The sequence below is a fragment of the Equus quagga genome, chromosome 19, assembly GCF_021613505.1.
Source record: "Equus quagga isolate Etosha38 chromosome 19, UCLA_HA_Equagga_1.0, whole genome shotgun sequence".
Classification (NCBI taxonomy): domain Eukaryota; kingdom Metazoa; phylum Chordata; class Mammalia; order Perissodactyla; family Equidae; genus Equus; species Equus quagga.
In genome coordinates this window covers 4,359,544-4,428,603 of record NC_060285.1, presented here as the reverse complement: position 1 = coordinate 4,428,603, position 69,060 = coordinate 4,359,544, and the positions used below count along the sequence as shown (strand labels likewise).

General features: G+C 62.1%; 1 protein-coding gene across 2 annotated transcripts; it reads right to left on the bottom strand.

The window, feature by feature from the left end:
- Positions 1-15,572: 15,572 nt before the first annotated feature.
- Positions 15,573-66,399, bottom strand: WNT7B (Wnt family member 7B). 2 transcript variants are annotated; one of them, XM_046646485.1, is made up of 4 exons: positions 65,758-66,399; positions 41,536-41,758; positions 24,419-24,690; positions 15,573-18,279 (listed from the first exon to the last, which is right to left on the bottom strand). In XM_046646485.1, exons 1-4 carry the CDS (start codon positions 65,851-65,853, stop codon positions 17,800-17,802), a joined length of 1,071 nt encoding a protein of 356 aa, XP_046502441.1. In that variant the 5' UTR covers positions 65,854-66,399; the 3' UTR covers positions 15,573-17,799. The 2 variants fall into 2 exon arrangements, with proteins under 2 accessions (XP_046502441.1, XP_046502442.1); XM_046646486.1 differs by having other exon boundaries at positions 41,532-41,758; positions 65,758-66,398.
- Between the last annotated feature and the right edge of the window lie 2,661 nt (positions 66,400-69,060).

Here is a 69,060-nt window from a genome sequence, read left to right as displayed (position 1 = left end):
CCGGTCACGCGCAGGCTTTGGTTTGTGAGAATTTGTCGAGCTGTACACTTCTGTGTCCACTTTCCTGTGGGTTATACTTCATTAAAAAGTTCCAGAAAAAATAGTGTTGCGGCAGAAAACTGGAAATCCCAGAAAAGGAGAAGAGAGAGGTCTCCTCTGGTCCATATGCTCCCTTGGGGGGGGTCCTCTCAGTAATGGGGCGTCTGGGCTGCAGATGACACCCCCACACCCGGCCCCTCGGGCACTGGGCCAGGCAGGGGTCTCCATCCTCACTGGGGGCCGGCCAGGAGGAGGGTCAGTGGTCCTCAGCAGGGCCTCCCAGCACGTGTGAATCACAGCGTCTTAGAAGGATGTTCTCTTGGTTCGGGAAGCACCCCCCACCCCCCATGCCACCACAGCCAGGCCCAGGAGCCAGAAGACTTGGTCCCCACCTCTGAGGGGCTCCCCAGGTCAGTGGCTCCAGCAGTCGGGATCCAGGTGTTGAGGCCAGGGATGCACGTGGCGCTCTGGGGTGGGCACCTGAGTCCTCCCTGGGTGCCCCATCGTGGCGGCTCTGAGCAGACCTCAGGGAGCCCCTTGTCCTCGAGAGATGGTGGCAGCCCCGGGGCCTGGGCCAGGGCTGGGGCTGGGCCGATGACATCATGAATTGAGCTTTGCCAGTTCCTTCCCGACCTCGGAAACCCCAACATCCCGCTCCAGGAACTGGTCTGTGCAATTGGCTTTGGCCGGCGGCCCCGGAGTGCGGAGGGGAGGCCCCGGACCCCCCCGCCCCCCCCCCCCCACAAGCAGCCTGCCCCAGAGGCCCCCCTTCCCCTCCTGCGCCAGTGTGAGAACCAGCAGGGTCAGCTCCCTCCGTCCCGCTCCCCCCGTCCCGCTCCCCCCCAACCCCCTTAACTGCAAGAAAAATAAACAGCTGTCCTCTGGCTACGACTGGAAACAGCACCGCAGCCCCTGGCCTCAGACCGAGCTGTGGGCTGACTCACCGTCCGCCGGGTGGGGGGCAGAAAGAGGGGGCCCAGGGCTGCCCCGAGGAGCCCTGTGGTGACCTCAGGCGGCCCCCTCCCCCGACCTGGGCCCCCGACTCTTCACTTGGCCAGCAGGACAGGGCGCTGGCCCATCCTCCTGCTCCCTTGCTCTCCCGCAGCTCAGCGTGTGGCCGCAGCCCAACCTCTCTTGGCCTCAGCGGCCTCATCGCCCAAACCAGGTGCAGGCCCGGCACCTCTGGCTCTGTCCACGCTTGTGGACAGTGATGATGGTGGCTGCGGCTCAGGCGTCCACCCGGGGGCCACAGCCGGTGAAAGGCTACACATAGCAGGGCAGGAAAATGGATGTTCCAGAATGGTTTATCACAACGGTGGAAATGAAACTGATCCTCCCTGTGAGCCTTGCCCAGTGGGGGTCCGACAGTCCTGAAGGCACCAAAGTCTGGTCATTCAGCTCCAATGTCCTCCTCCCTCCCTCCCACCTTCCTCCTCCCATCTTCCGCCTTTCCTCTCTCTTCCATCTTTCCCTCCCTCCCTCCCTCCTTCTATCTTTTCCGTCAACAACCTCCCAGTTTCTCCACACCAGCTCCCTCCTATGGACGGGACAGCCTTTCTCCCTGGTCCCATGGTTGGGCTGATGAGTGACTCTCGCCATTTCCACTCCTTAGTTACAACCTGCTTTAAAGCTTTGCAGGGGGCCTGGCAGGCCCTGGGTGCCTTCTATATGCTGGGCCTGCACTGGGCCCTGAGTCCTTGGAGACGATTCCAGCTCTGTCTGGGGACAGATAAGGACAGAGATGAGTTGGAGAGATGGTATGTGTAGCCAGCACAGCGGCCTGCTGTGAGAGTCCTGTGGGTGGGCACTGAGCAGGAGAGGCTGGCCCAGGAGAGGCTTGGCCGGTCCTGCCCCTGGAAGATGAGTTCTCCTGGGTCAGGGGTGTGGCAGGGAGGAGGGCACACCAGGCAGAAGGGTCCCCTTAGGCAAAGGTTCAGAGGGGTGCTGTGGCTGGAACGTGGCCACAGGAGAGCATGCCTCTGGGGCGGTCCTCGGATGCTTGCCCAGGGCCACAGGAGCTCCCCGGAGATGAGCCAGAGCTGCCCCTGGCTCGGGGTGGGGGTGGGGGGATGCTGAGTGAGGGCCTGGCGGGGCAGGGGCGGATCAGAGGGCAACTGGAGCCCCTGCTGGGTTCCCACGCCGGCCAGCGGGGCAGGTGTGGCCTCGGGGTCAGCAAGCGGCGGGAAGCTGGGGAAAGCTGGGGTGTCTGGCCCGGGCGGGCGGCTGGAGCATCAGCCAATTAACCTGCCATCGCCCAGGGAGCTGCTAAGAGGATTTGCCTTTTGTCCAGCTAATTATTCCGCATCTACACTTTTCCTTTCCTGGGGAGCTCAGGCCCTTTGCAAAGCTTTAATTAAAAGGAAGCCGCGTTCTCAATTACCCCAAGGGCGGAGCAACTAGTGAAAACCCCATGGGTCGCCCTCCCAAACCCCAGCAGAGGGGCCAGGTCTTCTTCCCAGGGCCTGGCTCCCAGCTCCCGCTCCACAGTGCAGGTGGGATTATCAGCTGCAGACAAGGAAGCCAGGGCTCCTGAGGGGAGCTTCTGTCCCGAGGTCAGAGCTGGCCCTCCCAGCCTAGCTGAGTGCTGTCTGCCCAGCCCCTCGGAGCTCTGAGGGCTCCGCAGTAAAGGGCAGGAGGCCCTGACAGCTCGCAGGAGGGGTGCTGCAGTCGTCAGGGCCATAAGGCTCCCAGAGAGGACGCAGGCAGTCACCCAGGCCCATGACAACAGGGCCACTTGCTGGACCCACCAGACCCAGGGGGCATGGGGCAGGAGTCAGGTCCAGCCTGTGAGCCCATACCTGCCCTGTCCCCAGCCCTACTGGGCTCTCGGAAGGGTCAGAGAATGTTGGCTGCTTTGAGGGGAACGACATGAGGCCATAGAGATCAAATTGCTTCCTGTAACACCAACACCTGACAGCAGCCAACAGCGTGGCGCACTTAGGACCTCGTGCGACCTCACGTCACCCTGCAGGGTAGGTACAAACCCCATCTATAGATGAAGAAACAGGGCCCCATGGGGGCGAAGGACCGCCCTGGGTCAAGCCTGTTGCTCTGTGCCCTGGGGCTTCCCCTTGGGCGCGCACGGATGCCAGGCTGACGGGACCCTGCCCCCAAGGGGCTCAGGCTCGGCGGACGAGGCCAGGCTGCCGTGCTGGGGGCTGTGGGGTCCGGCGCAGGGAGGAGGAAGATTCCTCCGATGGGGCAGACCCTGGGGCAGCCTCAAGTCCCAAAGAGGCGCATACACATCCTTGGGTTCATGTGCCTTTGGGGTTTCACTGTCTGCTCCCAGCTGCCCTTCTTGAACAGCAAACACTGGGCCAACCGCTTCCTTCGCATCTGGTGCTGTGCCCGGCGCGCTTCTTCACAGGCCCTTTGATCCTCACGGACTGTGAGGTGCAATAATCCCCACTTCACAGAAGAGGAAACTGAGGCTCGGTGAGGTTAGGCCGTCCAGCCCCAGGCCCAGGCAGTAAGCAGGGAGCCGGGCTCCGGCACAGAGGCCACGCTCCCACCACGCCAGGCCCTTCTCCCTGGTCTGCCCCACAGTGCATTGTGTGCAGGAGTCTCTCTCCCACCAGACACTGGTTGGGGCTGGTGCTGACAGGACAATGGCACAGCTCCTCGAAGCCCCTGGAATGAGTGGGCGGTGGCTCTGCCCCTGGAGTCCCTGTTCCTGCCCTCGTATGCACAGTAGTGGGGACATCCTGGAGGAGGTGACTTGTGAATGGGCCTTGAAGGATGTGCAGTTTACCTAGCAGAGAGGACTGGAAGGTCACCTCAGGCAAGGAACAGGGAGCCAGAGGGCCCAGGGGACGCAGTGGTGCCCAGGGAGGAAGGGGCCTGAGATCCTGTGGGTTTGAGTGTGGGACACTCTGCCCACGTTTGCAGGGCCTGCAGGACCCCAGGGAAGCTGCTGGTGTGTTCATGGACTCAGCGGCCCCCAAGGCCCTGGTGATGGGGCCCGGGCTGACCCCTGTCTTTCTCCCAGCATGGTCCTGCATGGCATGGCGTGGGGCTTGCCCTTCTGCCCCGCTCAGGTGGTCTGCTGTACGAGGAACGCTTCTGCTCACTTGTTCATTCATTCCCAAATCATTCATTCCTCCTCTCATTGATTCATTCGCTCTCTCCTTCATTCGTTCGCTCACTCATCCTTTCGTTTGTCCGCTTAAGAGTCCGTTCTTCCTCTCGTCGTCACCTTTGGGAGGCCAGGGAGCCGGTGCTGGGTGCGGGGCCCACAGAGGTGAGATCCTCCTGACAAAGCTGACTAGCAGCAGTGGCAGACGCCGCTGAGAGCCCAGGGTGGGAAGCCTGAGAGCACCCATGGGATTTGACCCCCCAGAAGTCACCAGGCTGTGGCCATGGCCAGGTGGTTTCCGTGGTTCTTGGGGCAGAAGCAGAGTGAGTGGTCCAGGATTGGCATTCAAGGCCCTGCACACTCCCGCCCCTCCCCCCTGCTGGCCTAGGGGCCCTAGGGCCTGCCGAGCTCTCCTGGCTCCCTTGGGCACCTGGGACACTCCTCTCCAGCCCTTGAGCTTCCTGGCCTTTCCTGCCCTCAGCCTTGGTTCTGGAAGTCCCTCCTGCATCCCTGCTGGTTGATCATGAAGGTTGAATTCTGCCTTAGAAAGCTGGGGGTGGTCCCACAGCCCTCCCTCCCGCAGGCGCGTCTCTCCGGCCCTGGGTCCTGGTCTGGTCTCCTTGTTGGGCAGCTCCTTCTGACAGGGCCAAGCCTTTCTCGCTTCACAGGGTCCAGCCAGGAGGCCAGGTGGTGTTGGGCGTTGAGCTGCACTGTCGCCTCATAAGATCCGTCATCCTTGAACCCCCTGCCCACCTGGAGGCACGACAGGCCTTGCTCTATCCAGACTCCCCTCAACACGGGGCAACACCCTGCAGCGGGCAGCAGCAGCCAGGCCTCCAGGAAAACGGCAAGTGGGTCATCCATCATAACCCCAGGGAAGCCGACCTGCACCCGGTAACAAGGCTGCCTTGTCCCACCTGTCCTGACCCATGACCTCAGGACTAATTAGCATGCCTAAGAGCTCTCAAAGCATTTCTGGAACTTGCCTTTCATGTGGCAGTTTCACTTACAAACACTGGAGCGCATACTCTCTTGGCTTGCGCTTTCCACGGGGACTCTCCTTCAGGGTCTCCAGCTGACAGCAGGGTGACAGGACCAGCACAGGGCTGCTCGGGCCCAGGCCCCCCGTGTGGGTTTGCCGGAGCTGAGAGCCCGGCTTCAGGAAGCCATCGTTTGGGATGCAGCCCCTAGGTACGGGCAGATGCTGACCAAGGCACCAGCGCTCCCTTTGTGGCCCGGGCAGACTGGGTTCCTCTCTGAGCCTCGTGCACCTTCCCGGAAAGGCTGGACGCCCTTCGTGGTTTTCAAACATTTTTAGTAGCAGAGCCCCATTTGTCAAAGTAACCCTCTGTGGAACCCCACCTTGTAAAACCAGTCACAGAAGAACCGCTCTGCGGAGGTGGGTCTGAGGCCAGAAGCCCTTCCCTCGTGAGCAGCCCCTGGACACCCATCCTGGGCCCAGGGCTCCCAGGAGACAGCGTGAGAAGAGCCACAAGGGACACACCCCAATATGCACCCCACCCTGAGCCCATCCAGACGTGATGTCTGAGCCGGAAAAGAGCTGCTGGTCCAGTGGCGGCCCACACCAGTGCTCCAGACCCCAAACCCCTCTCCCTCCAAACACACTCGCTGTGAGGTGGAAGGTTTGGGATTTGAACCACCAAGAACGCTCCTTGGAGCTCTGCGGGGCTGCGTGCGTGCGGATGGCGGGACCTCCTGTCTCCATCGTTCTGTTTGATTTCGTTCGAAAGTGTTCACCAAGCCCCATGATGCACCTGGCGCCGGAACACCTCGACGGAAAGAGGTCCAGCCTCCCTTTCTTTGAAATGACCTATCGGACCCTGAGGATGCACTTAGGGCCTCGTCCGGGTCCCCAGCCCAGGGGTGTCCTTGGACCCAGCACTTAGTATACTGCTCACAGGCCAGTCCTGGCATCCAGTGGTGCTCACTAAACGCATGCCCTGGACGAAGCTTCATCTGAGCTCCTAACCTTGTAGTAACCTGAACCCAGCCAGGGCCTGAGGCCCAGGCCCCCACGGCAGCCAGGGTGGGGGGGCATGCCCTTGTCCTCGGCCTTGCTTGAGCAGTCAGGTGGCTCCTGCATTCACCCCACTCGCTGTTTTGGTTTTGTCCTTAGGTAACGCTGTTTTCTGGTATTCACGGCATTTATCATCATTGAACCAATGTCTGGAAAATATCCATCCACCGGGTCTACAAAATATTGCTGTGTTCCTGCTCTGCCCCAGGCCCTGTCACTGCAGTGACAAGACAGCAGTCCCTTCCTTAGGGTGGACATGCCAGCGGAACCATCTGGAAGCCTGGGGGAGAAGCTCAGGGAGAGCCACTTCTGGGGAGAGGATGGCCAGTGACCATGTGGCTTCTTAAGTTTGGAGCCCAGGAGGGTCTCTCTGAGTTGGTGGCTGTCAAGCTGAGACCTGAGGAGCAGGAGGACGGCCACGCGGAGGTCTGTGAAGAGCACGTCCCAGGTAGAAGGCACCTCACATGCCCCACAGGCAAATCCAGGGGACAGGAGGGACTCTAGCAGTCCTGGGCAGACCCCGACCAAGTTGGAGGTGAAGCAGACAGTCCTGGGCAGGAGGGGCTGGGCAGGGCCAGAGCAGAGCCCTGAGAATGTGGAGAACCACCGTTTGCGGGACACTCACTCCTCACCAACACCTTTCTGCTGACGTTCCCAAGGGAGGGCTGTCGGAGGCATGGACCATGGGGACCCCAACCAGCCTCAGGCAAGTGTTTCTTAGCTGGTGAGTACTGCCCGTGAGTGTGAGCCGATGCCTCCCTCCGCCCGGGGGCGCCTCTTCCCCCTTTGCCCGCTTTTCAGAAGGAGCTGCCTCTGGGGGGCTTCACAGAGTCTATCAGCCCAGGCTGTCTGTAGCGGGCTGAGGAATGGCCTCAGAGATACCCAGGTCCTAATCCTGGAGCCTGTAAACGTTTCCTTATATGGTCCGGGTGATTAAGGTAAAGATCTTGAGATAGAGATTATCCTGGATTATCTGCGGGCCTTAAACACAACCACAGGTGTCCTTCTGGGAGGGCGCAGAGGGAGCTGTGACCACACAGAGGGTCTGGCCAAGTGAAGAGAGGAGCAGAGAGAGACTGGAAGACGCTGGCCTTGAAGGTTGGAGTGATGCGGCCACAGGCTAAGGATGCCACAGCCACCAGGAGGTGGAAGAGCCAAGGAAGGCTTGTCCCCTACGCCCCTAGAGGGAGGCGACCCTGCCGACACCTTGACTTGGCACTTCTGGCCTCAGAGCTGTGAGACAAGAAATCGTGGTTTACAGCTGCCCAGTTCAGGGTCATTCGCTAGAGCTGGGGCCCTGCCCCTGGCTGCCCAGGACCCAAGGAGGCACTCCTGGCGGCCTGACTGGCAGCTCAGACATTCCTGTGCCCCTCCCTGAGGCCGTGAGCACCTGGAGGACGCCTTCCTCTCATGCTTCCCCGAGACTCAGCTCAGGAGCTGACACGGAGCAATCAGAACGGCACACCCAAAGAGGGGACATCTGCCACCACATTGCTACTGGAGGGCCGGTCCGAGGGCGCCAGGGAGTCCTGAGCAGGAGGAGGAATTCTCAGGAGGCCAGAATTTCCACTGCTGCCCTTACAGAGAGGGGCATGGTGTCCGGGCAGGGGGACAGTGGCGAGCATAGCGGGAGGTGGAAGTTGCCTGGCTAGTTCCGGGAAGGACACGCTGGGGAGGCTCCCGGAGCAGCGGGAGGGGTCCCCGGGAGGGAGCACTGGGCCCGGGCGTGTGGGGACCAGTGAGGCCTCCTCTGAGCCAACGTGGCTCAACCAAGCGTGTGCTCAGGCCCCAAACCCGCCACCCAAACCCTTTTAAGAATAAAAACAAATATTTGTGTTGCATGTTGTGTGTGTTGGGGTTTAGTTTTCTTCTCGAGGCTAAAAATAGGCACATCTTGGCGTCCCCACGGGGATTCCTCCCCCCGCGCCCCGCCCGGCGTTGTGCAAGGCCTGGTCTGGCCTCCGGGTCTCGTGCCAAGTTTTGACTTAACTGCCGGTGACAGGAGTATGAAGGTATCAGAAAATGATTATGGGATTAAGGTGCCCATTACGGCTGCTCGGGAGGCAGGGCAGCGCCGGCCAGGCCACACCCAGGCTGTCAGGCCTCAGGGCCAGGAGCACCAGGAGGGGCTTTGACACCGTCCTGTTCCCCCCTTCATCTGATAGTAAGAATAAGACCCCCCATCTAAGGGTAAACAGATAATAATAACACAGCCCGATGTGGGTGTGCAGCCTGGGAGGGCGTCCTGGAAGAAGCGACAGCCCAGCTGAGGGGAGGGCCAGGAACGAGTGGGTGAGGGGGGAGTCTCAGCCAGAAGGAACAGGTGGGCAAGGACGAAGGGAGGGGCTGGAGACAGGGTGAGAGGAAGGCTCAGGCCTGCGCAGGTGGAGGGTGAAGCAGGAAAATGTGATCAGCCGGTTCAGGGGGCCAGGCAGGCTGGTCACACCGCAGGCCAGGTGCACAGGTGCACAGGACGGCATTCCAGGGGTGCAGCTGGGACATGAACCCTCAGGGAGGGGGTCTGCCAGGCTGCCAGGAGGAGTCCAGGGGTGGGCAAGTGGCCCCAAGGAGTCCCCAGACGGGGAGGAGCAGTCAGGGAGATGTGCTGGGTGCCACCCCAGGGAGCTGGGGGGCTGAGGAGGTCTTCTGGCTATACCAGCCAGGGCCACAGAGAGTCAGCATCACAGACAGCCTTGGTGGCCATGAGAGCCCCGTGAGGGGGACGGGGTTGAGGGGCTCCCGGGGGCCCCGAGGCCCAGGCTCAGTCAGGGCCAGCAAAGGGCAAGAGGCCCCCAGGAAGGAACTGGAGAGGGGAAGGGGCACCAGCTGAGGGCGTCCCCCTAGGACAAGAGAGAGACCAGGACCTGGGGCTTCTGGGCCCTGAGGCTGAGCCAGATAATGGTCATAGGGAAACGTGTAAACTGTAAAGTCCTGTGGGCACACAAGGGCATGGCTCTTGTTATGTTCTCAGAGCACCAGATTTCCCAGCAGCCCCGTGCCTGTGGTGCCTGCTCTGACCAGGGCTGGCCAGGGCGGCAAGGGGTCTGTCCGCAGGCAGAATTCCCCAGGGAGAAGGCCCTGCTTTCCTGAGTGGGGAAGACGGAGGGGCCTGTCCATGCGACAGCACCTCTCCACTGATGAGCCTGCCCGGCGAAGGAGGGACCGAGCAGGGCGGTGGTGGAGGGGCTTCCCAAGGTCATTACTTGGCTGCCAGTTCTGGGGACACCCTGCTCTCGGCTCCTTCTTGGCCTGGATGGTGGGGGGAGGGGGATGACTTCTGCTGGGTGCTCATCACGGGCTGTCTCTCTGGACCCTCCTCCTGGCCCCTAGACGGGCTCTCTCATCCTAGCTCACAGAGGGGAAACCGAGGCAGAGTGGGCCAAGGTCCCATGGGAAGGAAGTATTGGACCCAGAGTCCTTGCTCTCAGCCTGCTCTGGGCCCAGCCAGCACCCTCTTGATCCACAGGCCACATGGCAGAGAGGCAGGGGCTCCTTAACCTCAACTGGCATTCCCCCTGAGCAGGAGGTGGGCCCGCGTCCTGGTCCCCCACTCCCACCTGCCCTGTGCCCTGGGGCAAGTCCCTCCCCACTGCCCCTTTTGCTGCATCCCCAGCACCTGACACATGGGAGGTGCACAATAATGTCTGTGGGAGGAATGAATAAGGGTGAGGCAAAGAGCTTCTCCCCTCCAAAGGGAACACTGGTGTCAGACACAGGAGGAGAGGGCCTGGGCAGGGCGGCTTTCCCAGAACCATCCCCCAGAGCCTGGCCCAGAGCTGTGACCCCTTCCGACCGCTTCCAAGACTCTTGGAACCCTAGACATAAAAGCAGAGCCTCTCAGCGTCAGAGAATCACGGAATCAGAACACCGTGGGGCTGCTCACCTCCCTCGCCCTCATGTGGAGGTCAAACCGTGCTTGAATTCCTCTAGTGACAGGGAACTCCCTCCTTCCAGTAGCTCTGGCCATGAGAAAGTCCTAACGTGTGGGGAGGCCTGGCCCCGCTGGGCCTCCTGGGGCTGCCCCACAGTCTGCTGGATGAGAGGCGCTGGCAGACCCTTTCCCCTAGAGCGGGGCCCTTTGAGATAGGGCAGTGCCTCTCCCTGCAGCTCCCAGAGACAGTCCCGGTGACTCAGCTCTGTCTGTCACTGCTGGCTGCCCTCCCTCCTCCAGAGTGTTTGTCGTTGAGATTTAATCGATCCCTCTTCCCTGGGAACCCAGGAGGGGAAGCAGGCGTTAGTCACCCCGTCCGTGTCAGGACCCATCGACAGGGCCGTCCCTGCTCTCTCGGGAGGCAGGGTTGACAAGGAGAAGCTCAAAGGCCTGGCGTCAGCCTTGTTAGTTCAAAGGGGCAGCGTGAGGAGCCCCAGGCGACCTGCTCGGTGCCCACCCAGGCTGGGCCCTCCCTGGGTCTGACGAGGACCCTGGGAGCAGGCAGTCCAAGGAAGGCGACGGAGGCCCTCCTGAATGTTCCCTAGGGCTGGTGGGACCTCGTGAAACTGCCCAAGGCCTGCTGAAGCCTCAGGGAACCGCCAGGCCCAGCAGAGGGGTCGGGGTGGGCCAGGAGCAGCCTAGGGAGGGCCGGTGCCCAGCCCTTGCTCCCCACTCCCCTCACTGGCCAAGGACTCTCACTGGAGACACTTTTCTACCGGAAACTGGGGGCTCCAGACAGCAGCCTGGGCATCAGGGCAGCCAGCTAGCAGCCAGGCCCTTTGCCCAGAAGGAACAGGACTGTGCTGGCCACAGGCGGGGGTGGCACAGCAAGGGCTCCTGCCAAATGCTGGAAACCAGGAGGCTCAAGAGCAAGGTTCCCTTCTGTCCTTCCAGAACCTTCCAGAACCTTGTTGCCTATGGGACAGCTCTCCAAGCTCCACTCTCCCCACTGCCCAGGCCCCCAAACTCCATGCTCTGTTGTCCTTTGATTCCACCCCAGACCCTCACTCACTCGCATGCCTCCTGTGCCTGAGGTGTCTTTCTTCCTCCTCCCCCCTCTCAACTCCTCTCTGTCCTGTCCTTTTATTCTAGGTTCCAACCTGGAAGCCAGCTCCTCCAGGAAGCCTTCCCTGACTGCCCCACCGCCCCCAAGGCTGGGTTCCACGTCCCTCTGCACTCCCAGCCCTTCTTCCCTCCATCACGGCCTTAGGTAGGGAGGTTTGAGGGGCCTGTTTGCTCATCCCTCTGTCCTCAATTAAGGGAAGCGCTCATCTCAGACTCAGCTCTGGGACCCCGTGATGCCCAGCCAAGCTCCAGGCACTGAGGAGTCCAGCAAAGATGGAGGGCTGAACATAGGAATGTGTGAAAGGATGGAGGCCATCTCCCGTCCTGTTTGGGGGAAAAGCAGGGGCTCGGGAGCCAGAAGTGAGAGTTTGAGCCAGAAACCAGGGGAGGGACCTTGGGCAAAACCCCCTAGCCTCCTCCGGGGCAGCGAGGTGGGGTACATAGGCAGAGCCAGCAGAATGGCCCCAGCTGTGGCCCAGCAGGGGGCTTCCAGAGTACAGACACCTGGAGAGAGGCCTCCCCAGGGGCCCTGCCCAGCGTTGCCAGCCGAGACCCCCCACTGGGCTAGTCTTGAAGGACTGGAGTCCTGACGGCCACCCTCAGGCCTCAGGGTGGGTGGGCTGGCCACCCAGAGGGGACCAACAAGGCCCCAGCAAGGACACCTGGGTCTGGCACCTGGAGGGTGTCGCAGCCCTGCCCTGCCGGCCACTGGCCTCTGCCTGCAGGTGGAGTAAGAGCACTCCTGATCCTGGCCCGCATCGCCTGCATCTGGGCTGCTTCCTTGCAAGGCTGTGAGGGCCTTTCATCCTATGGCGTCCCAGGTGGCTGCAGGATTCCAGCTGTGCTCAGAGAGGCACGGAGCCCAGACCACAAGAGGATAGGCCAGCCAGGGGAGCTGGCCAGGCAGTTCTGGCCCAGGCACTGCTCACCTCTGGGAGTGGTGCCCGTGCAGGGCAGCTTGCTGGTGGGCTCTGGACCCTGGGTCCCCCTCACCAGTGCATTTGGCTGACCATCCCCAGACCTCTGCTGGGCACTGCTGTGGGTGCCAGGCCTGCAACTCCCTGGGCTCACCAAGATTCCCAAGTCCTGATTCCCAAGGGTCCTGGGACGCCCAGGCCGGGCAGCTCTGAGTTTCTGCATCCTGCAAGACCAATGACCTGGTGAGCAGGGATGTGACATCCCAGAGAAGAAATGTGGGCACACACTCAGACCCAGAGGAGGGAAACAGGCCAGGACGGCAGCAGGCGAGCTCCAGGCTGACATCCAGCTGAACTTCCTGGCTCCTGGCAGCCCTGCTCTGGCTCAGCGCCTCCCATGAGCAGCACCGGCTGCCTGCTCAGGGAGCGCACACTTTACCTGCCTGCCTGCCTGTGAGGAGTCCAGCCTCCACTCACCTCTCTTCCTCTCCCCGGCCCTCTGCCTCCCAGAGCACAGCCCTGCCCGCCCCTGGCCTCCCAAGCCCAGGTCACCCCTCTCTCCTCCCTTCACTCTGCCCACGCCCCCTGAGCCTCTCCCACCTCCCAGCTCCGGGAGTTAGGAAGTTCACCAGATGTCTGACCCGGATCCCGCCTGCTGTTTCCTGCTCTGTCCTTGGTGAAGATAAAAGTGTTGCTGTCCTCTCCCCTCTGAGACTTGCCTTAGCCATTCCCTTCCCACTCCTCTCTGCACAGCCTTGGACAAGGTTCCAGGGCCTCAGTTTCCCCTTGTCGGGGGGCATATGAGTTGGACAGAAGGAAGAACCCAGAGGACTTGAATTCAAACCCTGGTTCTGCCTCTCACCAGCTGTGTGACCTTGGACAGAACCCTTTATTCTCTGTACCTCGGTTTCCCCATCTATAAAAGGAGCTAGCGCTGACCTATTTGGGGAAGGGGCGTTGTGAAGGTTGTGGGTGCCTGCGGACCAGACCCAGTGACTGGCACAGGGGGTGTTCAGTATTCCATGGACCTGCTCACTTCCAAGGACCCTCTGCCTGCTCGAGGGGCATGGGCAGTCTCAACAATGAGACCCCTACCCATCGGGCTGAGAGCTGGGTTGGAGGGTGAGGGAAAGGGCAGGAGCCCTGGCAAGCATGCTGGGAAAGGTGGGCATTATGGGAAGAAGGGCTGTGGGCAAGGGATGCTAGGTGAAAGGGGATGCCAGGCTGGAGCAAAGGCTGGGCTGGTGGGCGGGGATTGGGGGCGGTGGGAAGCACAATGGGCAGCTCTGGGGAGGGTGGTTTGCTGGCTGGGTAGGGGGCTTTGCCTGGGGGCCGGGTAGAGCCGGGTTGTAGAAGATGAGGCAGAGGGTCAGGAAGGACTCCAAAGACCACCCAAGGAGCAAGCCTCTGCCCACCAGGGCCACAAGGCCCCTGTGAGCTCCGGCCACCAGTCAGCAGCTGCGTGGACAGCCCGGGCAGCCTGTGAGGGGACAGTGTGGGAGACCCAATGCTAATGGTCAGCCCATGAGCACAGGGTGGGCAGGGGCCTCCTCCAGACAGAGAAAGAGGGAGCCAGGCCCGGCCAGGCACACTTACTCCCCTACGCCCATTCCACAGAGAGGGGAACTGAGGCTCAGAGCCGTGGAGGAGTCAGTCCAAGCCCTTCCGGTCCCCGAGGCTGCCTCGGTCAGCACTTCCACCTCCAGAATGGGCTGCCACTCAGGGCAGGAGAGTGGAGTGAGGAGCCGGAGCCCCTGGAGGTCAGGGCCAGGCATGAGCCACCCTGTCCCCAGGGACCAGCCCAGGGCTTGGCCTCCCGCAGGGCTGAACAAGCCAATGAGTGGGTGAATGAAGGAAGGAGTGGGTGGCAGAGATGCACCCCCAGAACTCCAGGGGTCCCTGCTAGTGTCCCCAAGTCCTACAGAGCCCACAGGATTCATTATTGCATTGGAGGGTCTGTGTTCTCTTGAGCACAGCAGAAGGCGAGCCTGGAGAAGCAACATCCCCAGCAAATGCGGGGAGCCAGGAAGGCGCCCGGGATGCCCAGGGGCCAGCTGAGCACAGAGCGGACTAGAGCCAAGGGGGTGTGGGGGGCGGTCACTCTGGGAGTGAGAAGTCACCGTGGCAGGGCGGGCATGGGGCTGTCTGGAGAAATGCTCCCGAGATACCAGCCTTAGAGGCAGAGCCGGGGGCCGGGGGTCAGGTGGGCCCCCAAGCCAGCTGGGAGTGTGGGCTCGACGCCTCGAGCAGGGCCCCTGGGAGGATGTGCTGAGTGGCCCTGGGAGGCCAGGGCTGGGTTGAACCACAGCCAAGAAATAAGTACAGTCTGGGCACCAGGGCCGTGGCATTCTCCGAGCTCTTTCCTCATTCCTGGCCCTGTGGGAGTAGCCGGACCCCGGCGTTCCGAGGCAGCCACCACCACGGATTTGCTTACCATCTCGTGGGGAACCGGGGCCTCCTGCCAAACCGCCCAGCCCAGGCCCAGACCCCGCAGGTCCCGCTGACTGCCAAGTCCTGGCCACCTCCTGCTTTCAAATGGGGAAACTGAGGCCCTATACTGGGGAGAGCCACCCCACAGGATGCCCATGCCTGGGTGTCGGGAAGGTACAGGGCTTGGACTCCAAGTCTAGGGTTCTTTTGCATCTATCTCCCCCTTTCCACACCCTGGAGGGTCATGACCCCCTTGGAAAGCCCTCCTGGTGGCCCCTTCACTGGCACCTGGGTCTGGGGCCAGGCTCTGTGGGTGCCCAGGTGGGCACCCCGCAGACAGGGGCTGTTTGATCAGCGGTTCCACCCGATGCCAGGCTGCCGGGACAGCGGGCAGTGGCCAAACCGGCCCCGCCGCATGCCTTCCGGCCCTCAGCAGGAATGCCATTCATCCTCCTGTGCAGCAGGGCTACCGCGGGCAGGCGCAGAGGCCAGGTGGCGGGCCTCCCGGAGAAGCGGCAAGGTCTAGCGGGCTGCAGGGCTCCCACGGCCGTCGGGCAGCCTTCCCGCGCCTGGAGAGCCAGGAGTGTCCCAAGGGGGCACTTGAGCCAAAACCCTTGGTTAGACACAGCTGGACAGACCCGCAGGAAGCCTGAGGCCAGCTGGAGTCAGCAGGAGAAGGGGGACACAGCGGGAGACAGATGGGGCCAGGGCCTCCTGGCTGCGGGTCTCCCCACCCCAAGCTCCCCGTTCTCCTGAGAGCAGCCCCACCCAGCCCCATGAGTCAGCCCTGGCACCAGGCCCATGGCCCTCCTGTCCCTTCAGCCTGAGCCCAGGACGTCCAAGGGGCCTCAGGGTCTGTGTCCAGCCCCTACCAGTGGCCCTTGCTGGGTGGGGCGGGTCCGAAGGGGACATTGGTGCAGCTCCAGACCAGCCAGAGGGAAGGGTGAGGAAGTCTGAAGGCGGGGCATGTGAGGGCCGAGGGGGCTGGGGGCCCGTCCTCCGTGGATGGCACATGTGGCCCCACCCCCGGGACAAGAGCTGCAGGGGCATCGCGTGCGGTCCACACACACTCACTGGTCTGGTTCCAGCTTTATTGGAGCGGGGCACTCCCCTCCAGGGGAGGCCGGCACAGCCCGTCAGAAACCCACCGGCTCTCCTGAAGTGGGGACACTGCAGGGACACGCCGAGCCTCGGCCGCCACCGCCCCTGCCCAGATCACATGCACCCCCCGCCTCACCTGAGGGAAGGGCGGCTGCTGACAGACTCTTAGGAAGGGCGGCCGGGGGACAGTGCGCATGACTCAGTGGCGTCAGGGGCCCCAAGAGTCTGTTTCAAGCAGAAGGAGGAGCCTGGCTTGGGGGACACCATGCGGCCGTCCCCCTGCCTCCAGTACCCAGTGTAGGTCACAATAATTTAAAAGACACTATAGACATTTCGACGCTATATAACAATATAAGTTAACCAGGTTCCTTAGCAGAGGACGCCAGGCCTGTGGACTCAGGGGTGTCCTGGCACCTGGGGAGGAAGGGGGCCAGGACTGGGGGGGCCTGGAAGCTCCCAGGACAGCAGCTGATGGAGTGTCCTGGCATCATCAGGGGCATGTGGGGTGCACGCCAGGGCCCAGACAATGTCACTCACCCCAGGCTAACGTCCAGCCCACTTGGCTGGTCAGCTGCCTGAGGACACATTTCCACTGGTTTCTATAAGAAAATACCCTAAATTCGGGTGGGGACACGTGGGCAGTGGAGGGCGCCCCAGAAGCTGGTTGCTCATCATCCCCTTTCTGGTAAGTCACCTCCTCTGTGCCTCAGTCTCCCCGGGGAGCGATGGGAGCGTTCGCAGACATGTCCAGCCCGGAATCTTCGGTTTCTGATCTCTCTCCGCCCTGCACATGGTTTGGAACTGAACAGGACCCCTTCCCTTCCCATCTCCAAGATTTTGGGGCAAGTCAGACTTCAAGGGAGGGTCTGTGTGGTGTGCAGGCCCCAGGGGAGGTGTCTGGAGGGAAGGCTTCTGCTGGGACAGCAGACAAGCCCCTGGCAGCGTGACATCCTGGATTCGAGTTTTCTCAGCATCGGAGTCGGGGTGAAAGGACCAGGACTGGGCAAGGAGACCACCGGAGAAACCCTCAAAGGCGGCTCTCGGGGGTTTGGGGGTGATACAGACACCAGGGAGGCTGGCAGCGGGTCAGGGGCACAGCCAGACTCCTCAAGGCATGAGGTCCATCTCACGCCACCCTGGGCGTCCCCAGAGCACGTCCTCCAGGGTCAGGAGCCCTGGGCTGGGGGTCAGGATGCCCGAGCAAGGCCAGAGCCCCAACTCACAGCCTCAGGGTCTCTGGCCAGTGCTCAAGCCACTCTGGGTTCAGTGTTCCCATCCATCAAATGGGACAACAGCCCTGACCGGCCCCCCGTCTCAGCCCCAGCACAGCACTGTCCTGGGGGTCTGGCTGGCTTCAGAGTGGGAGGGGGCTCTGTAACCTGGGGGGTGCCAGGCTGGCTGGGGGCTGGGAGAGCAACAGCATGAGGGAGGGGATGTGGCACTCCTGGAATCTGACACTGGTGACATTTTGATTTGTTTATATGATTTTCTAAAAGAAGGGAAGAGGGGCCGGAGGTCCCTGTCTGTGGCCACCTCACCTGGGGATCACACACACACAGCCACCTCCCCTGGGGCAGCGCCAGGATGCACAGGGATGCTCCCTTGGGTCCCGAGGGGCCAGGAGAGGAAGCAGAGAGCAGCAAGGGGATGCGCGAACACAGGGTATAGAGTTAGGACCCGCTATGCCTTAGTGCTAAGAATCCTCTTCTGATACTAAGAAAACATAAATAATTTTTGTCAACATCTGCCCAGACCACCCCGGAGCCAGGCAGCCGATGCAGCCTGGGAAACTGTCTTACAGGAGGCTGGCGGCACGGCATTTCTGTGTCTGGGCCACCAGGCGGGGGAGGGGGACACTCGGAGTCTTGTGTCCCTTTGCTTTCCAGGATACGTGTATGTCCGTGAGGTTCACTTTCCCAGAGAGAAGAAAAGGAATTCAGTGGCCCCGTCAGGGACCCAGAGCCATTGGTCTGGCCCTCTCGGCTGCGTCGTGGGCACTGTTTTGCCCCAGGAAGTGACGGGGATGGCAGGAAGGAGCATCTGGGGGCAGGGAGAAGGTGCCAGCCCCAGGGGGAGCCCGCCCCTGCCCGCCTGGAGCTTCCACCTCCTCGGGGCCCGGCCGCCAGCGGAGCAGGGGGGACCAGGAGAGGATGTGCAAAACGCCGCCAGGTGGGGGCTGGTGCCTCGCGCCGCGGGGCCGCGCTCACTTGCAGGTGAAGACCTCGGTGCGCTCGCTGCACGTGTTGCACTTGACGAAGCAGCACCAGTGGAACTTGCAGTTGCACTGCCAGACCTTGGTGTACTGGTGGGTGTTGTAGCCGCGGCCGCAGCACATGGTGTCACAGCCGTCGGCGCCGGGCGAGGTGCGGTTGCACAGCCGGCCCTGGGTGCCCACGCTGCCCGTGGCCGCATCCTCCTCGCAGTAGTTGGGCGACTTCTCGATGTACACCAGGTCCGTCTCCATGGGCTTCTGGTAGCTGCGCAGCTGCTTGATGCGTAGGAAGGTGGGCTGCCGCAGGCGGCTGGCCCGCACCACCTCCACCTGCACAGCGGCGTTGTACTTCTCCTTGAGCAGGTGGCCCACCTCACGGAACTTGGGCAGCGTGGTCCAGCACGTCTTGGTGGTGCACGAGCCCGACACGCCGTGGCACTTGCACTCCAGCTTCATGCGCTCCTCCAGGACCTGTGGTGACAGAGCAGGGGCTCAGTGTGAGCTTGACCCGGGCCTGGGTGCCGTCCAGGTCCCCCCAACCTCCAGGTGACCTGGAGCCAACTCCCCCACCTCCCACTGTGTGACCACAAAAAAGTATCTCCCCTTCTCTAAGCCTCCGTCTCCTCATCTGTCAAATGGGGCTGCCGACACAGGTCCCTACTGCACAGGGCCTTGTGAGGGCCCCGTGAGAATATGCAGGACTTGGCAGAGCTCGGCATCCATCTGTCAAACATGCTTCACTAAATTCACACAAGAATCCTTCAGGAAGCTGCGGGTGGACACACTGATGAGGAAACTGAGGCTCGGGGCACCGTGGGACTTGTGCAGGTCAGAAGGCAGCAGGTGCCTGCACCCAGCCAGGCCGGCGGGAGGCGTCTCCCGCTGGTACCAGGCCCAGCAACAGTAAGTGCCTAATAAGTGCAGCTCCCCCACCCCATCTCTTCCAACACGCCCTCGTGCCTGGTGTAGGGCCTGGCATGTAGTCGGTGCTTAATAAATGGCTGTTCAATGAAAGCGTGGTATGGCGTGGAGCTCTGTACACATTTGATGGAGGACAGAGCGGGGGACAGGCGAGTGCATGGGTCAGCGGGGCCCAGCCATGCCTTCCTCTGGGAAGCTGACCCCCGACCGGCATTGTTCTTTCCCCCCAGCCCCTGGGGGCCCATGATGGGCGCAGCCGTGTGTTTTCCTGGGGCCTCCCTCCATGGCCCTGGAAGGCGGATTCCCAGCGCCAGCCCTGAACCCGGGTACTCATTTACCCGGATCGAAGGGCCCTGCCAGCCGCGCCTGATTAAAGACAGGGGATCGTTAGCTGCTGCCCTGCGGCTGCAGAAGGGCCATTTGTCAGCTGTCCGAGCTCCCACTGGCCTCACTTCCCGCACTTCGGGGGCCCCAGCCCTGAAGGAACTTGGCTGCGCTCTGCCCCCTGGGCCAGAACCCCAGCCTTGGCCCAGAAGAGGAGACCTTCAGCGAATGAATGAATGAATGAATGAATGAATGAGAAAGAGAGAGAGAGAAACAACCCACAGGGCCAGCTACAGCCCCAATCATTTTCCCCACCCTGGTGCATGGGGCCCTTGGCCTCAGCGAGGACGTCCAGGACCCACAGCCCACTGTGAGAAACAGCAGGAAACCGACACACAAGATGGCAACACGCAGGGACTGGGAGAGCCCGTGGGAGCCTGACCCTGCCCAGGGTGAGGTCGCCTGGGGCAGAGGCTTCCTGGAGGAAGCGGTGCCTGCGATGGGCATTGATGGAGAAGGAGGAGTCATTATGCAAGGAGGAGGGCTGTTCCAGGAGGGGCGCAGCAGGAGCAAGGGCTGGAGAGCTGTCCCCATCACCACGAGGAGAAGATTCAGCCCCAGTGAGTGGCCTGGCGCTGGGTGGGCCCTGAGACCAGTGACTGGCGCTCGGGGTGGGGTCCTCTGCTCCTGCGTGGATGACGTCCTGGGGCCAAGACTGGAGAGACTGGAAGGCCGAGGCTGATGCTCCATCAGGGGAGGGCCGGGCAAAGGGGAGGGCCCCGTGTCCAGAGGAGGGGAAGGGGGCCAGGTTTGGGAACATTCAGAACTGGAATTACAGGGCCTGGTGACTGGACAGTGGGGTGTCTGGGTCGAGGGCACAGGCCAGTAGGCTGGTCTGGGGGTCTGGGCGAAGGGGAGGACCACCCCCAGGGGAAAACTTATATCTGGGCCTCCTCTGCCTCCTGCCCCTCTCCCTGCTCCTGTCTACCCCAGTCAGACCTCTCCCTCCCCCGCCCTTACCCCAACCCCAAGTTCTCTTTGCTTGGACCCTGCCCTCCGCTTAAAGCTGCTCCCTCCACCAAGCTGCTCTTCAAGGCCCAAAAGCTTCCCATGTCCTGGCCACACTGCCTGCCACGTGCGCCCGTCAGGCCAGGAGCCAACCAGGAGGCGCCCTTCTCAGAGGCCCCAGCCAGGGGAGGGTTCACCCTTCCCCAGGTTGCTGACCCAGGGGACTGATTCCTCCTCGGGTGGACCGTGATGGCCAGAGACCCGGCAGGGGAGTCCAGGCTAGAGGTTGCACAGGCCAGGTGGCCCAGCCTCAATTGCCTGCTGGACGGCTGCCTCCACCTCGCTCTGTTGTCCGCCCTGAACCCCTCCCCTCCACCCCTTCCCTCTGTGCCCGTCTCCCTGGGCAAGCCAGTCTCCACCTGCTGGCCCAGGGATGTCCGGATCCTGAGCAGCCAGGCCCGTGATTGTCAGCAGATAAAGCTGACTGGGCAGCTGTTTGCAGAGCAAGGGGCTGCATCCTCGCTCGGCTGGGTCCCCTGGGCCTCAGCCTCTCCTGGGAGGTGACCACAGCATTGAAGAATGTGCCGTTTCCGTCTCCAGTGCCCTCACAATAAGAGCGACAGGGATGGTGGCACCAGCCTCTGTGGCCCCAGGAGACCACCTGGGAGGATGCAGAGAGACCCAGCCCTGCCCAGAGGAGCTGGAGCTGTGCAGGGCCCCACCCCCAGGCCTCAGTTTCCCCCTGACCCAGGTAGTGTGAGGGTGGGGTGGGGGCCTCCAGGAAAGGGACGTTTCTTTCTGAAACGAGGGTGTGGCCCACACTCTGGGAACAGAGCTCAGTCACGGCCAGGCTGGGTGGAGTCGTGGCATCCTGGTGCCAGCGGAAGACACCTCACACGCCACTCGGGCAGGCAGCTCCAAGCCTGGGGCCGCGGAGGGAGGTGCCCCACACTCTCTCCCACAGCGCATCTCACACCGCCTTTTGTTTCCTGACCCTCAGTGGGGGCCTAACTTCCCCGTGGGCATGCACGACCCTGGGGGATGCAGTCCACATCTGCTTTCCCCTCTGACCCTGGGCCCACAGTGTAAAATGGACGTGGTCATCAAGTTAAGCTATTACATTAGCGCCCCTGGCCGTGATGGCGAAAGTGGCCATGTAGCCCTGCCAGTGGTGGGCCCAGCCTGGCCAGCAGCTTCTCAGCATAAGTCATCCTTCCCTGGACTCCAGGCTTCCATTGCCCCCCGCCCAGGACCGGCTTGGACCCTAGATGAGGTCAGGCAAGGGCTGTTCCTGCCCCCCGGCTCCCGGTGCTGGGGGTACTGGTCAGCGATGGCTTTGGACCTCACGTCACCAAAAGTAGAGCCCAGAGCCATCCTGACAACAGCCCCCAGGGCTTCCCAGCTGGACAGGCTCCCGCCTTCACCAGGTCGGTGTGGAGGGGAGGACACTGCACTTCTGCTACTCGGGTGTCCCCTCCGTCTGCCCGGCTGTTCCCACACCGCAAAGCCGGGGCCGCACAGCAGGGGCAGAGCACCCAGCAGACACCGGCCACACACGCCTTCATAACCACAGCGGATGCTCCCTGCACAGGCACCAAAGGCCTCACAGCCCGTGAGGGCGGCCACGGCCATCCTACAGAGAAGTCCCCATCGGTGTGGCAGAAGCGGGCAGTGTGCTGGTTCCCACGCTCAGCCAGGGATGCGGCTGGGCCATGTGCTGGCCTGGCGTGAACGAGCAATGAGGTGGGCAGAAGAGTGTCCCCCAAAATTCACATCCACTCAGAACCTCCGAAGGTGACCTTATCTGAAAATGGGTCTTTGCGGATATAACTAAGGTGAGGCTCATGATGGCGTCATCCTTGATCAGGGTGGCCCTAAATCCAAGGACAGGCGTCCTTATGAGACAGAGAAGACCATGTGAGGATGAAGCAGAGACTAGGGGACACAGCCACGAGCCAAGGAGCTCCAGGAGCCACCAGGACGGAAGGAGGCAGGATGGATCATCCCCTGGAGCCTGCTGACACCTCGATTTGGGACTCTGGCTCCAGAACTCTGAGAACAAATTTCTGTCACTCTAAGCCCCAGTCTGTGGGACTCTGTTGGGCCACAGTCATCTTGCTTCCCATCTCACTTGCTGAACTCCATGGCCCCGAGGAAGTGGAAGGGAGAGGGGCAAGCCTGGATGTCCTACCGTGGTGACCGTGAAGACCTGGGCTCAGTTCCTATGGAAACCTCGGAAGCCATGCCCCACCCCACAGCTCCAGGGGGTGAGGGGCTGTTAGAGGGCTGTGGGGGGAGGGGGACAAAGTGCATTACACCCACTGTGCAGATGGGGAGACTGAGGCTCCAGAGAGGGATGGCGTCAGCCAGGGCCTCACAGTCCTGCCGGCCTCTATTTCTCTTATGCCCTTTACCACCTGTCAGTCACCAAACACCCCCCTGAGTCCTGCACCAGGCCAGGCCGGGGCTTCTCAGGGGACCCCAGAGCCAACCCAGACACCACCCTGGACCTCGAGCTGCTGGTGTCACTCTCTCAGGGACCTGCAATGGCACCTGTGGCCCAGAGGCCAAATCCAGGCTGGCTGCGAGGGCCCCTCCCCACAAGGCCCATCCAGCCTACCCAGAGCCGGGCCCCTGCACTGCACTGCACACCCGACCTCACCCACCGCCACGCCTTGGCCCACGCCGGTCCCTCCACCCAAGGGCCCTTCCTGACATCTCTGCTGCTGACTCAGACACACCCCCACAGGGCAGCCACCGGAGCTCAGGCCTCGGGGCCACCAGCGCCTCTGCTGCTCACTTTGGGCCCACTGTCCGCGTGGTAACATAGGCAATGTGAGCCCTTCCTCCCAGGGCTGTGGGCAAGCGCCTGCTCGGGACCTGAGCTACCGCAGAGCTTCAAGGGGTGGTGGTTCCATTGAGGGCTCAGTCGCACCTCCTTCTCCGGGAAGCCCTCCAATGCCTCCAGGTAAGTGCACAGTGCCTTCCTCTCCCCTCCCGAGGCCCAGACGGCGCTCTGCCTGTGCCTGGAGAATGATGCCTATGTGCTGTCTGTGAGCTCCCTGGAGGCAAAGACTGTCTCTCATTCCTTCCCCATTCATTCACCTGTCCTTCCATTCATCAGTTTATTGGACAGTAACCTCATAACCGCCTGTTGCACAGCAACCTCCACAGCTACAAGGTCAAGTCACAGCCTCGACCTGGCGTTCGCGTTCGCGGCCTGTTCCGGGCCGGCCCAGGCTCACTTCTCAAGCCCCGCCCCTCCCGCCGGCCTGGACCGTTCGCAGCCCAAGCACCAGCTCCTTCTGCCTCTGCTCTTCACAGCTCTGGCACGTCTCTCAAGGCTCCACTTCACATCGCCGCCTCCAAGAAGCTTCTGCTCTCTCTCGTGGGTCCCTGGGCTCCCGCTGCCCCGGGTGTGGCCCCCCAAACCCGTCACATAGACCCAGACAGCGCTGTGGGAGCTCCCGCAGCCAGGGCCGTGTCTTGCTCATCTCTGACCCTCACACCCAGCCTAGCACCTGAAACAGCAGGAGCAAGGGAGCGTTGGTTGAGTGAATAAGTGAGTGGCTGGTGGCCTCAGCTCTGGTCCCTGGGGCAGAGGGCCATTTCAACTCCTCTTTGTCTGGAAAGGCAAGCCTGTCCCATGCGCGCAGAGCTCCTCCGGCCCTCGAGCCCTGGGTGCAGCCCCCAGGGCTGGGGAGCCAGACCCAGAGAGGCGTTCCACTCGGCTGGCTGCCCTATCTTGGGCCATCTTGCCGCCATGAGGCTGTTCCTCCCAGCCCGGTATCTGGGGCCCTCATCTCCCTGCAGGCGGGACCGGGCTCGCCCTGACTTCTTCCCCAGTGTGTCCCTGCCTGCATGTCCTCCATTATCACCCGCCACATTGCATCCCACCCCATGCGTGAAGCCGGCTGCTCCTGCCTCCTGGGAACATCTCTTCCTCCAGTCTCTCATGCAATCTGAGCCAAAGGCCGCCTCCTCCAGAAAGCCTTTCTCAGCCTGTTGGCACAACCCTTCTGGGACCAGGGCAGGGACGTGGGACTGTGGCCCGGATCCCCAGCCAGGCCCCGCTCCCACCCCGCGTGGAAACAGGCGCCCTGTCCCATCCGTGCCGCCTGCCCGTGGGGGACTAGGGTCACGTCGCTTCCCACTCCCGGCCTCTGCTCACACCCCGCTGCAATGGGAACTCGAGGCCGCCTCAGAGATGGGCCAGGCGGGTGGGCGGCGAGGCCGTGCCCAGCACCCCCACCTCGCACCCTCGGGTCTCGCGTCACTGATTCCTGCCACCAGGAGAGGCGCCCAAAGCTCAGGGCGGTTGGGACCCCTGGTGCCGCGGTGGCCGCGCCCGCCCTACCTTCCTGCCGGCCTCGTTGTTGTGCAGGTTCATGAGGCGCCGTGCGTTCTTCTTGATCTCTCGAGCGTCCACGAAGCGCCGGGAGAAGTCGATGCCGTAGCGCACGTCGGCGGAGCAGCCGCCCCACTTCCAGCCCTCAGCTTGGTTGTAGTAGCCCTGCTTCTCGCGGTCGCACCCGCAGTTGCTCAGGTTGCCCTGGCTGCAGGCAGCGGTGACGGCATGGGCCACGCCGGCCGCGGTGATGGCATACGTGAAGGCGGCCTCACGGCTCCCTGCGGGGAGGAGACAGAGTGGACAGGGAGGCCCTGCAGGTCTCCACCTGGTGGGCTCAGGGGACACAGGGCCAGGCCTGGGGTCTGCTGCTGGTCAGCTGTGTGACCTGGGCTCAGCACTTGCCCTCTCCGAGCCTCTGTCTCAGCAAAGTGAGGCTGATGGAACCCACCTTGCAGGGCTGTGGTGAGGACAGTGCCTGGTGTCCAGGGAGCGCTCAAGGAAGGCCACCAGTATGTCCCGAGAGCCTGAGCTGGACGGGCCCAGTTTCCCCAACCCTGGGAGACAGCAGGGAGGCCCCCGGGAGGGGCCGTGTGGGGTCCGTGACTCTGCCCCCTGCCCTCTGCCAGCCTCCCAGCGCTGCTCCTCATGCACCAGCCACTGGTGCTGACCCCCGTGGAGCAGCCCAGCCCACCAGCCAGGACCCAGGCAGAGTCCACACAGCTCAGAGCCAACCCTCCCCCTGCCCCAGGCTCTCTGCTGCTGCCTCCCTCTCTCTGACCACCCATCACCCCGTCGCCAGGCCCTGGCCTGCTGAGTGTGCCCTCTCCTCCAGCACCCCTGCCAGGCTCGGGGCCCCTGAACTGCCCAGACTTGGGAGCCAGTCCTCCCTGCCTCCCTCATTCCCCAGCCACCATCGGGCGGGCCTCCAGTGCAGGCACAGCTCCTTCCCCAGCACCTCTGCGGGCTCTCCTCCGCCTGAGCTGGGAAGGGAAGGCGGCAGTCCCAGCCCCGCCGGCCCCCCAGCCCTCTCCTCCCGACCCTCCACCCAAAACAGCACCACTCCTTCCAGGCTGCTCACGTGGTGGGGGGGGGGGGGGGGAGCCTGGCCTTTTGGTGAAATTCCCTTCCCTCTCATGCCCAAATCCTAAGAACCTTCCAAGGTGGGCTCCAATGGCCTCTCCTCCAGGCAGCCTTCCCAGACCACCAGCCAGAAGGGAGCCCTGGCTGGCCAACCTCCCTCAGTGGCAGATCTGACCCTCTCATTGCTCTGACACTGTCCACCTAGTAGCCCTACCACCAGGACTTCCTGGCTCCACGTGGGTCCAAAGCCCCTTAGATGGATGGGTCCAGCTCGAATTCCTCTTTGCTGTCCACAGCCCCCAGCCGGGCCCCCACGCATCCTGCCGTCCTGGCCCCAGCCTCTGGAGCCCCTCGTACCCTGCCCACAACCACCAATGCTCTCTTTGGGCCACGGCTGGGTCCGTCCCCAGTACCTGGCACTGGGGGCCCAGAGCTCAGGGACACCAGTTGGACCACAGCCAAGCCCGTGGCGGGATTCTCACTGCCCATCTCAGCCACAGCGAGGTGCAGCCCAGCCTTCAGTCCCAGAAGGGGCAACCAGAAACCCACGACACTGTCCTTGCACAAGCCCTGCGTCTGTGCCCTGTGAGGGCCAAGGTGCCCCTCCACGTCCTTGGCTGCTGTCTCTGTTATTAGGGGCTGGGGTGATCCCCCCAGACTGAGAGAGGGTTGATGGTCAAGTCCATTCCATAACATCCATTGAGCACCAACTGCATACCCAGCCTTGTGCTGGGTGCTGGCTGTTTATTCTGGGTTCGACCTCCTCACCCAACAACCAGCTGGGAGGGGCTCATCTAGATGGGGTCCCTGTTCCCCTGGGGGGCTCACCCTCAGTTTCACCCCCACCCCCTATTCCCTGGGGGCTCATTTACATGGGGTCCCTCTTCCCGGGGTTTCTCCCATCTGGGGCAAAGACCAGGGTGGGACCTGCTGGTCTCAGGGGCCCAGGGCAGAGGAGGCTCAGGCTGCCATCAAGGAGGGGCCACAGCTTCCCGAAAACCTCCTTCCTCTGAGAAGAGCTGTGGGCAGGGTGGGGTGGGTGTCCCCTCCTCCCCGGAAAGACTGGGGTCTGCAAAGGGCACAGGGCAGCTCCTGCCTGCCCAGGGCCTTGCCGTGACCTGGCTCCAGCATCTCCTCCCCTGCGGGTCCCTTCTGCGCACACTCCCCCAACCCCGGGTCAGTGCACAGCCCCCAGGGGACTGCTCACCACACGGGCCCAGCCCCTCTGTCACTGCTCCATAAGAAGTGGCCCTTTAAGGAGCTCGGAGGAGCCCTGGTCTGGCCAGGGACTCCCAGACAGACACAGGGCCAGGGAAAATGTGGGACTCGACCTCCCGGCTCTAAATCAGCTGCAGACCGTCTGAAGAGAAGTCCATCGAGGGGGAAGTGGGTCATTGAACTCCTTACTGTTGGTGTTGGTGTTGCCTTAGCCCAGAAGGGCCTGCTGACAGGCTGGTGCGTGTGCGTGCACACACACACACACACACACACGCAGGCACACACACGCAGGCAAGGGAGCAGTAAACTAGGTGGGGGATTCCAGGAAAGGAGGTGACCACTGGGCTCTGCGAGAAGGGGCACAGGGAGTCATGGAACCTCAAAGGATGCCCTGACCTGCCTCGTGAGAGATGGAGTCAGGGAAGGCTTCCTGGAGGAGGCGACATCTTAAGTAAGTCTTACCAAGACGTATGAGTTAACTCACCTGTGATGGATGTGACTGACTGTGTGGAGTCGGAGCTCGTGCGTGTATGAGATGTGTGGGATGCATATGTGTGTATGGTAAATGCACACAGCTGGTCACAGCACAGCAAAGGTGTGAAGTGGTTTGGTGTTGCTGGAAGTACCAGGTCAAGGGTGACGAGGAGAGAGGCAGCCAAGGTCCCAGTGAGCCGGGTCATGAGAGGCCAGGGACATCCCGAGAAGCAGGTGCCGGGCCAGCCGCTGTAGGATTTTGATGTTAGCGCTCACTCTGGCTACACAGGGGATGGGGATTCTGGAACTATTTAGAAAGAGGTGAGCAGAGCTGTGTTTCCAACACTGTCGTTGCTGTCCCTGGCCAGCGCTCTCGGTGGGCCAGCCCCGCTCTAACCCCGCACACATGTTCTCAACGACTGTCATGACAGTTGTACAAGGCAGGTTTCATTGTTATTCCCAACTTACAGACGAGGAGACTGAGGCGCAGAGAGCTTATGAAACGAGGTATGAGTGGCTGAAGCAGGATTGGAACCCAGGCAGTGGAATCAAACCCCAGACAGGCAGAGGGAGGCACTCAGGGCCTGGGGCACAGGTCATCGGAGACCATCCTGTGCCCAGCTTGGCCCCTCTGCAGCCAAGTGACCTTGGGCGGGAGGAGATGGCAGAAGGCGAGCCGTGCGTGTGGAGAGCATTTCACAGAAACCTCCCTTCCGTCCTCGCTGCGAGGTCCTGCTCCCGCCTGGTTAAGCCCATACCCGGCTCAGACGCACGGTTACTCAGCAGTTACTCACCGGGCCGCCACTCCCACTAATTCCTTCTTTATTTGGTTTTAATGGGCCAAACCCTCTCGTCTCGCCACGGAGACAAGAGGTGGTGAAAGGCAAGAGAGCAGTAGTTTGGGGAGAATCAAGGAGGATGACATCGGGTCCCGGATCGAGGGGCTCCCGTGTGCCCACACTCTGTACGCGCGTCTCATTTACTCTCACAACAGCCCCACAGCAGTCGGTGGTGGTTCGGGGCGGGGACCACAGCCCCGTTCTACAGACCTGGATACTGCCTTGGAGGGCTTCCTAACCCGCCCCAGGTCACAGTGTGCCCGGCGTGGTGCGGGTAGACGGTTCCCTCCCAAAATCACTCCTGGGCCATCTTGCCAGTCCCTATGCATCGCCTGTACATCCTCCAAGTTGAAAATGAGCGAGTGCTCAGGTTTAGAAAGAAGCTCCTCGAACCCGTGGGCCGTGCTCAGCCACCATCCATGGCTCCCCAGGCCTCTGAGAGGACCTCAAGCTCTGGAGGCCTGATCTCATCTGTCCCCACCCACCGCTCCCTACAGCTTAGCTTGGCCAGGCCAGACAACAGGCCCACCTGTGGGCAGGGGCAGCCCCCTCCAGCACATATCACTATTTTTGCAGAGAGGGCTGGTACCCTGCTGCCAGTCCTAGTGGACGCTGGCCTTCTCTCCACCGGGAATGCCTGCCCGTGTCCCCACGTGTCCACAGCTTCCCCAGGCCCTGGACGCAGCCGAGATGCCTCCTGCTCTGGGAACCCTGTCAGGGTGAGGCCCCCTCCACTGGGCTCTCGTGCGGTGAGCTGCAGGCTGCAGGGATGGTGGGCAGGACTCACGTCTGACTCTGTCGTGTGCCTCCACCAAGGCTGCTTCCCGAGTCCTGCACACGAGCAGGTCTGCGGTGGACAGCTTCCTGGACTTCCCCTCCTTCGACCTGCATGACGCCCCATGAACAGATCCTCGAGGGGACCCACCTCACAGGAGGCACATGATTTGCTCCAGAGGGGGCTACAGCAGCCGTCTGAGCCCCCGGCTGCTGCAGGAGTGCCTGGCAACGGGGGTGGGGAGCTGGGTGGAGGCAGCAGGGATGGTCTGATGGGGTCAGCACCTGTCCTGGGGGCTCACTTTGGTCTTGGGGGTGTCTGGGATCCAGAGCCCACCCCAGCACAGATCTGCACCTGCAGACACCGGAGCGAGCAGTGGTGTCTGGCAGCATCCCTGGAAAATGCCGGAGACAGGCAGGCAGCCTGCACGTTGGCCACCCCATCCCACAGCCCTCGTGAGCCCTGGGCAGGTCCCTGAGCACACTGGCCCACTGTTTCCAGAGCAGCCTGTCTCCGGCGCCCGGCAGGGCAAGGTGAGCACCATTAGCCCTGCAGTTCCCCGCCCTGAGGTTTCGGGAAAACAGAGAGGGTGGTGCCCAGAGACTTGGGAGGAGTGGAAGGGGAGCACTGGACCTGGAGTCTCACGACCGCTGTGTGGCCCCAGGCAAGTCACAAACCCTCTCTGAGTCCATATCCCCATCTGCCAAGTGGGGCTCATAGTCCTCACCCCACCCCATGGCCCAGGAGCAGCTCTGAGAGCAAATAGACAAATGGACATTGCCCTCACCATCCCCAAATGGCAAGTGAGCCAGGCCTGGCCGGGGACCAACCGTGTGTAGCACAGGGCTCCCAGGACAGGCCCGCACAGCTCTTTGTGCTCATCCAGAGTCCCCTCCCGGTCAGCCCTGCCCAGCTGCCGCCTCCACACATATTCTATACAAATCTAGAACGTCAGAGCAGCAGAACCCTCAGAGACCACCGCTACGTGGGTAAACTGAGGCACCAGGCCACTCAGGGACCACCCAGCTCTGCTCTCTCTTTCCTATTGGCCGTTCAAACTCAAGCCCTCGCTGGGCACCAGGCTCAGAGGGACAGACAGCCCCTGCCCTGCTCCAGGCCCTCAGCGACGCCAGCCAGACCCGACGCCCAGGGAAAGGGGGCCAGCCCGGGACAGCAGGGCCTAGCCCACCCTGTCATCCCCTCACTCTGACCCCCAGGAGGACGCTGGGGACCAGGCAGATCCCTGTGAGCAGCTCCTGGTGTGGACAAATGTGTCCCCTGGACAGCACAGGGCCTGGGCAGGATGGAGCTCCCCTCCCCATCCCGGGGCAGAGCTGGAGGGGTGCTGCTCTCCCCATGTCCCAGGCACCCCCCGTCACTGTCCACTCAAAGCTGCCTGCCACTTCCCAGCATCCATGGGGGGCTATTTTCAGGGGCACACTATTTTCAGAAAGCCATAATTGAGCTCACAATGACTCGATTATCTGCAGGCCTGGGGAGGCTGGGTGGGAAAGGCATTCGGTTCCCTCTAGAAAGGGAGCCGAGAATCTAGAGCTTCAGTTGGGGAGGAACTTGGGGCCATCCTGTACCATCTTACTAGGAGCCTGAGACCCAGAGAGGAGCAGCACGCTGCCAAGGTCACACAGTGGCTTGGGAAGTGGGGGAGCCCAGACCTGACGTTCTGAAACAACTGAGGTGAGGCCAAAGGTCTGGCAGCCACACACAGTCCCAGAGAGTCCCACAGCCTGACGGCTCGAGTTTAAGTTCAGACCCTAAAATTGGCCAACTGGCAACCTTGGACCAGTCAAGGGGACTTTCTGTGTCTCCCTACCCGCAAAATGAGGATGATTACTCTGACATGGCCCAGTCGCCGTGCCAGAAGGGCCCACGCGTGGTCCCAGGGGGGCCGGCCTAGCCTCAGCACCGAGAGGGTCACTGAACTGAGCTTCACGCCTGCATGTGTGACACACACAACACACAGGATCTCCGTGGGTATATACGTGTTTGGGCATCCGTGTGTGTGCCTCTGCATGTGTCCCTGGGCTCAGACACGAATGCGGTTCCGTGAGTGTGAGCGAAATTGTGTCCCAGGGCACGTGCCCGTGCTTGTGGCCAACACAGTTCAATTCACCTGTCCCTCCGCCAACCTGTCTTGCCTCTCTTTAAAAAAACACAGTATTTTTTACAATTCAATAATAAAAAGGCCAATGACCCAATTAAAATGAGGCAAAGGATCCGAATAGACATTTCTCCAAAGAAGCAATAAAAATGGCCCACAAGCACCTGAAAAGATGCTCAACTTCATTAGCTATCAAGGAAATGCAAACCAAAACCACAGTGAGATAGCACTTCTCCCCCATGAGGATGGCTAAAATAAAAAGACAGACGAGAGTAAGTGTTGACAAGGATGCGAAGAAATCAGAACCTTCCTCTACAGCTGGCGGGACTGTGAAGGGTGCAGCCACTACGGAACAGTTTGACGGTTCTCAAAATATTAAATTTAGAATTACGATACGACCCAGTAATCCCTTTCCGATACATACGCCAAGAGAAGTGAACACGTGTCCACACAACAACTTGTACATGAACGCTCACAGCAGCATTGTTCACAACAGCCAAAAGGTGGAAACATCCCAAGTGTCCATCAACGGACGAACAGATAAAGAAAATGTGGTCCATCCACACAACGGAAACTCGTTCAGCCATAGAAAAGGAAGGAAGTACCAACACACGCTACAACGGGGCTGAACCTCGAAAACACTGTGCTTGTGAGCAACACCAGCCACAGAGGCTGGAGGTTGTGCGATTCCATTTATGTGAAATGTCCGGAATAGGTAAATCCATAGAGATGGGGAGCAGATGACTGCCGCCAAGGGCTGCGGGGATTGGAGAGTGATAGCTAAGGGGTACAGGGTTTCTTTTCAAGGGCATGAAAATGTTCTAAAAGGGCCTGTGGTGATGGTTGCACAACTCTGTGAACACACTGAAAACCATCGACCTGGACACTTTACACAGATGAGCTGTACAGCAGGCGAATTCTATTGCGATAAAGCTGTTAGGAAAACACACAGCATTTGATGGCTTTTCGGGGACTACATACCACTTCTCCTACTCCATCCAAACTCTCACAGGGCCCCACCTAACAGTTTGGATGCTCAGCTCAGAGGATGCAAGTGACAAGCCCCAGATCACATGGCACGCCAGCCACGGAGCTGGCATCTGACCGAGACCCCAGGGCCCATTCTCAGACCACTCCCCACCCACCGGGTCAGGGAAACCTTTCCAGTCCCGTCTGCCTCCTCTGACCAGGCCTGCGGCCCCAGCTCAGCCGTGTCAGCCCCTGTCACTCACTATTACCAGCCAGTGTCTCCCCAGCACCAAGTGCAGCCCACCCACATCACTGACCCCAGAGCCCCCGGGGAAAGGCCCCCAGCACCACCCATCCCCAAGCCCAAGGCCACACAAACAGCAGGGCAAGCCGACACCCAGCAGCCCAGGGGGCCGATGCACTGGGAGGGGGCTCACAGAGAATGCAGGCGGAGGGCCGAGCTCCAAACAACGAGGGGTCAGCAGGACAGGGTGGCTGGAGGGACTGGGGTGGAGAGTGACCAGTGAGGGTGCCCCTCAGGAAGAGATGCTGAAGGCAGGTCCTGAATGACCAGAGAAGGGAGCTAGGCAAAGGCACAGGGAACTCTGTTCAGGCAGAGGGAACAGCAACGCTAAGGCCCTGAGGAGGGGATGAGCTGTGTGCGGGTGGTTTGACGCAGCGGAGAGCCGCGGGAGATGAAGTGGGCCACACCGTGCTGACTTTGGGAGCCCATGGGGAGGAATTTAGACTTTATTCTAAGAAGATGAGGAGCCCCTGGAGGGTGCTTCTGTGACAGACACTGAAAAGGACCCTCTGGCTGATGGAAGAAAGAGGAAGACCCACTGTGAGGCGGTCGCAAGGGTCTGAGTAAGAAATGCTGGTGGCCTGCCAGGTGGAGGAGGTAGGGAGTGGCCAGGCTTGGGACACAGTCTGAGGGTGGAGCCAATGAGACTAGCAGGTGAACCGTGAGGAGTTTAGAGAAAGATGAACCCAGAAGGGTTCCTGATGTGGGGCCCTGGCAGCTGGTGGGGCCGTCCCCAAGAGAGGGGTAGAGAGGACCAAGTTTGGGGGACCCAAACAGCTGCCTTGGCCACAGGCAGTCTGGGGTGCCCAGGGGACCGCAGAAGGGAGGTGGAGGCAGCTGGGCACCCCAGCCCTGCCCGGGAAACACCCCGATCACCATCACCAGGGGCCAATCCCAGACGGAACTGGGGTTCCTGGTGACCCCGGCCCAGTCCTTCGCTCCACCAGGCCTCAGTTTCCCCATGTAACATGGGGGTAAGGCCCAGGACAGGGGGTTCCAAACCTCTTTAGCAAGGAGCTTTCATCAGATGGATCTTCCCGAGGAGAAGCTCAGAATGGGGCTGCTGGAGTTGAAGTGGCCCAGGGACATGGGTTGGGGTAGGGCCCCCGAGTCCTCCAAACCTGAGGCCCAGCCAGGGGGACACTGCTAGCTAGTGAGCTCCCCTGCTCCTCTGAGGCCCCACGCCCACCCTTCTGGCCCCCAGGCTCCCACAAGCCTAGAAGTGAGTGGGAGAGTGCTGTCCCCTCCCACACACAGCTTATAGGTGGACAGACCGAGGCCAGGGAGGAGAGGAGACACCCTAGGCCACACCAGTGTCACCCAGCCGAGTGGGTGCAGTGGCAGTGCCCACGTCCAGGTTTTTAGGGGCATAGAAACCGGGGAGAGAAGCCCAGGGACCCAGGGCAGGGTCAGTGAGCCCCCTTGGAGCTGCTCACGCCCAGCCTGGGCTCGGTCACGGGGCCTGGGCCTGCAGCTCCCTGCCTGAGCTGCGTCCCAGCACACGTGTGGCTCAGGCTGGGGTCCGGGTGAGGCAGGGAGGTGGAGGCAGGGACAGGGGGCCAAGCAAGCCCAGAGAGGCCTACAGGCCCGGCTAGGTCCCAAACCCCTCTCTGTGCTCTTGAAGAATCAGAAGCCTAGAGCCCAGGCCTGCCAGGCCCCTTGCCTGCCAGCCTTGGGGTTCTGGGCAGGCACCTGGTCTGGACCACCTGGGTGCAAACTGGGCTCAGCCCAGTGGCAGCTGGGAGGCTGCCTCACACCCCCATGCCTGTTTCTGCCCCTGTTTAAGGGAGGGAATCACATCATCCACCTCCCAGCGTCCTGTGCAGCCCAAGCGAGTTAGTGCCACGGACGGCACAGAACAGACGGGGCACAGGAAGTGCTCAGAGCAGTGCCTGGTCTCATTGCCCACCTCAGCACGGGCCGAGCCCGTGGGCCTGGGGTGGGTGAGGAAGGGCGAAGGCCTGCGCTGGCGGACATGTGTGCACGTGTGCACGTGTGTGCATGCCTGTGGATCCGTGTGTAGAGCTCGCTCTGTCTCTCCCATTCTGTAGCTTCTGTCTGTCCTTCCCTCTCGGTTTCTGTCTCTCTCTCTGTCCCTCTGTCCCTCTGTCTCCTCCAGCCCCACCCTGGCCCCCACCCCGGCTCGGCTCCGGCTGAGTCAGTGTCTCCACGCTAAGCTCTTCCCCGCCGTTGTCATAAACAGAGCAGTGGAAAAACTCATGCCAGGTCCAAACACGCCGGCACGCCCGCACGCCCGGGGCCTTTGTTCTGACCCAGCAAGGCCCTCACATGCTGCAAAGTGGCCCTCTAGGTGGGTCGTGCTCCACGGGACATGGGGGGCACCAGGCCCAGAGTGGGCAGAGGCTGGCCCAGGGCCACACAGCGAGGAGCAGCATGGGCCGGAGCCCAGGGTCTGTGTCCCGAGCTGAGCTGGCCTTGCAGAAGCTTGTGCCCCTGCCCCGTGGCTCTGGGAGGCTGAGAAGGCCTCTCCTGCAGCCTCTCTTGGTAGGAGGTCAGCCTCAGGCAGCCTGCCCTCAGGATGCTCCCTCCTCATCAGGCCTCGCAGCAAAATCAGCAACTGCCTGGGTGTGGGGACTGGTGGAATTAGAGCCCCTTGTCCCCAGGGCTGCTGCAGGGCCCCCTGGCACCTGGACCCCCACCAGGGCGCAGAGCTGGGCTGCTGGGCTCAGATCCCTGGCTCTTACCATCATGCAGCCTTGGGCGAGTCACAGGCACCCATGAGCCTCAGTCTCCCCGTAGATGATGTGGGGACATAGAACCTGGAATGAGTGACGTTTGTGTAAGAGCCAGGCACAGTGGGGATGGCGCAGGAGATGGCTGCAGTCACAAGAGAAATGATCCTCCTGAAATGGTGGCAGGAGGCACTGGGTTCGGAGATGGGCTGAGGGCTGGACCAGGCCTTGCCCCTTGGAGGCCAAGGGTGGTGGCCCACCACCCTGTGATTTGTGTCCTGCCTCAGTGAACCAGAGTCCAGAGCCCTTGACCCCTCGTCCGTGGGACCCTTTGGCAGAACCCCAGGGTGGGCACTGAGGAAGTGGAGCACCTTCCTGACCCCCATTCCAAGGAGAGACCTCAAGTCCTGGCAGAGTTCAGGCCCCATCCTCAGTTCCTGGTCCAGGTGGGTAAACTGAGGCCCAGAGAGCACAAGGCTGTGTCCCATACAGTAGGCCCCGGACAGCTGGCCCAGGTGGCATCTGCATCCCCAGCAGTGCCCTCTCCCGCCCAGACTCCATACCCACCCCACAGCCTGTCCCACCTGTTAGGGCCCTGCCAAGAGGGTGGAAAATCCCCATCCTGGACGAGTTCCAGGCAGCTTCCGAGGGACCATATGAAAGGAGCAAGCAGCACCCAGCCCAGCACCTTGCCGGTCAAAGGCCTGCTGACCTTAGGGCTTCCATGCTACCCACCGGCAGGTGCAGAGCCTGGCCACTTCCACAGTCACCTCGGGCTCCGCCCCTCCCGGGCGCAATCTGGCCTTCTGTGGAGGAGCACAGAACTCGAGCCTACCTGGAGTGACCTCAGGCCTCTTATCCTGCACCAGGAGTGGGCGTGGATGGCTTTGCCTCCAGAAAAGTCTTTCTGACTCTGACTTTGGAGGCCCCAATTGGCCCTTGTGTCCTGACTGCCTGGACTCTGAGCCTCGGAAATGTCTGTTCTGCTGCCTCAGGCTGGGCCCGCAGGATGGGAGTGGGGAGTGACCGGAGCAGACGGGACAAAGATGTGCATCCCTCAGATTCGGGGCCTGCAGGTCATGAGGGCGTGCCCAACCCAGCCCCATCAGCTCACCCGGGGCATCCTGGGCACAGGGCTCCAAGAGCAGGGCTAGTGGCCTTCACTCCACCTCCCAGGGCCATGCCCCAGGCCTGACATACAGCAGGCACTCAATGCATGCAGGCTGAACAAGAACAGGGGTTGCCAAAGGGAGCCACGCTCACACCCCTGCACCACCCCAGGAGGCAGCTGGTTAGTGACCCTCTGCCCTTAGCTGAGCTGGAGGACAGTGTCCTGGAAGGAGACTGTCAGATCTGGCTTCAAATGTCCACTCAGACCCTGACCAGGGTGACTCTGGGCCACTTACGACTCCTCTGAGAGCAGCGCCACCCAACAGAAGTCTCACATGAGCCACGTAGGTCATTATAAATACAGAAAAGTGAAAAAACTAGGTTAACTTCATTTTAGTAACACTTTATTTAGCCCATATATCCAAATAGTACCTTTTGCACATGTAATCAACGTAAAGATCATTAAAGAGATATTTTACTTGCATTTTTCCATCAAAGCCTTGGAAATCTTTGCGTCTTACACTTATAGCATATCACAGTCTGCATGCGCCGTATTTCAAGTGCTCCCTGGCTAGTGGGCGCCTGTGGGACCCCTGAGTGGACAGCGTAGCCCTCGAGCCCTAGACCCTCCTGGGGACTAAGGTCAGACCTCCCCAGGTCTGGCCTGTGAAGTCCCGGGCAGCGGGCCCGGCAGTCACCCTCTCTCCTCCAAGGCCCCGGCCAGTGGCTGACTCCAGATCTGCCTCTCAGACTCCCAGAGGCAAGCCACTCTGCTCCCTCGGATTGTCCAGGAACTGACAGCCTTTCCTGAGCCCCTACTGTCTGCAGCTGGTGGGCCCAGGGCTCAGTCCCAATGCAAACCTTACCACAGAGCAGACCTGAGCGGAGCCAGCGGCCCCTGCCATGCCCGGGTGGCCACGTGAGCCCAGATTAGGGGCAGCCCCTATGCCTGGTCATGTCTGAGGCGGCACATGATGGGGGGGACTCAGTGTTCCATGGCAGCTCGGGGTGGGGGGTGGGAGCCCGAGAGCACACAGCCGCAGCCCCCATGCCCCGTGCCAGTGGGTCCCAAGGGACTCTGGGCTCAGGCGGGGGTGGGGCAGTGGCTGGAGGGCGCCCGCGTGCCGAGGGAAGTCCTTCTGCTCAGAACCTTCCATGCCTTCCAGCAATTCACAGCACTCACACCTTGGGTTCACAGTGCCTCAGCCCTGCCCCGCCCCTCCAGCCTCAGGTCTCCCCATCCTCCAGTTCACCCTCGATGATCCTGCCTGCAGTTTCTGGAAAATACCATCCACTTTCTGGTCTCTGGGCCCTGGTGCCTGCTGTTCCCTCCACCTGCAGCCCCCTTTCCTGTGCTCACCTCCAGGCTGGTCTGGGTCACTCTGATTCTCCCTCGAGTTTCAGCTTACATGTCACCCTGTCAAAGAAGCCCAGGCCAACAGTCCTGGCTGGATTATGGAGCCTGCAGGAAACGCCCTGCCTTGCTCGGGGTCCCCGGGGGACCCGAGTTTCTAACAGGCGTCCCTGGAATACAAGGTTCACCCCCTGACTCTCGTGTCTCCCCCCAGGCCCCTGCCCCACCCCATGGCAGAAGACAGCTGAGTTGGGACACATTCGTTCCCTCCCCACAAGCTCGTTTTCAGTTAAGGAAGAGACAGGTCAGGAGGGCCCTGGGCCGCAAGCCTCACTCCGTAGATGAGGAAATAGGCCTGGGGTGGGCTTGGGTGGCCAGAAGGTGGAGGCCACCAGTGATGAGGGGAGACCCTGGACTCCCTGCAGGGAGCAGAGGAAATGGCACCTGGAGGGCCCCAAGGCAAAGCCAGCACAGGAGCCTCGTAGGAAAGATCTATCTCACGTGAAGCAGTGAGCTCCCCATCCCGGGAGGCGTAGAAGCAACAGCACCAGGTGCTGGTGGAGAGGCTGGATCTTTGCACAAGGTTTGATTTGCCTCTTTAAGGGGTTTCCCATCAGTTCTCAAGATTTAGGCATGGTCCAAGGTCATGGGCAAGGCCTGAAGGGGCCATCCCACCCACCCAGGCCATTCCCCCTCTCAGGGCCAATCATTAATTGGCACCGCCTGAGTGGCTGCTCCCACGAGTGCCCCCGGCTGCCTGCCAGCTCCTGGCCCGGCTCCCATCCCGTGCCTGGGGCACCCGCATGCCTCTGACAGGGGCTGGCCTCACTGCTCGGCCCCACTTCCTGCTCGTGACTCCCAGCAGCTGAGCCCCCGGAGGAGCAAGGTGCCTGCTCAGACCACCATCACAGTGCCCAGCAGGGTTCCCGCCGCCTTCAGGACGCGGCCCAGCTCGGCCTGCAGCCAGAGCCCTCCTGGCTGACACGAGAGAGAGCCAGCCCTTCCTCAGAGGGCAGCAAGGAGCCAGGGAGGGCTTCGGCCTCACGGGACACCTCAGCCTGGGCCTTGGAAAGCCCGCCGGCCCTGGGTGGAACGCAGGGAGAGCCTGAGGCAGGCGCTGAGCTGGCCCGGGGCTGAGCGGTGCAGGGAGGATGGAGCACCAGGATGTGACTAGGCCTGGCTGTGGACAAGGAAGAGCCAGGGAGGCGTGGGGAAATCAGATGTGAGTAAGCGGAGCAGATGGGAGGGACTCCCAGGGCGAGAGGCAGCAGGAGCAAAGTCCCAGAGGAGGGAAGAGAAGGCAGTTGGCTACGGCTGAAGCTCTGGTTTTCAGAAGGGATGCAGGGAGGGAGGGGCTACTCAGACTCCAAGCTAAGGAGTTACCTTTATCCTGGGCAGTAGGGAGATACTGTAGGTTTTGAAGGAAGGGAGTGACGCGGCATGGCTGGGGCTGGGTAGGAGGCAGGAGGAGGCACTGACAGCTGCCAGGGGGAGGGCCACAGAGGCAGGTCCTACAGTGGCCATGGGGCAGAGTGGAGGGGTGGACAGGGGAAACGACATCAGGTTTCTGCTGAGATGACTGGGGGGTCAGGCTGGTGGGGAGGAAGGCTGGGGACAGAAGATTTAAGCAGAAGGATGGTAAGGATGTCAAGCCAGTGGTCCCCTGAGTCAGCCTCACTGAGCAGCCCACAGGGAGCAGCCGCACTGGTCCAGGCGCCCGGGGAGAGTTGGTCGGGGCGGAGCTGAGAAGGGGCAGCCAGAGAGACAAGAGGTGGGGCCCAGCCGAGGAAGAGGGGGTCAGTGGCCATGCGAAGGTCACTAATGGCCTGGACAGGGGCGATGGGAGCTAGAGAAGGTGAGGGATGGCGATAGCAGGTGTGGACAGCTCTGCCTAAAAGTTTGCATCTGAGATGCTCGTGAATGCTGGAGGGAGCGTCGTGGGGGCTCTCTAGAAGCTGAGCGCGTGATGCCTTGTCCCGAGGGGAGCTCAGGGCACGAAGAGCACCGCAGAGCAGCCCCACCTGCAGGAAGGGGGCAACATTTACACCAGCCCCCCACCCCCCGCATCGGGCCGGCCTTGGCTGTGGCTGCCCCTCCCAGTGGCCAGAGCTGCGGACCCTCCCAGGTTCATGTTGGCCGAGGGCTAGTTTCCAAGAAGAAACAGCTGGGAGCTGTTAGCCGCCATCTTCGCGGCTCCAGGGGTGGGTGACGCTCAGTCACGGTGATCTGCAGGGGCACCGCCAGCGTCCACTGTGGGCAGTCACCGGCGGGGGCCAACGCCACTCCTCCCAGCTTTGGACTGTCCCTAGGAGTTGCGCTTTTTCTCGGGTACCGTCGGTGACCCCCCTGCCTGGGGCTGACCCCGAGGAGAAGCTCAGAGTGGCCACATCTCCCTTACCGCCTGTATCTCACGGTCCCGAATGGAGCCCCCACCCCGTGCAGCCACAGGACCATTCTCACTGTCCATCTCTCTTTGCACAGTGGGGCAGCGACATTACCAGAGAGGGTGGCAGAGACCTGGATCTGCATCCAGCTCCACCGAGCGCAAACTGTGTGGCCACGGGCAACCCCTCAACTCCCATGGGCCTCAGTTTCCTCAGCCGTGCAGTGGGATGAGAGCCCACCCGGCACGAAGTGGGCACCAACGCCGACGTCCTCCCGACTGTGGTGGACGGGGTGGGCAGCCGCATCCTCCCCAGCTGGCACCTGGAGGGAGGGAGCTGCACTTGGGTGGTGGGGCCCCAGGGAGGGGCGGTGCCACCCTCCTGGCTGTGCCAGGTGCCACCCACAGGCTGCTCACCACAAAGGGGCCCCTGGGGGCTTTCCCCCGCACCCTCCCCCAACCCCACGCAAGGCGTTCCAAGCCCTGCAGAGCTCGGCTCTGGCCTGGGTCCCGGCAGCTGTGGCTCTGCTCGGCAGTCCCAGGCTTCCAGGCCCTCTGGGATCGGAAGGATGTGTTGTGCCCACATGCTTGGGGCCTACCTGTGCCCGCAGGCTGAGGTCTGGAATAGCAGGGGCCCCCCTGCGTGCCCAGCCCTGTGCCCCTGAGTTATTCCTCTCCCCCATCTGACCCTCACAATGGCCTGGAGGGGCCAGTCACGTCACTATTCCCACCCTTACTTGTTCAACAGCCATTTATTGAGCACCTACTGTGTACAGGCACGGGGAGAGGCTCTGAGGACCCAGAGGAGGGCCTGCTCGCTCAGAGCTCGTGTTACAAACAAGGGAACTGAGGCCCCAGCAGCCCCGGGTGCCCTGCCCAACATCACACAGCTGCATCCAAATCCAGGTCAGACTCCAGAAGTCACGCTTTTCCCTTTAAGCCCCTCTCTGGGCCCCAATCCCCTTCCCTGTAAAATGGGAGTGACGGATCCTCCTGCAGGGCTCTGAGGACAGGAAGAGGGGGTGTGTGGCCCTCTTTCCACCTGTGATGTGCTTCAGGGGCTCCCACTGCCCACGGGATTGGAGGCTCACCCCTGCCCCCCATCCCTTCCCGCACACTCCACCCCCTGCCCTCTAGCCTGCAGGCTCCTCGATGCTCCCACACGCATCACGCCACAGCATCCCAAGTGCCTCCGCTCACGCTGTTCCCTCTGTCTGGAGACCCTTCTACTCTAGGAATCACAACATTCATACAGCACTTCCTGTGGGCTGGGCACCATTCGCACGAAGCCCCCCAACAACCCCTTGCAGGAACTACAACTGTTATCTCATTTTCCAGATCCAGAAGTGGAGGAACAGAGAGATGAAGCAGTGTGCCTAGGTCCACACAGCTGCTAAGCAGTAGCAGAGCATTCCTCTAGCCACTGCACCATACTGCCATGCTGCCAGCCTGCCCAGCTCACATCCACACTGGGACCACGTCCCCAACAGCTCAGAGCAAGGACCCTCATCCTCTTATGCACTGGCTCCCATGGACACCTCCTTTGCCCCAGACGCAGTGGTGTCCCAGAGGGCCAGGCCAGGTCTGGGTATCCTTGGGGCTCTCGGGCTCCCACCCAGGCCAGGCACAGAGAGAGACACAGGGAAAGCTGCTATCGCAAAAAGTCGGTCAGCAGGGCCAGTGCAGAATACTGAGCATAGGTGGCCTGGCCTGGCCTTCAGTGGGTGGTGGGTGGCCAGGTACTGGCCCTGGTCCCCAAAGCCCCGACGCGGGGTCCCCCAGATCCCAGAGGCGCCCTTACCTACTCGGAGCTCTTGCCCGAAGACGGTCTTCTCGCCGAGGGCGGAGCAGTTCCAGCGTCCAAAGCGGAACTGGTACTGGCACTCGTTGATGCCCATCTGCGCCCCCTCCCCAATCACGATGATGGCATCGGGCCGGCTCTGGCAGATGGCGCGCTGCCGCGGGGCCAAGCCAGGAATCTTGTTGCAGATGATGTTGGCGCCCAGGGCCACGACAGACGACAGCGCTCTGCAGAGAGGGGAGAGGACAGGGTGAGACAGCCAGGCAAGGCCCTCCCCACTCAGGATCAGTGGGCCAGTGTGTTCTAGGGGCCCGCCACAGGCCAAGCTCTGCCCACCAGGGAACAAAGCACAGATCCCAGCCCTCAAGGGGCCATATTCCTTTGACACACACGTGTGATCCCGGCCTGGAAAGGCACACACACCCACGCCCCCTCAGCCTGGGACTCGCAAGAACCGTGGAATCACAAGGCCTGCCAACTGCTAGTCCTACGGGATTGCAAGAACCACGGCTCCCTACACCTCTGAATCAGACACGGACCCTTCCTTTCGGGACGTGATAACCCACCTAGGATTTGACAGCCATCAACTCGGACTGTCCACAGTGGCCCCTGAATAGCAAACCCCAACTCCACAGGGGGCGCTTTCCCATCATCTGTAGACCCCTTGCTCCCTCTCCCTCCACCCCCAGGTGCCTGGGCCAGGCAGGCGTCTGAGCAGACTCACCAAAAGCCCACCGAGTCCTGACTCTAGCTGCAGCCCACGTGTGACCTTGGGAAGGCACTCAACTTTTCTGAGCCTCACTTTCCAAATCCATGAAATGGGGTATAAAACACCTGACCCCCACCACCACACGGGCTCAGATCAGAGAACTGGGGAGAAGGGCTGCGCACACAGGCACAGCTGCTGTTATTGGTCACTCATTTCTGGATGACTGGGTGCACTCAGAGGAGGAAACAGGAGCTGATGTGAATTGAGCACCTACTGTGTGCTGGGCTGAGCAGTGAGCTTTATTACAACATGGTATCCTCAGTGGGACTGGGGAGGGTGCCTGGTACTGAATCTCCTGGCACCCCCCCAGGGACTGAGGCCGGGACAGGAGGGCACTCGCCAGGCTCACTCCCTCTTTACGGGACATGTTATCGCATGATGGTTTGTTTGTTTAACGAGGTGAAATTCACATAACATAAAGTTCACCATTTTAAAGGGTACGGTTCCGCAGCATGGAGTATATTCACATGTTGTGCAACCACCACCCTACCAAGTCCCAAGATATTGTCACCACCCCGAAAAGAAAGCCCACACCAGCGGGGGTTAGCGGTGGCTCCCATTCTCTTCTCCCCCAGCCCCCAGCAACCACCGCTCTGCTTTCTGTTCCTACGGATTTGCCTATTCTGGCCGTTTCATACCGATGCAATCACACACTACGTGACCTTCCATGTCCAGGTTCTTTCACTTAGTATCATGTTTTCACAGTTGATCCACATTGTAGCATGAATCAGTATGTACTCTGTTCCTTTTTATGGCCAAATAATATTCCATTGTCTGCAGAGACCACATTCTCTTTATCCATCCATCACAGGCAGACATTTGGGTTGCTCCTACCTTTGGGCTGTTGTGAATAGTGCTGCCCGTGACATGTATGCACAAGTTTTGTTTGAGTCTCTGTTGTCAGCTCTTTGGGGCATATGCCTAGGAGTGGAGTTGCTGAGTCCTAAGGTGGTTTGTTTAGCTTTTTGAGGAACTGCCGACTGTTTTCCATAGAAGCTGCACCAACTATTGGGTCTTGAGCACCTGGAGGAGAAGGCGCAGCCGCCTGCAAGGAGGGGGTGCTCGCTTCAGCAGACCTTTGGGCAACAGCTGGCTCTCAAAGCAACACCTGGCTTCCAAGCAACAGACCGGGTCTGCTTAGAGAGGGGGCAAAAGGCAAGAGTGGGGGAGACCACCAGGGGCTTCCCAGAGCTGACGCCCAAGGCCCTGGCCTCCCAGGGCAGTGAGTTTCCTCCTTCTACCACTGCCTGCCAGCCCCTTCCTTGAGAGAAACCAGTCAGTGTTTTTCCAGGGCAGCTGAGCACCCACAGCCAGCTGGGAAAGTCCCCGTGTGGTGTGAGCCCACAGCACGTGCTGCGCCCAGGACGCCCCAACAGACACTCAATCCCCACCGCCCGCCTGCCCCGCCGCTAATCTGGCCAAGATCCCCCTGGGTCTCCCACGGGCACAATGGGCAGAAACGCCCGAGGCTGGTGTGGAGGAAGAGCATCTGGGCGGGTGGGGCTGGGAGCGGGCTGGAATCTGGAGAATTCAGCCCAAAGTAATTGTAGAGCCTCAGAAAGCTGACCCGGGGAAATGAGATGGATGGGAACCCTGCTGGGCACCAGCCTCCAGGCCGCAGGTCCAGGCGCTTTGGATCCTGGAGGCTGAAAGCACTCTCCAAATTCCCAAATTCTTCTAGCAGCTCAAGGCTGCAAAGCCCCCACTGCCCGGGGTCAGAGCGCCTGCTGGGGGCAGGAGCTCGGACAAGTGGGGTCTGAATCGGGGCACTTTGGTCAGGCTTGGGATGGACCCTGGGGGTAGAAACAGATCATTGCAGCCCAGGTCCCCCGCCTCCAGGCAGGCCACCTCAGCTCCCACCAGCACCCAGATCTGACTGTCACTCCCCTGCTCAGAGCCCACCCAAGCTCCCCAAGCTCCTTTACTAGAATGGGAGGCCTCCGGGATCTGGCCTCTGATGACCCAGTCACCTTTGCTTGTGCTGGTCGCTCTGCCTGGGACATACCTCTCCCCCCCTTTCTCTGTCTGGCAAACTATACTTCCTTTCCAGGGCCAAGTGCAAGCCCCAGGGGGCTCAAACCCCTCGACCGCAGGCATCGAGGACACACACTAGGCACTGGTCTGTCATATGCTGACCTCACCCCTGGTCTCACGGTCACTGCTTCCACACCCAGCCTCCCCATCAGACGGTGAGCCCCTCGAGGGCAGTGCCAGGTCTAAGCTGACTCTGGGGCCACCTGGCCTAACCTGTGTAGCCATCTATGAGTGTTTGTGGGATGGATAAAGGAATGAATGAGTGAATACTCAAAGATTACGTCTAGAAGAGCTCTCACAACTCAATAACAAAAAGACAACCTAACTTAAAAACGGGCAAAGGACTTAAATAGACATTTCTCCAAAGAAGAGAAACAAACAGCAATGATCACAAGCAAAGACCCTAAACATCATTCATCATTAGGGACATGCAAATCAGAACCACGGTGAGGGGCCACCTCACATCCACTAGGACTGCTGCAATCAAAATGATGGAAAACAGCGCGTGCTGGCGAGAGTGTGGGGAAATGGGAACCTTCGTGCATTCCTGATGGGAATGTGAAATGGCGCAGCCGCTGTGGACAACAGTTGGGGAGTTCCCCCAAAAGTTAAACATAGAATTGCCATAGGATCCAGCAATTCCAGTCCTTGGTATCTATCCAAAGGGACTGAAGACAGGTGTTCAAAGAAAAACTTGTACACAAACGTTCGTAGCAGTGCTATTCCCAACAGCCAAAAGGAGGAAATAACACAATGTCCATCAGCGGATGAACGCATTAACGGAATGTGATCTGTCCACACTGAGGAATATTATTTGGCTATAAAAAAGGAATGAAGCATGGATACATGCCACATGGATGAACCTCAAAAGCATTATGCTAAGTGAAAGGAACCAGCCACAAAAGACCACATGTTGTACGATTCCACCTATATGCAATGGCCAGCAAAGGCAAATCCACAGAGCCAGAAAGGAGCTGGCGGCTGCCAGGGGCTGGAGGAGGCGGAATGGGAGTGACTGCTTAATGGGTGTGGAATTTCCATCTGGTGGGATGAGACAGTTACAGAACCAGATAGAGGTGACGGTTACACAACATCGTGAATGTACTAAATGCCACTGAATTGTACACTTTAAAATGGTTGAAGTGGTAGATTTTATGTTATGTGTATTTAACCACAATTTTAAAAAATTCTAGCTATACATAGCACGTCTACACCCCGGGCCATAGGTGGGATCAGTGCGAGGGGACGAGAGGGAACTTGCGCAGCAGGTACCCGGCTTGTACTGGCCTGTATGCTTCCCCAGGGGAGTGAGGGGCTGATGGAGTAGAGGGGATGAGAGCCCCCCCACACCCCACAGCATGCCAGCACACAGATTAAAGGGAAGCAAAGGCATCAGAGAGGAGAGTTACACTGGGTTTTGTGCCAGGAGCATAAATAACCAGATAGGTTGATAATTCAGAAGTCGTTTCAAAACTGTCTCCCTTAGAACGTGGAGATTTTTCCCCTGATGATATCAAACGATCCCACCTGAGCACCAACCCTGGCCAACATGGGCCTCAGCTGTGCCTCAATTCTCTCCTGGAATGGTGAGCCTGGCCATCCTCACATCACAGGGGTGCAGACTGGAGTGCAGAGAGGCCAGGGAACCCGCCTGAGGCCACACAGCCCGGCTCAGAGCCCTGTCTCTGCTTCCAGAACTCAGATGGAGGCAGCATGAGACTCAGACCAGCGCACACAGCAGGTGCGCTACGAATACTAGAAGCCAGCCTGGAGCAGGACACAATGCCGACTCTTCCTTCTCAAGACACAGCTTACGTCCTTCCCTTGCTTAAAATCCTCCAGGTCACTCACTCATTCATTGGGTTTGTGGACGGCTTCTGTGGCCAGCGTTCAAGGTCTGGTGACCCGTCTCGGCCACCCTGTTCATCACCTCCCCCACAGCCCGCATGTGCATAGCCAGTCTGACCACTGCCCTCCCTGAGCAGGCCTGCCTGCCACCCCCAGCCTTGCCCACACTGCTCCTTCACCTAGAGGGGAGGGGGCTGAAGATATAGGCAATCCACACTGGCCCTCATTAGGAAACCATCAGTGTGGGAGAAAAGGCAAAAATATATAACAACGAAATAACTGGTGCTCTGGAGAAAAGTGGGTGGGCAGAGGCAGCATCCCAGGATAATTGGCAGTTTGGGGGTGAGGGCACGCTGTGGGCACTCTCAGCCAGCTGCCCCGCAGGGTGGGCCCAGCCGTCTCCCCAAAGCAGGAAGAACTTCCGGGCAGCTTCCAGCCGCAGCGGCCCGCCCAGGTGCCCCGGAGGGGAGGGCCGGAGGCTCTGGACGGCCTGTGAGCACAGAGAGGCCGGGCGGGGCACTCGCGTTCAGCTGCTGACCTTCTCCATGGAAAATTCTGTTTCGGGCTCATCCCCTTGTGCTATTCAGGGGCCTTGGGACACAGGCAAGATGCCAGGAGGAGTGGGCAAAGCTGACAGTCTGGAAACTTTCCTCACCCCTGGCCTGGACCCAGTCCCAAAGGGAGCTGGGAGGAGAAGGGGCTTCAGGTTCCTGCAGACACGAAGCTCCAGCCTCATCCCCAGGGTCTGTTGACAGATCCCTCCAGTCCCAGACCAGAGGGCAGTGAGGCCAGCAGAGGGCCGGCAGTGTTTCTTGGCACTGGGTTCGAGCCAGGCACCGTGCAAGGAAGGGGGCCACCACAGGACAGCAGGAAGATCTTCCTTCCTGCCAGAGTGGTCCCAAGAGGATTGGGTCCCCCTAGGACGAGGGGGCTGCAGTGGAGGTGAGGGGCAAGGTGACCACTGCCAGGTGACAGATGGGTACAGAAGTGGCCAAGAAGGCAGGACCTTTGCTGCTGCATTGGCCAGGTGCCAGACTACCCACCTGGCAGCCCTGTGGGCCTGGCTGCCCACCTGCCCTCTTTCCTGCCTGGACTCGGTCCACAGATGTTGCCAGCCGGTCTCCACTGGGCTCTCGGCCTCTGTGAACCCCAAATAAAGGAGCCGGGCTGTTTCAGCGGCTCCCAGGGGGGTGAGGAGGGAGGGGACAGGAGACCTGGGGGCTGTGGGGCGGAGGGACCCTGCACCAGTGAGGCTGTGCCAGGTGGTGCCCTCCTGCCCTCAGCCTGTGTCCCAGCCAGCACTTGGGGCCAGGGTGCAGAGCTGCCCACCTGCTGGCCATGCCTCAGCCCAGACGAGCTGGGCCCAGCAGCGGGGCCAGGCCCCAACAGGCAGCTTCTCCTGGTGCTGCACAAGGCTGGGAGGGGACCCGGCTCTGGGCCATGGCCACTGTAGCTAAGACCCTCATCCAGGCCTAGATCCACTCCTGCCAAGGCCCGGCTTGGGGGCTCCTTGGGGCAGCCTCCCTCCTCCAACACCCTTGAGGGATAACACGTGGGTTACCTTACAGTCGGTGACTCTGAGGCCCAGAGAGGAGTGGGATGGGGGGCCAGGGTGTCCCCTACGCCCAGAATTAAAGCCATCCCGTCGCCCCCCCAACTCCGCATAGGACGCCCTGCTCCATTCAGGGTGTAACCACTCTGGAAGCCTGTCCCAGTAGCCAGGAGTCTAACCTAAATCTCTCATGCTGTTCAGAGTTCTTAGAGGCTTATGGCAGAGTGAGCACCTACTGTGTGCTGGATGCTTGGCTAAGAGGTCCCCTCAGTGGGGAGGCAAGTGTTATAATAATAATAATTATTATTATTATTATTCCCTCAGAATAAGAACCAGAGGTCCAGAAAGGTCCAACCACCTGGCCCATAGCTCAGGGAGGGAGGGAGGGGAGCAGGGGCTGGGACCCACACCTCCTGCCCCAGCTGGTCAGTGCCTTATTACCCCCTGTCCTGCCTCACAGAGAGTTGGGGGTGGTCACCTGTCCACCTGGAGAGCCATCTTCCCCATTGGTCCCTAGGGGCAGGAGGCTGCATTTGGGGGTGAGCTGCATTGGAGGGCCTTCCCTGGGGGGGCTCCTGAAGGAGGGCCCCAATTCGCACCAGGCTGGAAGGAGTCCCTCAGGCCAGGGGCTGGGTCACCAACTCTCCCCAGACGGGCCAGCCCCAGGGCTCCAGGACAGCAAGGGCCTGTCTTATTCCTCACTGTGTGCTGCACCTGACCCTCGGTGGTCCTCGTGGAAGGAGTGAATGAATGACAGACGGATAAGTGAGCGAGGAGAATGCGTGCAGCTCAGACACATCTGACCCCAGCTCGAGCAGAGAGCAGACCGAGGCAGCTGGGACCTCCTCCGTGGGGCTGGGGCTGCGGGCTGGGCAGGTGGGCCGCTGGGGGCAGTCATGGCGTGCCCTGTTTTCACTCAGACTGCTACAGGCTGAAAAAATCAGCTTTTATTCCCACTCTACATACGGCTGAGAAAACGTCAGCCTTCTCTATGAAGGCTTAGCCCTTGAAGCTGCGGGGGGTGGGCAGGGTGACCATGAGGGTTATGGGGGTAAAGCCACCCCAAAGTAGCCCTCGAAAGGCCATTGATCCACTGGCATTGCCAGAGACAGGAAAAGCCGTGTCTTTCTGATGAAAAAACCCGAGAGAAATGGTGTCACGCCAGCCCAGGGCCACGTGACAGAACAAACCTCTCAGACCCAGAGGAAGCCTCCAGCCATCTGATCTGTCCGCAGGGCCATAAAACTACAGCCACGGATGTGGCCGCGTGTCCCGAGGAGGCCGCAGGAGCCAGGCACCTCCACCTCAGCATCTTGTTTCTCCTACAAATTCCCCAACAACTGACCTCACAAACCACATCCCGGGAGGGAGAGAGATGCCCCAGTGGAGGGCAAACGGCCTCACCAGGGCAGGGACCCCCACCGGCCCGGCCCCGAGCTCCCCACCAGCTCTAACGCAGCCCACTCCCACCCCCAGGTTTCTAGGTTGGAGCAGCCCCTGCCCCAAACCAACCACAGAACCCTGGGAGTGTTCCCGAGGCGAGGATGGGGGCAGCCCTCCATGGGGGAGGCGCAGGATCCAAGTACTTCCCAGAACCCGGACCTCATGACTGAGCCGGCTGAGCCTCAACATCCCGGACCCCTCCCATGCCCCTGCCCAGCCACAGGAGTTGGCAGGGGGTCACTAGAGGACGTGGGCCCTCCTTCCCTCCCCCTCCCCAGGTAGCATGTACCACCATTGGGCAGGTCAGCCATGATGAGCGCTGGCAGCACACCAGGTCCCCTCTGCCCTCTGGGGCCACCCACCCCCCAGCCTGCCCCTCCCACCCACCCAACACCAGCAGGATGGCAGCCCCTGGGCCTGTCTGAGCCAGGCCTCTGAGCCCCAGCCTGGGCTGCTCCTCATGGGCCCAGGCCGTGGGCGTCAGCCATGAGGTGGGCCCCAGGCTCACCCCAGTCACTCACTCTGTGCTCCCCCTCTGCACCTTCTCTCAGCCCGTCCTCCTTCCCGACACGCCCTCCTCCCAGGCCTGCTGACCTCCCCACTGCAGACACCCTCCTCCGGGAGGCCCACCCACCCACTGGACCCCAGGGAGCCAGGACTTTATGCCTGAGCCACTCAGGCTTTTCCTAATGCCATTTGGGACACCAGCTGTGGGCTCCCCACAGTGGGGATCCCCAACACTGTCCAGCACCCAACCAAGCCCTGGGCTGATGTTGGATGTGAGCCCCCACCCCAGCCCCAGCTCCCTGGGAGGGGGGGACAAGCTGGCCAAGTTGGGCTGGATGCCTGGCCTCCCTCCGGGCCCCCATCCCTGGCCCTGGCCGCGGCTGCCCAGATGCCCTGAGCTCCTCCAGCCCACGCTCCTTGCCTGGGGCTCTTTGCAATTCTTCCTTCTCGGGCATCCTCAGGCAAAATATTTGAAGAATGTTCTAATTATCTGCGATCAGCCAGGGAGGCGGGCCTGGGTCCACTTGTCCAGGAAGTAACTCGGCAAATACCTGGGAGGGCAGCACCTGGCCCCCACGCCCACCCAAGTCTGTCTCTGCCAGCCTCCCCCTCAGGTGGACAGGGGCTGGCCCAGAGCTTTCCAGCCACCACTGGGCCAGAGGAAGCTCCTCTCTGGCTCTGGAGCCCAGCAGAGTCCCATGGGGCAGAGTGGGGGGTGGGGGCTAGTGGTGGCCTCAGTGCTCCTGCCTGCCAAACGGGGGTAAGAACGTCTTCCAGGTCTGGGGTCACTCTGCAGACCCCCCCAAGCCACTGTCACAGTGCCAGAGCTTGGCACCAGCAGGGTCCCCACAGCCCTCTTCTGTGGGATGGGATAGGACAGACCAGAACAGATGGGTCAGAGCTGGACATAGCTGGCGCGAGGGCCTGGTGGCACTCAGGCCACCTGTCCCACCTCTGGTCTTCCTTGAATCTGCTCATCTCTGTCCCCCCTGCTGGGGTTCTAGGCCCAGCGCTGTGGGAAGCATGGGGCTCAAGGACAGCCCCAGACCTCGGGAAGGCCAACCCAGGCTGCTCTGAGTCTGTCTTCTCATCTGAAAATAGGGGACAGTCAGCCCTCTTTTGGCGAATGGCTTCTCCCTCTGCTGCCCTGGGCGGGGAAGAACCTGGACCCAATGGGGCAATGGTGGGTCGGGGAGATGTGTGCAGAGGGCAGGTTTGATCACAGCCCACCCTGGCCATCCCACCTGTCCCCTCACCTGCCCGGACACAGGGCCTGCACCTGCGGGAGAGGGACAGGCCAAGAAGACCACCCTTCCTGAGCGGTGTCCCCCACCCTGTCCCACCCCATCCCCAGGGCGGCTCTTCAGGGTGGGTCTTGCTATCCCATTGCATAGATAAGGAAACTGAGGATGCAAGAGAACACCCAGCAGAGAGCTTCGTGAGTGCTGGGCAGGGATGAGGGTGTCCCAAAAGGAGGCAAAGAGAGAGGCCAGAGGCAGGAAGGGACCCAGCTGGGAAATGAACCCATCCCCCTGCCCTCCTGGCCCGCCCAGGCCTATTTCCTGTCTGCACAGTGAGGGGCTGAGGCAACAACCTAGGTACCTGTAGCTGCATCTGAAAGGGAGCTCCCTGGGTCTGAGGTCCTGAGTTCGAGTTCTGCTCCGCTGCTGACTCTCGCTGGCCTCCTGGAGCCTCAGTTTACCCATCTGTCCAATGGGGTGAACTGTCCCTGCTTGTTGGCTGGGTCTCCCACAGGCCGGCTGCCTCCACCGTGGGTCCTGCCTGCTGCAATCTTTCCAGGCCACTGCTCCGCTCAGCTCGCTGCCCGCAGTGTTCCCGGGGAAGAGAGCAGAGCGTCCGCCTGCTCCCTCACGCCCCCGGCGGTCAGTTGCCCCCCCCCCCCCCCCCCCATAGCTGGCATTCCTGGCCTGGTATCCTGGGACCCCACCCTGGGGAGAAACCACGCAGCCTAGGAGAAAGCAGGTGGTGGGCAGGGGGTCTTGGGCAGGGCTGAGGCTGCCAGAGGTAAGCAAGCCCAGCCAGGGCTCCTCCACACCCCTCAGTGCCACAGGGAGCTTGTGGCTGAGGGGGCACAGAGGGCTGGGGGGGTCCATTCAGCCGCCACATCTGTCAGATCTGTGAATCAGGACCTCACCCAGTCATTGTGACCCCAAAACCTCAGGACATTGACCTCTGACCTCAGAAACTTCCAGACCTCTGCTGGGCACCTAGGGCCAATGTTGACAGTCCTGGGCTTTAGCCACACTGAACTAGCAACTCCCCCTCTAGGGGCACCCTCCCCCTTCCAGCAGCCAGGCAAGATTCAAGGCCCAGCTTGGTGCCTCCTCCTCCAAGAAGCCCACCCAGTCTCTCTTCTGCTCTCCCTTCCCGCCTCCCAGCATGGTCGCATCTATGCCAGGCTCCCAACGAGGCCGTTGGGGGCTGAGATTCAGCACCACCTGTCTGGCCAGGCCACGGCCATGCTTCCTGCACCCTCTGCTGAGCCCTGGACTTCCCCTAGGCCTTACCCCTGACCTCTCTCCTTGCTTCCCATGGGACAGATGGGGACACTAACGCCAGAGGTGCCACGGCACCTGAGGCCACACATCGAGCTGAGGCCCCGGCAGGGACGAGACCCTAGCCCCGGCCTTGGCCTCAGCCCCGATGCCCCAGATCTGTCGGACGCGGGGGCGCCTTGCAGGCCTGGGTGACCAGGATGCCAATCTGAAACCTCAGGACAGACGGATGGACGAACAGGCAGGCAGAACAGGTGGGAGGAAGCTGGCAGGCCCCACTGGCCCACGGCCAGTCTGGGAGTCTGGGCACCTCATGGCTTAGCCAGCGCCTGGGCCTTCCTGGCTACTCTGGGCACAGTCTGAGCAGCAGATTTGGGGGCCAAGACCCTGAGGACAGTGGACAGTGAGCCATCAGCTCTGTGCAGGCTGCAGGGCAGGGCCAGCATCCTGGAGCGTCCCTCTTCCAGGAAGAGATGGGGGTGGGGGCCTGCCTGGGCCACTCAGCACCTCAGGGTGGAATATAAGCCCCATCCAGGCTCTCCCCAGCTCTATGGCTCTGCCCTCTGCTCTCAACAAAGCTGGGGACCCCCTCGGAGCCAGGACTCCCTGGGCCCAGCTCCCTCACCATCCATCTCACTTTTTAAGCAGCCCACTGCCTGGGGCTGCTCTAGCCAAGAATTCCTGGGCCACCAGGGCCTCCTAGCCAAGAGCCTCAGCTTGGATGCCTTGGAGGACAGGGTGCTCACTCCCCCAGGAACAGCCCACCCTACCCCTGGCTGTGAGGACCTAAACAGTGTGGTGAGTGCTTACAGGGGCCAGCACCTTCAGAAGACCTCCCTGGGCTCATGGGCCCCAGGCCTTGACCGAGGTGGCGAAGGGTCCCAAGCAGCCTTCCAGCCTTCCAAGGCCAGCCCTGGGCTCCTGGCCCTGTCGCCCCCTCCATGCATACTCCTTGAGCACCCTCCATGGACTGGCTGCCTGGCACCCCAGCCTATTTCATAGGCCTGAGGCTCAGGAAAGGAAGCTGGGCATGCCAGACACCATGCTCCACCCCCAGGGCAGTGCCACCAAGGCAGTGATGACCCTGCCGGAGCAGTGACAGGGGCTCGGTCCATGGGTGTGGCCAAGCCAGCATTTCAGCCCACTCCAGGGCCTGATATGGGCGCATGAGCACATAGAACTGGCCCCGGGAAGATGGGGACTGCAAGGGATGGATCTGGCGCCTTCTAGAAGGGGCGTGTCAGCAGCACCTGGAAATTCCCAGCACACCCCGCCAGCCCTGAAGTCACCCTGGGAGGGCCTGAGTCAGGCCCCCAGCCCATCCACTGTGCCAGACTGCACCTGCCGGGGCCAGCACATCTGGGGCCCAGAGGCCTCTGCCACCACTGAGCAGTAGGCCCTGACCAGGTCAGTGGGCCTCACTGGGCCCCAGACACACAAGCATCATCCAACCGTCCGACATGTGGCTACTGGGCTCCCACGGAGTGCCCAGTGCTGCGCTGGGCACTGAGAGGACAGCGGTCAACATAAACCACAGGCCTGGCCTCTCAGAGCTTGCGTGGGACAGTGCCTCCCTCCCACACTCGGCCACCCACGAGCCCTGTAGATCCCGAAATCTGTCCCCTCTCCTCAGCCGCCAGGGGCCCAGGCCCTCTATCTGAGACCAGCCTCTTCCCATCTCCCCCACTGCCGGTCCCGACCCAGAGGGTCTTTCTTAGCTCAGGAGGAAGCTGCCCATCCCTGCCCTGCTTAAAACCTGCTGCAGCTCACCAGGCCTGGGGCTGATGCCCCCGCCACCACCCAACCTCACTTCCCACCCTAACCAGCTGCCACCCACTCCCCAGCCCCCAGCCCACTCCACAGTCCTCCCTCCAACAGGGATGCCATTCTCTCTAGCACATTCTTTAGGACCCAGGTCGGAGGTCACCTTCTATAAGAGGTTTTCCCTGGCCCACCGTCATTGCAGGCGGGTTAGGGGCTCCTGCTGTGGGCACAACAGGGCTTCGTGTAAATGATGGTGAGGGAGGGAGGGAGGGAGGAGTAACGGGGGCTTCCCAGTTATACCTGCACACATGGCTAGTTTTGTTCACTGGGTCCAGGGGCTGCCGTAGACGCCGCGGGTGTGGAGCACAAGCTCAGAGCGGTGGGGAGGGCTGGCGGGAAGGGGAGGAGGGAAGAGGTAGGCCCCTGGGAGCATCTAGGCCCTTCAGCCAGATGGAGAAACCGAGGCCCAGAGAAGGGGAGGGCTGCCCCCAAGCTTGCCTTGAGTCCACAGCACAGGGCACACGGCACACAGCATACAGCATCATACACACGCTGCCCTGACAGAGCTCCCCAGCTGGCTAGCTGGGGCTACCTTCTCTCTCTGCTCAGGCTGGTCTGAGCCCCTTGGGTCAGGGCCCCAGGCAAGGCGGGGTCCCGCAGCAGGAATCTGAGGAACTCTTGGCTCCCCCACACCGACCGGGAAGGCTGCCCCTCTGGCTCCAAAACTGAACTTGGAGGCACCCCTGAGGCCTTGAGAGAGCCCTCGCTCAGGAGCCTCAAGACTCCTGGTAAACAGACAACCCTAACCAGCTGGATTAGTTGGTTTCTCAACCCAGGAGAGGCTCCAGGCAGCAAATTAGAGGCAGTGGAGCTGCCGGACGCGGGAATCCCACATCAGCAGGACCCTCCAAGAGGCAGCACAGACCTAAGAGCCAGACAGACCCGGGTTCAAATCTGAGCTCAGCCCCCTTGAGCGTGACCTGGAAAGTTCCTTGGTGCTCCCACCCTCATGCTCCCCACTCCACTACCTCCCAAGTGGGTGGCCCTTGCTAAGCTCCCCTTCTCTGGCAGCCAGGGAGGAAACACATGCAAAGCAGACCCCGGCCGGGACACACACATCAGCCCCACGAGAGGAGGCCTTTCCAGGGGACCCCAATCCTCCAGCAGTGGAAAGCGAAGCCCTGTGTCCCCCAGTCCAGGGCCTGGGGGATGGTAGTAGGTTCCAGAGGAATTCCCACTCAAAAGAGTTTTTAAATCTGTTTTACCACTTGGGACAGTGAGGGCCTAAGTCCCAGCTCTGGACACTCAGCCCCCTGGCAGCACCGACACCTGCTACAGGTAGGGTGAGCTGAGACACCACCCAGGGCCCCTTCCCTCCAGGGGCCTGGCCCATTCGCAGCCTTGCCACACTCTCCAGCATAGGGAATAACTCTGGTCTGGGAGGCATGTGGGAAAGTGTCAGGAGCAGGGAGGGCCACGGCAGGGGTGGGGTAGGGGGTGATCTCTGGAAAGCGGTGGAGGTCCACAGGTGTCATCGAGATGGGGCTGCCAGGGGATGCTGACTCACTCTCTTCCAGACCACAGCTGATGCCTGGGGAGCTGCTTGCCAGCCAGCGGGGCGTCCTCCCTGGTCCCGCTCTGAGCAGCTGGTGGGCTTTAGGGTCTGTGGCGCCAAAGGCTGGAGGCTGCAGAATTTCAGTGTCTTGCATTCACAGACTCAGAGCGAGCCCCTCGTGGCATCCCCAGCACCTCAGAGGCCATATACTCCACCGGAGGCTGGGAGAGGCCTCAGTGGGCAGGGTTCCAGGCTCCATGCTGTGCTCTGCCACTGAGGTTGTGGGATGACCTTCTGGGGCCTCAGCATCCTCATCCATAGAGTGGGTCAATCACACCACATGGCTGCCTTGCACAGAGGACCTATGAGTGCTGGCTTCCTTCCAGGCAGAGCCCTTCCCCAGCATCCCTGGCCCTTACTCCTGCATCTGCTTGTATGCCTCCAGGGCCAGAGAGCTCACTGCCTCCCTGCCAACAGTGGGGCTGGCCCAAGCTGCAGGCTCCCCACTCAGAAGGTGAGGATGCCCTGCAGGGGGGAAAGGACTGGGAGAGGGCCTAGACAAGTGGAGAGCTCTGTGAAGGAGACAGGGAAGATGGAGAAAGGGAGGAGGGCGCGCACCTGTGCCCACCCCCACCCCGCGGCCAGCTCGAGGGGAGGCCCCAGCCCGAGCTAGGGAAGGAGGACAAACGGTGGTTTTGTCCTTGGCCAGCGGGCGGCCCGCACCACACAATGACCCTTTCATCAGACTGAGGGAGCCCTGGGCCGGGGTTTCATCTGACAAGGGAGGGCGCCCGGCCTTCTGTCCCCTTGCTGGAGGAGTGGGGGGGCCCGAGCCCTATCTGAGCCGGACCCAGGGCCACAGAAACTGGAGGCCTCAGGGGGGAGCCAGCTGACGTCCGCCCCCCATCTGCCCCAGGGGGAGAGAGGCTCCAGGAGGTTAGGAGATTGGCCACAGGCCACACGGAGGGGCCCTGTTCTGGGTACTCGCCCCATCCTGAGCTGACAGAGGGTCTGCGTCTCCACTATTAAGACCTCCATCCCATCCTATCCCATTCCATCCCCTGCCACCACCCTCAGGAGCTACTCAGGGTAGTGGGACCACAAAGCATTGGTCCAGATCCCCAGCAGGTGTCTGCACTCCCCTCGGCTGTGCAGCCCTGGCCACCTACCCCCTAAGGCTGGCGTGAGGCTCCAGGGGACACAGTGGGGGTGGACGGGGCAGGGCAGGGAGCATGATTTGCTGGGCCTGTGTCCAGTGTCCCCAGAGAAGCCGAACGCAGAACCAATGTGCAGTCCGGGCCTCGAAAACTACCTCCCTTCATGGTGATCTCCTCCCACCCAGGGCACCTCCGTCGGCTGCCTGCACCTCCCCTGAGAGACCCCAGGACTCTTCTCCCTGTTGGATTCTCCCATAGAGAGAATCTCCTCTCAGAGGTGGCGTGGAGCTGGCCCTAGAGCCAGGGGGACTGTTACCCTGGGCTCTGGGTGACCTCAGCCAAGGGCCTCTCTGCTGGACCCCAGCATCCTGTCTGCCCAGCTCTGCAAGAGCTGTGAGGCTCCCTTGAGAAGAATGCTGGGTGAACATGTTTGACAGTGGGTGTTGTTCTTTCTTCTAGGAGTCTCTTGTGTGTTCCTGTTTAGGCAACTCTTATTCATCCTTCAAAATCCTGTCTAGATGTCACCTCCTCCAGGAAGCCCTCTGAGACACCCTAGAGAGTTCATCACTCTCCCCTGAACAAACACGGCAACTGAGCCTCCCTCTGTGTCACTGACGGCCAGCCTCCCTGCTCCTAATAGCTGAGAATGACCACATCTCCTGAGCCCTCACTGTACACCAGGCACCCAGCTGAGCACAGCTCTGCACTTGCCTGGTGAATTCTCAAACCCCCCCAGGAGGTTTGAGTTCTCATGGTCCCCACTGTACAGAGGACACAGCTAAGGTTACGGGATGCACCCAGGCAGTAAGAGAAGGAATGGGATGGAGACCTGGAATCCCGGTCTCCATCAGGCCCCTTGGCCTCACAGGGACTCATGGGAAACCTGGTTAGAGAATGGGTCTTTCTCCTGCAGGCCTCATACACAGCTGTGGAGCCCACTGCAGCCCCAGGAGGAAGCTTACGAGGACCCACCTTCTCCTCCCGCCCCTCTGTCCCCACATCCAGGGGCTCGAAAGGAGTCACTTCCAGAATGCACCATTCCCCGCTTTACCTAGCAGTCAATGAGTCTCACCCCCATGTCAGTGGTTTCCTGGAGTCTCTGTGATCAGAGCGGCTCCATTTGTACATCTCCAGCTTCGGGGGAGGGGGAGGTCCCTTGGGGGTTGAGAGTTTACCACAGTCCCCCGCTCACACCTCTCTGTGTGCACACCACTCTACAGAGCCACACATGCTTCCAAGTCCCAACAGGGTGCGGGCCCGACCTGACCTGGCCACAGAAGGATCTCCCTCCCAGCCATCGATGAGGAGACTGAGGCCCAGAGAGCCCCACGGACCTGCTGGAGGCCACACAGCAGAGCTCATCCCCCACCTGGACACACACAGTCTTCCAGGCTGGGAGCTACTCCTCCCAAGGGTGACCTGTCCACGCCTGAGCCGGACGGCCCCATTCTGCCCCCTACATGGGCTGCGACGCTGTGGAAGTGGGCCTGATTCAGCACCACGCCCCCCCAGGGTCATGCCCACAGGGCTCTGGGACTGCGGTTGGCACCACCAATAAAGCCACAGCGGCAAAGCCGGGAAGAGGCCCAGCCTTGGCAGGACAGTGGTGAGCGCCCCCCACCCCCCCACAGCCAGGTGGTCGGTGAGTAACCGCCCCGTCACCCATGACTCACTCGGCTCCCCAGAGCGGGCGGTCACCATGAGAGCCTCGTACCGGAAGACCTGGGGGATCGTCGTAGCCAACCCCCACATCTGGGAGGGAGAGGCCAAGACCGGAAAGGACCTGCCCAAGACAGTAGGCCAGCCTTGTCCTGGCACAAGGTCTCAACCAGGCCCCCATACCAGCTGATCCGGCACCACGGGCCCTCCTCTTGGCCTGTGGTCCCCCACCTGCCCTCCCTTGGGCCCTTGATGATCCCCACCAGCCCTGGGACCTCCTGTTCTGACAACACAGGCTCAGAGAAGGGCAGAGCTGGCCAGAGCTGCCTTAAATGGCTGGCTGGGCCAAGCTCAGCGTCCAGCGGGGGCTCAAGGCCCTTCCAGGCCAGCACACCCGTCCGACCCAATCAGTGGCAGGGGCCCAGGCATGCATCTGGGATTCACTGTGCATGAACCACAGCCCAGGACAGGGAGCTGGGAGAGCAGCCCAGATGAAAGGGGCAGGATCAATTGTCCGCCAGTGTCTGTCATCCCAGCAATGGGATGCCTTCTGGAAAGTTCTCTGGAGCAGAAAGAAGCCTCTGCCCCTGGCATCCTCAGATCCTACAAAGCCAACCTTCTTGACATTCCTGCGGTACTCAGGTGGGCTCGCTAGTGACCCCCAACAGTTCTCAAAGCACTTCCGCACTGGCTGCCCCCCCTGCATCAAGGCATCTGTTCACAGACGCTCAAGAGGGTCTTCTCACCATGCACACTTTCATCTGCATCCCTGGGGCTCTGCTCACACCCATGGCATCTTACACACCTGGTGAACCCTGTGCCCACCCCAACAGGGCAGGGGAAATCCCAGCGAGGGCCGAGCCTCCCTTGCCTGCTCCCGGGAACGCCTGGGTGGGCCTCTGCTCAGGAAGCCTGGCATCAGCACTTTCCTCACCGTGGGGCCGAAGGCTAAGCTGGGCTGGCGCTGGGGCCGGGTGGCTCAAGGCAGGGGCAGAGTCTGCCTTATGGTCGCCCACCCCCTCGGGAGCCCAGCACTGGCCCAGGAAAGTTTGGGAAAGCTGTTGCCTTAGGAAAATTTCTGCCAAGAAAGCTGGCAGTGCACGCTCGGTGGGTGAGCCTGTGTGGGATGGCAGTCACTGCAGGCCTTGACTTGGGGGCTGACCCCAAAGGAAAACTTGGGGTCTATGAAGGTATACTGGCCACCACCTGCCCCAGAGCCCCCAGAGCTGCTGCCTTGGCGCCCACTCTCATCAGCTCCTGAGCCCCTTGCCCAGCTCCTCCTCTCAGATTCTTTCTCCAAACCATCCTGGAGGACTCCTGGTTTCCCAGTCCTGGACACCTCCCCGTTAACGCCAAACCTCCGCCAGCTGGCTCCAAAAATGATTTCTTAAGCAGACTAGCGGCCCATTCTCTAGCAAGGCTCGAGATGGAGGTGCTGGGGATTCCGGGGGCAGAGAAGCCTCCCGGCCTGAGAACCAGAGCCTGGGATTCCAAGGCCCCCTGGGTTGATCCATTTCCCGGGAGGGACTCGAGAAGCAGGACTCTCTGGCCTGGCACTTCCCTAGCCTGAGCTCCCAACGATCAGGCGTCCCCACCCGCCAGCGCCCTGCCGGGCGGCCTGGCCCCCCCCCCCACCCCCACCCCAGGCGAGGCCTCCGCAGCCGGGGCTGCCCGCCGGGCCTGGAGCGCTCTCCGCGCCCCGACCTTGTAATTATGTCCCACAGCCCGGGAAACCGCGGGCCTCGCAGCATCTGGCTGCGGTTGCGAACTTTTGTTTCAAGATGCGCGACTATTTATAGAAGGAAAACTGGTAGGATAGTAATTTCCTAGGAGCTGGAGAAGAAATTGGCTGCGTCTCTATTAAAAGGGGGTGGGGGCGCAGCGATTTATTAGGACTGCGGCCGAGCGGGGGGAGGGGGCGGCGCAGGGAGCGGGAAGGCAGCGGCTGCCCCCTCTGGCCGCGTTAGGCGACCCCGGACGTGGCCCGCGTGTAAAGGAGAGGCAGAGGGAGGAGGAGGGGAAAGGAGAAGGGAGGGACAGCTGGCTCTGAGGTTTAATCAGTAGCATCCAGCTTAAATTCCCCCAAACGGCGGTTCCATAAATCAAACTTCTTTTTAAATCAGAGGCCAGAGCATATGCGTCCCATTAGGAATCGGGCGAAGCCACCGCTGCGCCGACGCGCCCCCTCGGCTCGCTGGGCCAGGCCGGGCTCTGCCGGGAGCTTCCCGGAGCCCGGCCGCCGCTGCTCGGCCCGACGCACACGCGCGCACACGCTCTGCGCGCTGCCCTGGCTCAGACACCTGGGCGCACCTCGGCCGGTTGCACGCGCGCACCGCGCGCCCCCCTCGCCCCAGGTGAGGAGTCGATCAGGCCGCTCAGCGCGGTAGGGAGGAGCGAGGAGCCGCAGCAACCTCCGAGGACAGCTTGGGCGCTGTCTAGTGGGGCGCAGCGTGCACGTGTGTGCCAGTGTGTACGCCGGGGGGGCGGATGTGTGCCTGGCCTCTCTCGAATGCGGCGCAGCCGTGCGGGCCGCGTGGATGTCCAAAGGGAGGCGAATCCCGCTGGTCCAGGACTCGACTGGGACACGCAGGGAATCTCCGCGCCGCCCGCTCGCCCTCCGGACCTTGCGGTCGATGCGCACAGCCTGGTCTACCCCGGCAGTCGGGCCTCTATAGCTGGCCACACTCTCTTTGACCCCAAAGCCGGAACTTCTCACTGCCGCAGCCGCCCCCCAAGTCCTCCACCTCGGCTGCTTACGCCGGCGAGGCGACCCAAAGTCCCACGGCTTCCGCGCTCCGGGCACCCGGCGCCCCGCCCAGGGTCCTGACTACTGCGTTCCCTGCGCGTCCCGCTCCAGTGCTGGAGGCCGGGGAGGAGGGTCCCCTGCCCGCCCACCCCACGTGCGGCCCGCGGCACTCACAGGTAGCTGCCGCTGGACAGGATAAGAAAGATCTGCGGGCAATAGACGGAGAGGAGCGCGCTGCGCGGCGACAGCAGGAGCATGGTGGGCCGGCGCTCCTGGCGGGGTTGGGCAGGCCCCGCGGGCAGGGCGCCCGGGTCAGCTGAGGCCGGGGTCTCCCCGAGGTAGGGCGGCGACAGGGCGCGCTAGGGACCCTGGTGCGCGGGCCCCGGCGCAGTGGTCGCCCGGGCCCCGCCGCCAGGGCCGCGCATCGCGCTGGGGCTAGGGCTGCGGCGAGCGCTGGGGCTGGAGTGCCGTAAGGGGCAGCGGGCAGTGGGCAGCGGGTGCGCCTCGGCCGCCGTCTGGCCCTCCGTCCGTCGATCGATCGGAACCGGCTCTGTCGCTCGCTCTGGCTCACGTCTCCAAGTCTCCCGAGGCGCGCAGCTGCCATTGGACAGGCCACCCCTACATCCGCCTCCTCCGCGGGCGGGTTTTTCAAAGGAGAGGCTGACCCAAGCGTGCGGCGGGAGCCGCCCCCAGGGCTTGCCCAAACTGCTTTGGCTCGGAACCTCCCCCTACCCCCGCCTCAAGTTCAGCGAGCCACACAGCTCTGGCTGGCTCTAGAGGGTGCACCTTGGGGCGAGGCACCACGGGGTAACCGCGCGGGGGCGTGCGCTCCTCTTGGGGGCTGTGCTCTTAGCAATGTGTACTCGTGTGTGCACGCATGTGCCTCCATGTGCCTGTGTGTGCCTGCGGGAGCGCGGGTGCAGGTGTGTGTGCACAAATGCACCGTGTGTGCCGCGCCACTGTCTGCTTACGCCCCTAGTTTTGGTGAGGCTGGCTGTGGGTCGCCCCACTCACTGCCACAGCCAGCCAGGCCCAGCCGGGCAGCGCTCACCTGTGCACTTGCTCACTGGTGTCTCTGCAGCATCTTGCCTCTGAGTCTCTTTGGAGGGGCTGCCAGTGGGAAGGCAGCCCCAACAAGTGCACAGAGGCCCCCAACTCGGGCTTCCCCTTTGCTCTCCTTTGAGGAGTTGCTTGGGAGGTGTGCTGAGGAGCAGATTCACAAGGACACACTTTAATGAACAATCCTCCTTCTTCCAGTGATTTTTTTTAAAGCCTCAAACAGAGGTTTTGAGTCCCTGCTCCTATTGTCTGCCAAGCCTAGCTACCTCTGAACATCCCTCCAGATGCAGTGTAGAGCCTAGTGTAAGCTGGAGTGAAGGCACAAAGCAGGGACGATGACAAGAAAAGAGCAGTCGGTACAATATGGCCAGAGGTCCCAGGGGGAACCGCTGGCTTCCAGACCTGCTGTGGAGACATCCCCAGCCGCCTTCTGCACCTTCACCTCTCTGGATCCTGGGCTCTCAGGCCCCTCGAGAGCCGCCTGCTTCTCCCAGCCCCTAGAGCAGGGGGCAGGCATGAAGCAGGGCTGTCCCTGGGACTTCACGACCCCAGTTCCAGTGGGCAGAGAGTGCCCAGACTCCAGATGGCTCCTCACGGCCCTGGCGTGGCCTCCTCCAGGGCTGCAGCTTGGAGGATGCTCAGTCCCAAAGCGAAGGACTGTGACTCCCCAAAGCCATTGGAATTGCCCCACATCCAAGGCACGTCTGCTCTTGAGGCCCCGACCCCCGAAGGGATTGCCAGGACGGAGTTCTCCGTTCCTGCTCGTCTGGGAGCTCCGGAACCCCAGGGGCTGCGCATCTGCACTCGCACCCAGGCTGAGGGCACAGGTGTGCGTGGCAGCTGCGTGCACGCAGGTAGGAGGGGGAAGAGGCTCACTGTGTACATTTCATAAACACGCGCCCATGGGTGTGAGCTGGCGGGCTGTGGTCGCCGAATAGCCGCCCAACACATTCAGTCTCTGATACGTGGTTGGAATTTCACGGCCCTACAATCCCCCCTCCTGGGATTCCGAGGCCCTGGAATACATCACCTGAAGGAGCCCCCAGGGCACCTGCAGGCTGTGACATCGTGCTCTTTAACAAGAAGAAGGGCTTGACTGGTGCACACAGGTGTTTATCAGGACACCCCCCACCCCAGGGCAAAGGCCCCCAGGCCTAGCCTCCACAGCACCCGGTGAAGAAGGTGCTACTGTTACCCCGTTTTTTGGATGAAGGTAGGTGGGCCAGGAGGTTAAAGAGCTCACCCAAGGCCACCAGGTGAGGAGTGAGGGGGAAGACTGACTCCAAACCTCGTCCTTAACACACTGGGCTCCCAGGTCATTTAATGCTGTAGGTCACACCTGGGCCCCGCTGCCCCCTCCTCCCCACCTTGTGCAGCCAAGAAGCCATGGCTTGCAAAGAAAGCAGGCGCCATGACTCCACCATGGGGTGGCGGGGGCCATGGCGCTGCCGGGGTGGGGGTGGGGGCTGACCCTCCCCCTTCCCCGCCCTCTCCTTTGTAGATGCCCGGTGGCTCTCTGCTTTTCTGGGTGTGGCTCCACAGTAGGGTCTGGAGACCACGTTCTTTCCTCTCCCCGCTAGGAGTGAGAGAGTCTGTGTTTTAGAGGGCACAGCAGAGGGAGGAGGTCCCCCTTCCAGGGCTCCTTGGTGGGGGCAGAGGGCAGAGCTAGGGCCACTGCCTGGCTCTCTTACCCACTCCCAGAGAGGCTGGCACAGGTGCCTGGGGGCACAGGTTGTCTCACTCACGGGGCTTTCTACTCAGACACTGGCCACCATTCTGTTCAGGATGGCCAGAGCTGCAATCCCATTTATAGAGGGGCCCGGGCGGCTCAAGAAAGAAGGGGGAGGGGGAACCTGCCCATGGCCATGTGGACCTCGGAGCCCTGGGAGCAGCCCTGAGAGCCCAGGTTGGGCACCATGTTCAGCTCCTTCTGCTGCCTGGAGGTGGGGAGGTGAGAGGTGGTCCACCGACCTCTTCCCACAAGCTGGGGGCAGGGGGTCTGTTCTCAGATGACTCCTGCTGAGGAATTGGTGCTAGGAAGTGTGATCAGTGATGGAGGCCAGAGCCAACTCCAGTCCCAGCTCCTCCACTTACTCTTGTGGGACAAGTGACTTGCCTCCTTCGCTGGGTTTCCTAAACCTTGAAAAGAGAAGAGTAACAGCTTTTAACTCCAGGGTTGCCGGGAGGGGACAAGGCCTCGGTGCTGAGAACCAGGCAGCAGAGAGCCAGCCTCATTGGGGGTGCCCATTGCTTTAGAGGGCACGGGTGAGTAACTGCAGGGGCTGCTGGAGAGGCCTGAAAACAGCGCCTGGCTCCCCACCCCCACACCCCCCCAGATTCAACGCGCGCACGCTCACCTCCCATAAATAAATACCCAGGGACACAGCCTACACACAGACCCACGATAAACAAAGCCACCACTGGCCTCAGACACGCCCGCCCAGGCCTGCAGAGCCGAGGCTGCGACAGCGGGCTTCCAGCCCTGCCTCTGCAGCCACCGGCCTCACTCCCAGCAGGCTCTGGGCCTCAGTTTCTCCATCTGCAAAACGGCGGAGGGGGCGATGGACGGAGGTGCGAGGGGCAAAATGATTCTCAGGACCTGGGAAGCCGCGTCTCCGCCAGCGGCACCTGAACTGGGCCTTCCCCGTGGGCTGTTCACCGGCTTTGGCCGCGGCCGGGATCAGGCCTGCCTCCCAGCCGCTGTCGGCGCACAGTAGGCGCGCAGGGCGCCGTGGCGCGCGGGGTCGTGGGCGCCCCCGGCGAGGTGCACCGCACCCCCGTATGGTCACACACCCCCACCCCCACTTCGAGCGAGGCCGAGACAGATTCTGTCTAAAGGAGATCGCAGCTCAACAGGTAAGGACTCGGCTGGGTTCAGGAATGTGGAAATACGACTCAGAGCAGCTACTGCAGCGAGCAGCGAGCGCGGCCCGCCGGGCCAGGCGAGGGGGAGCGCAGCGAGAGGGGGCCGGGCCGAGGGCCCCGGGGCGGGCGGGGGCGCGGGGCCCGGACCGAGCCCGAGGCGGCCGAGCCAGGCGCGCGGCCCATCCCGAGCCAGCCGGACGAGTTGTCAAGGTAATTTCAACACGTCCGGGTGATGGATAGAGACGAAGGGCCGTGGCGGGTGCCCCGGCCTGCGCGCTCGCGGTCGGGGTGCGCGCCCCCCGCCCGCCCGGGCCTCCTCGGCTGCCCGATGCCCCCCGCCCCCCGCCCCGGCGCGCCCTCCAGGCAGCGAGCGCTCGGCCCGGGCTCGGCGCCCAGCGCAGCCCGGGGGAGGGAAGGCGCGTCCCACCCCCGGGGCCTAGAGCCCAAACAGGTGAAAGTACGCGCCGGGCACGCTCGCCGCTACCCGCGAGCCTGGCCGCGGCCGCCCGCGCGTCCTCCTCTCCCTCCTCCAGCCCTGGGCTGGGCGACCCTTGGGAGTACCCGCCGTTCAGGGGGCTCGGCTGCGTCTCTGCCGGGCCAGGCGAGGGTCCAACGCACACAGCCCAGACCCGGATCTCCGAGAGCCGCCTGAGCCCCCTGCCGTCCCCTGGTCCCCGCGAGGACCCCCTGGAGGCGGCTTCTGCTGGCTGCCCCAACCCTCGGCGGCGACCCCTGCCCACGGGGATACTCACCCAAGCTTCACGTACAGGACGCCAAAGCAGAGAAACACGTAGAAAATCCACTTGCGAAAGTTTCTGTGCATGATCCAGAGAGGGGGGCTGCGCCATAGACAGCGGCGGCCGGAGGGGACGCGCAGGCCAGGCGGGGAACGGGCAGGGGCGGGGGACTCCGGCGGACAGCTCTCAGCCGGCGCTGCGGCTCGGGCGGCCGGCGACGCGCGGGCACTCGGCGCGCGCTGCCACCATGGTGAGCCCGGGGCGCCGCCGCTGCCGCCGCCGCGTGCACCTGGGGGAGTGACCTGGGCGGGGGGCCTCAACCTCGGAGCCGGGCTGGGCAACCGCGGGGCCCTACGAGCGCCAGCCGGGGCCAGGGCCCGAGCGCAGCGGGCGGGCAGGCGCTGCCTCCACTGGGCGCAGCCGCCTGGGGCCGTGCGCGCCTCGCCGAGCGCCGCGGCGGCCAATGTGTCCGCACTTGTCGGCCTCCCAGGTGACTCGCGGCCCCGGCAAGCGAGCTGCGAGCAAGCGAGCGCGCCCCAGGTAGGAGGATCCGCCTCCCGCCCGCCCTCCTCGCTCGCCGCGCTCTCTCTCTCTTTCTCTCTCTCTCTCCGTCGATCCCTGGTTCTCCCCTCCCTTTTCTCCTCCCTCCCCCGTGGCACACAAACGCATCCACCCTCCGGACCCCCCTCCCCAAGCCAGCTCCCTTCCGATAGCCCTCCCGGGATTGGGTGGGGGAAGGAGGATTGGGTGTGCGATGGCGCGGGGGGGTGGGGGTGGGGCGTAGGGGAGGGTGCGGCTCGCAAGAGACACCTGTGGCGGGGCCGGCCGCTCCTCTGAGCCCGCGGGGGTGGGGGGCCGGGGAATGGCTGGTACAGGTCGCAGTGGCCACTTGGCTAGTGGGGGAGGGAGAGACCACCCACTCCCGTAGCCATTCTGGGCACGCTTCCCCTCCCCCTAGCAATTATCCACGAGGGGTCCTTCTGAGCCACACCGTTAGCCCAGGCGTCGCTGCGTCCCCCGAAGATTTCGATTGGAATCCTCCTCCCAGCATCCAGGGTCATCCCCACCTGTCAGCACTGCTTCCAGTGGCGCTAACTCAGAGTGGGGACAGGAAAGGGACAGAGGCCTGGCTAGGTACAGGGGGATAACTCCAATGCCTTGGTCTGGGCACCCTTAAGGGGGCAGAGAGGAGGATGTTGAGGGGGCTTCTCTGTCTTTGGGGGAGGCTCCTGGACCCCAGGGGTTCCCTGCCACCCCTCCCCGCCGGCCCCGGTCCCGCAGTCTGCGCGGTCTCCTCTGTCGTGCCAGGCTGGGAATTCACGTTCAGCGCCCAGAGCGCGAGGTCAGGACGGCCGCGGTGCCTCGCACACCCAGAGCCGTCTGGCTTCGCTCAGTCCGGAGCGAGTGGGCGCCCGAGCCCGGGAGACCCTGCTGCTCCGCCCAAGCCCTGGCTGTTCCGAGGGGGCGGGACGGTGACCGGCTGCCTCACTGCTGTCCTGGCAAAGCTCCTCTCTTGCTCCGCGGCTCGCTGCCCTGGACGCCTTGGAGCGTGCCACTCTTGAGCGAGCGGCTGAAACTGAGAAGCGCTCAGTCCCCAAGGACCAGCTAGGACCCGAGTCTCACTGGGGTGTGAGAATGTGTGCGGGAGCTGGGGGGAGGGGTGTTGACTCCAGCAACTCTTGGTCCAACCGAGCTAAACCCAGGCAGGGACTCAGAGCCTGCCTCCCTCCGTCCCCCGCAGTCCCGCCCGACCTCCTGCCCCTGATCCCCTCTTAATCCTTTCAAATCCCCTGAACCTTTGCCACGACCCGGGCGCGGGCCGGTCCTCGGCCCCTGGATCAGAGGCGGGGCCGGTGCAGCTGTGCGGAGCCGGGCGGATGGGGAGCGTTCCCAGATGAAAGGGACGTTGGAGATAATCACGGGCACGGAAATTGAGGCACAGAAAGAAGTGAAATGACAATAGCGGCCTCAGCCCCCGAGTGTCCCCCGCGCCTCTGAGTCCCCAGATGTCACCCCATTTCACGGAACGGGAAGCTGAACCCTAGAAACAAGAGGGTCCCGGTCGAGCCCTCGCAGCCGGTGGCTGGAGCGGGGCTGGCTCGGGAATGGGGAGCCGCGGGAGGAGCTCGTGCGCGCGGGCGGATGCTGCCACCCGGTGGCGACACGGCGACGCTCGGACACGGGGACGTGTGCGCGCCAGGGCCGGGGGCGCGGGCTACTGGGCCACGCCAGACTGCGAGGCGGGCAGTGTCCCCGACTCTGGCACAGGTTCCAGGCGCCCCCCCCCCCCGCGCCCCACCGCCGCCAGCCTCAGTCTCTGCGTCGGTTCATGGGGCGAATCCTCAGGAGCGGTGGGGCCGTGGCAGGGCTCCGAAAACGACGACCGCAGTGGCCGCCTCCTCCTGGCTCCGGGGCTCCGCGCCTGCCCCAGACCTCGGGCAGCGCGGACCCTGCCGCCCACTCGTCTGCTCCCGGGCCGGAGGTCGGGTTGGCTTCTGTACCAGCCGGGCGGGGTGGGGCCGGGAGAGGAGAGAGTTATGACCGGCGGACGGGACGCCTGGGTTGATTCACTGACTCGGCCCGCGACTCCGTGCCTCAGTTTCCCCAGAGAACCAGACGTAGGACCGCGCCTCTCCGGACGCAAAGGAACGGCCGCGCAGCATCGTGCTGCCCCCTGCCGGCCCCAGGAGGGAGGCGGCGTCCGGAGAAAGGTCCGCGGAGCAGGTATTCCCGGGCCGGGTTCGAGCCCCGCGCGCGTGACCTCCTGCAAGTCGCTCCGCCGACGACGTCTGGTTTCTCGTCGGCGTCTGGAAGGGGATCTGAATGGCTCCAAGGCTGGGGAAAATCTGGGGCGGGGGTAAGAACTCTATGAATCCCCTCTCCCCGCGCCCGGGGCACACACACACACACACAAAGACACAAACACACACCCACAGAGGCAGCAGGGCGGCTGTGCCCGAGGTTCCTACCCAGTCTGGGCCCCCAGGGCGGATTCCGGGCCTCAGAGGTCTGCGTACCCACACACAGATACACACACACCCCTCTTCCCTAAATGGGATTGCAGCTCCAGTCATCGTGAGCTGGATGGCCACCAGTGTCTGGCTCCAGGTGTCATGCACCTGTCTGGGTCGGGGAAGGATTGGGTGGGAGGAAGCAGAGGGGGGCTTCTGCCTGGGATCGGGCTCTGGTTCCCAATCAATATGGAAAGCTGCCCAAGCCCGGAGGGCAGGAGTCTCCAGAGGCAGGGCCCCCTGGGGACCCCAGATGGGTCTTAGGCCACCTTTGGGCTCAGTAGGGCTCAGCCACTTCTTACCTTTG

Bases quoted from the DNA above. Each gene is read 5' to 3' on its own strand.
- WNT7B (XM_046646485.1), bottom strand. From the start codon at position 65,853: ATGGCGCAGCCCCCCTCTCTGGATCATGCACAGAAACTTTCGCAAGTG. The intron at 41,759-65,757 runs GTGAGTATCCCC...CCCTCTCTGCAG, and splicing joins GTCCTGTACGTGAAGCTTGG to AGCGCTGTCGTCTGTCGTGG. The intron at 24,691-41,535 runs GTAGGTAAGGGC...TCCTCCCCGCAG, and splicing joins TCTTCGGGCAAGAGCTCCGA to GGAGCCGTGAGGCCGCCTTC.